General features: G+C 43.3%; 1 protein-coding gene across 1 annotated transcript; it reads right to left on the minus strand.

The window, feature by feature from the left end:
- Positions 1-4054: 4054 nt before the first annotated feature.
- Positions 4055-40246, minus strand: DUSP10 (dual specificity phosphatase 10). The gene is made up of 4 exons (XM_006115588.5): positions 39677-40246; positions 36977-37825; positions 9341-9712; positions 4055-4430 (listed from the first exon to the last, which is right to left on the minus strand). Exons 2-4 carry the CDS (start codon positions 37779-37781, stop codon positions 4165-4167), a joined length of 1443 nt encoding a protein of 480 aa, XP_006115650.1. The 5' UTR covers positions 37782-37825; positions 39677-40246; the 3' UTR covers positions 4055-4164.
- Between the last annotated feature and the right edge of the window lie 31843 nt (positions 40247-72089).

Consider the following 72089-nt stretch of genomic DNA (forward strand, 5'->3'; position numbering starts at 1 on the left):
TATTAATTTCAATTAGGGATGTCAACATGGTTAACTAATTAACAATGGTGCTTAACCAGTCAACCCTCTCAACCGGAGGCCCGCTGCCCAGCCCTGCCACAGCTGTGAGGTTCCACTGCCTGGCCTGCTGTCATTCCTGTGGCTGGAGTTGCTCTGGCCTGGTTTGGCTGGCTGCCACCTGTGTTCACTTGCAAGGGCCAGTTAACCAGTAAGCATACCGATAAGTCTCATGCTCACCTGTTAATCCCTAACCTGAATCTTGTCTAAAACAGCACAGACTGGCTTGCATGAAATCAGTTAGAAGGTGGTGGAAGGTTATACCAAAATAGCTGATCTGCATCTTACTTGTCGAGATTTAAATTAAGTTATTCAGTATTTGGAGCCAGAAAGCTAGAAGAAGAGAATAGCAATTTGAATCTTATGCATACAGGCAGGGAAGGATGTGTATCTATAACAGGGGTCAACAACTTTTTCAAACCAAAGAGCCACCTACATCAAAATTCAGAACAAGTAGTCAACAAAGAGACAATATATAAGAGTGCCCATTAGCATGACTGAAAATATACAACTTAATATTATTGATAATTGACATGATTAATAGCATAAATGAAACATTGCACTCATGGATTTTATTTAATGGGACTTCTGCTGCTGCATTTTTTCACAAGTTTTTGAAGTTTACATCATAACTGATCACATTCAGGTTTATGCATGCATTCAGGCTACAAGAGGATAGTAAAACCCGTGTTACCCAGCACGCTTGGGGATTAGATAATGGGAACGCCCTAAAAATTCCAGTTATCTGAGGGTTCTGTCAACCTAGGAAAAACCAATGGACAATAATAGTAAAACTCGAGTTTTTAATATTGGTAGTTTTGTAGCGTGAGGCCATTGGCCTCACATTTCTATTTTGAGTTAAAGATTAGTACAAGAAGCAAAAAAAAAAAAAAAAGAAATTAAAAATTAAGCCAATCATGGTAAACCAAGCCTGAAGATGTGACAGTACTGTGGCTGGGGGCAATGCCAGTTAAAATGTTCTGGTTAACAGAGTGCCGGATAACAAAGGTTTCAGTGTAATTATACATCAAATTGCTAGCAGTGTAGACAAACTAGAACAGGGTCCCAACCTTATTTTCATTTTAATTTTAAAAGTTACATATATTTTTGGGAATGACAACAAAAGCCATATGTGGTTCCACACTGAGCCATATTTGGCTCCGGAGCGATAGGTTGCAGACCCCTGATCTATGTAGGATGTGAAGAATAATTTATTTCAGTAGATATGGGTTTTCACTCACCTGTGACACGGGCTGATTTTGAGCATATTATTGTTATCCCCACTTATTTCGAAAAAAGTGGAGCAAGCCCTAGCAAGCCCATTATTTTGAAATAAGGGGTTGATTATTTCAAAATAATAACCTCTGCTTTCCATAAGGAATAATGCTCTTTTCCAAGTAGTTATTTCGAAACAACAATAATGTGGATGCTCCATTGCTGCTATTTCAAAATAGCTACTCCCCAGAATCATTCAAAGCAATTACACCCCAGTGCTTCCTGAGGCTCTAAGTTGAGGTAGCACATTAAAGGGAGCCTGACTTGGATTAATTTCCATGCTTCCCTGTAGTGTGGACACGCTATTTCAAAATAGTTATTTCAGGAGTTATTTTGAAATAGTTTCCTGCTGTAGACATACCTATGGTGAACCGCAGACACAAGCAGATTTTTACACCAACTGAGTTATGCCTGCAAATAGGTAGTGAAACTCAGCCACAAACAGCTGCTGCCATAGTTGGGGGCACAAAAATGCATCACTGAAAGTTAGGTCCAAGAACAATGAAACATACGCAAGAGGTCTCTTTCCTTAATAGCACCCAAGTGCAAATACACCACTTCACCTTTCAATAGAATGCTCTCTGTTAAAAGAGCTACATTTAATTGGTCCCAGGCATGGCAGCCGCAGATGGGTTTCACTCTACATGCAACAAGGGTGAAATGGAAAGAGGGCTAAATTGTTCAGAGAAGGGGGGGGGGGGGGGGGGGAGTCAATTCTAGTAGAAAAATAATTTAATAAAGGGATAAGTTTCAAGAAAATTTTGTATAGTAACAACATTGAAGCAAAAGTCCATAAAAATATACATCTAACATGTTTATACACAAGTTTTGCTGACATGTCCTGTTTTAATTCAGTCCAGTCCATGTAGATTTTGATTTGTGAGGCACCACCACTGCTACTAGGCTTCCTGGGATGTTTCAGTTTGCACAGAAGTCACACCAGACAGTTTTCCTAATCATTCCAGGTTCATACAAACACACAACACATTGGGCTGGCAACAGACCACAGGGACACCAGCTTATACTGGATCATAAAAAAAAAAAAAAAGAAAGATTTGTAAGAGGTGATAGCCCATCTAATGAAAAATTAGTGTTAAACATTGAACCTATAGTGCACACCACACTTCTACACTATGATGTGGCCAGGAAGTGAAAGGATCAGTGGGGAAGAGGAGGAGGAAATAAATGCAGCAAAATTGGAAAATAAACCCAACAAGGATTTTGAATTGTGAAATTAGGTACCATTCCTCTTTAGAGGGCAGTACACTGTACAGAAGAGCATGACATAGAAGAGAATAAACTGGGTGTAGGGGGGAAGAAATCAATGGAAACTGCAGAGACAAACAGATCTTCCCCTGTTCTAGTTTAGTGGTTCTCAAACTTCATTGTACCATGACCCCCCCCTCCCCCCCCAACAACAAAAATTACTACAGCCCCAGGAAGGGGGACCGAAGACAGAGCCCTACCACACTGGCTGGGGGTGGAGAGAGGGCACAAACTGAACCCCCACATGCTTCTGCCCTGGCAAGGGGCATGTATCCTTAACCCTAGGTAGCAGGGGTTGGGCTTCAAACTTGCTAGGCCGCAGGATAAACACCAGCCTTGATGGCCCCATTAAGATAGGGGTTCTCAAACTCTAGGTTTGACCCCTGTTCTAGTTTGTCTAGACTGCTAGAAATTTGATGAATTCTTAAAAGGGGAGAGGAAAGGGGGGAGGGGGAGAGGAGTAAAACAAAGCTAGGGATACCCATTTCATCCCATCCAATTCTGTAATGCAAAAAGCAAAAGAAAAAAAGAGAAATAAAAAAAGTCACACACTTTTCAAAAAAAATTTCATTTTTATAATCAAAATTGTTTACATAGACAGAAACACACCAATATTTTGTGCGAAAAATATCTTAAATAAAACTTTGCTTGTTTTTGATTTTGTACATTCTGATATACATATGTAACAAAGGTTTATGGCACTGTAACCAGAACCAAAGGAAACGAATAAAAAGGAAAATATAATTGCTTTTGTTATTCCTTCTAAACCAAGCCAGCTGCTGACACACTTTAAAATTATTTTTTATTATTGGGCAGCCAGCTGTAATCAGTTTGCACTCAAAATAAACCCCAAATTATTATTGCACAAGAAGCCAGTGAAGGCATATGGCATAGGATGGTCTAAGTCCCTTGCTGTTAAAACCTCTTTACACCCTAACATAGAAAAATAGAACCAGAACATGAAACACGCCAAATAAATGTGAGGTTTTTTTCCTTGAATTTCTGTCAGGAGTGTGAAAAAGTGCCTTGCAGGCATTTTAAGCTGCTCTGATTTTCTTTGCACCCGTGAGCATTTTGCTTTATCTTTAGCAAAGCCTTTGCAGAATCAAGGCCCATATGCTTCAGAAAGTCTTTTCTGCTTTATTTTGGCTGTTTGTGTGTTGTTTTAACATCGCGTTCTTCGGTCTATGAACCTGCACAGACTATATAGCCATAAACTCTACAAGTGGCTAAAAAAAGAAATAAAAAGAAACAAAGAAGCAGTTGTTTTTTTCCTGTGGTGTTGATTTTTAAAAAATCATTTTATTTGGAAGCCTCCCTGCTTTGTCAGTTTTTAGGAAGGGAATCTCAATGGCCATTCCATCAAATGTAGTGAAGTTCTTGGGATTCGTTTTAAAAACCTTTTCCTGTCCTCCCCCCCAAAAAAGTTTAATCGCCAAGTTGGTACAATTTAAAAAAAAAAAAAAAAAAAAAAAAAAAAAAAAAACACAATCCAGCCACACCCACCCCCCATCGAGTGAAGAGTATGATAATCCCTTTATTATACGTCCCCTCTTAACTTCACTATCACACTACAGTCTCTACCCCAATCAGCTTTGGTGTGAGGATTCGTGGTGTAATGCCATTATTTAGATCTTCTTCAAACTCCAGTAATTGTCCCATAAAGTTAAGATTAGGAGAAATGATTGGTCGTTTTCCTTTGACAAATTTGTATGCATCCGTCATGGTCATCCGCGTGTGCTTCATTAAGTAAGCTATGACAATAGTGGCAGAGCGGGACACGCCAGCCTGGCAGTGAATAAGGAGGCCTTTTCCACACTGGTGCGCTTCCTCTGGAAACAAACAAAAACAGAAAAAAAGACAGAAGTAACACATTGCTGGAAAGGGGGAGTGTTTTGTTTTTCAAATAAAAACAAATACAAACAAAATCAGATCTCAATCCAATTTACAATGAATTGGAAGGAAAATCTCAGTGAAAACCCCCTTATTTAGGTTACACACACAGCAAAATTTTTAAAAACTGGGAAATCAACTGGACTGTAAAAAAGTCCTCTACTTTGGCTCAGGTAGACTATTTCTTATCAATTGCTGTTATATGGGCACAACATTACAGTGGTTGTGTTGCAGACACTGCAGAGGACTATTTAAAGATCCTGCTACTTCCTGAATAGTCAAGGCATAGGACTAGGCAGCAGGATATTTATGCTTGAAAGGGAACAGAGTTCAACTCTCCTATTAGGCATGTGACTTAACACCATTTAAATGAGGAAAACGGAGGCCCAGAGGTTAATACCACCTCCCATAAAGGTGTTATAAGCTTACACTCACTACTCATTGTAAGTTACTTGGATGGAAACATTCTATTTTTGGAAAGATTTCTACTGATCTGCACTTTGGATGAACTATTGCCTGACATTCTTTCATAATCTCTTTGCAAAAGCACCAAGTATTAGACCCATTTTGCAAAAGAATAAGCTGTAAAGAAGTTAAATTAATTTGCCCGGGTCACTCAGCAAGTCTCTGGCAAAGTTGGAAAGAGACCCCAGAAATTCTGACTCCCAGTTCCTTACTGTGTAAGACAAGAATGGTATGCTCCAACTTCCCCTCAGCGCCTTGCTCAGTCTTAGTCACCTTTAGCAGTGTAAAGAAAGGTGGTTATGATGAGTCCTATACCCAATTTCGGTTCTAAGGATTAACCGAAGATGTGTGTTCCTTGGTGCAACACAGTAATGGTGAGAGAGGGTACCTCAGTAGTATTTGGGGGGACACTACACTATCTGTCCTCCCTCCCCTGAATATTTTTGGAATGATCAATCCCTAAAGCAAAAGCAATAGAACCATAATGGATGTTCCTAACTTTAGGTTGGTAGTTTTTTTCCCCCACACAAAAATTCACAAACCAGGTACATGCACTTCACATGGGTTTGAGCAAAAGGAAACAGCTAACAAGTGTGAATAAACAAGCATCAAAATCAGGACTTTTATTCTGACAGAACAAATTAGGCTACACTCCCCCAGGATATTTTTTTGCCAGTTGGCATCGAAGGAAGTAAAGCTGGAGATTTATAGCTACATGAACTCTTGGGACCTTTTCACATTTTATGACTTCAGCCTGAAAACCCCCAGATCAATGGATTTATTTTAAAAATACACAGTTTAAGATGTTTCCAATTCTTTTCAAACTGACTTTAAAAATTTCCCCCAGGGGAGAAAAAAAAAAAAAAAAAAAAAAAAACGAGCAAGCCCTGACTGGTTACTTAACGGCAAATGTAGCTACCTAATACAAGATAGCTGTTTAATAAACCTGTAAAAGCCTTCAGGCTGCCATTACAAAAAAAAAAAAAAGGGGAAACACTTTCTGCCAGTGCGAGGCCTTCTTGTACTTCTCTGTGCACTTGGATCAGGTAAGAGACCACATGTAGCCTGGGAATGGTTTCAATGGGCTCTAATCCTGCAATTGATATGAATGCTGAATATAGACCCTCTTCTCAAGAATGGATGAGACCTTCCTAAATTCCACAATATAAACAAGGACTCACTGTGCCTTCTGTTCCTCATGAAAGAGAAATTCAGGGTTTACCTGGTTACATGACCTAGCTTCTCTTTTTAAAAATTAACAATATCAAACAAGATTTCTTCCCTCCCTTGTGTTCACCTCCTCACCTTCCAGTGAGGCCATTTTAGCTTTTCCACCCCTGCTGTAATCCAGGTTTAGTGAAGCTAATTTAGTACAGTTTACAGGAGCATAATTGGTTACATGTGACCAGTTATGTGTGCCAAGTACACAAGGAGACAGTACACTTCAATATCCTTAATCACTGCTCTGCTGCTACTCCTGGTGGAGCCAAGCGTAGGGCTGCCACTATAGGAAGCAGACGGTAAATAAACTGGTGAAATATGGTTGAAGAACAGCAACCCTGAGATCTCTAGGAAGTACCAAGATGTTAACCTTATTGTGCCCTAGCTGAATTCCAACAGTCATAATTACCTTCTGTCTACTTATTTTATTAACAGTCACAAGTAACTTATTTATAGTAACAGTCACAATGATGTAACCATTACGTGAGATTCTTGGTACATTGGCATAATTAAAAAAAAATACATATGGACTGAGCAGAGTGAGAAATTCTCCATTCTCCACACCCTCTCTAAACTGACACTAGCCTTAGCTCTGCCATGAAGGAAAAACCAAGTAGAATAGCACAGTATGCTGAAACGAAGGGCTTGTCTACATGGTCCCACAGTAGAGACGGCAGGGTATGTGTTGCAGCAAGCACTATAGTGTTGCATTGTAACAGCCCCATACAGACCCTGCTAGTGCAAAAAAAAAGGTTTTGTTAATGTAGCCACATTTCAAACAGACCTCTACAGTACAATACAAATTAGGTACCTTTTCATTTGCACTAGCAGGGTCTATGCAGGGCCATTACAACACAACATTTCAGCACGCTTACTTTCACACATGTGCACGCGCACACACACACACACACACAGTCCACACCATGTGGCCTATTGGCAAATCCTTTGTTAATACATGCAACTTCCAATTGGATCCACTAGTATCAACTCAGCAGAGTCCTAATGGAGCCAACAAGGACCTGGTGTTCAGCACCTCTGACATCCCAACTACAGAGCAAGTCAATTAGAGCTATGAAGATGCAGCTCTTCTGAAACTCACAAGCACTGGGGGAGGGATGGGGAGGACCAGCTAGCAGACCCAACTGTGGGCCTGGGAATATCGACTAAAACAGTGCTACTGTGTGCTCCTAAAGGATATCTTCGCAGCACATTTGTCCCAGGGGACTTACAGCTGGATTAGCAAAGAAAAGCCCTACCACAGTTAGTGCATGCTGACTGGTAACACACTCCCTCAGGTGTCACACTGGGGCTTCTGGTTCTTTGTGCTGCAGTAAGCAGAGGCACTCTAGGATTCATTAGCAGGGACTTGCAGGTGAACTGGTCTATCCTGGGCATGTGAGGAAGAACTGTGGGAAGAGACTGGAAGATCATTAAGACTCAGATTGAACCTATATTCTGACAAAAAAAACTGGTGGGCCTTTGGCTGCATTCATTGGCCTTAGGGTGCATTCACAATGCAGCTGGGCGCATGTCCGTCTACTGGAGTTGAGAAACATGACCTAGCTCTACTCAAGCAGAACATAAATAGTAGCATAACCTGAAGTAGCCAAGGCTGTTTGCCAAGAGTAAAAACCTGCCCAAACTCTTCTGGTACGTACTTAAGTGGCTAATTTCAATGTTATTTTTACCATGCTAATGGGAGCAGAGCTAGCGAGTCTCTGCCAACCCGAGCCCAGAGGCACACTGGCCACAGTATGTGCGGACGGGTCCTTTCTGAAAGCAGGCCCTGGACTCCAAACTCTACTCACAGCCTACAAGAATGCTATGAAGATGAATGAGCACAGATAAAGCATTTTGTGCAAGGTCTGCCACGGTTCGAAGGTTGAAGACTATTTTTTAAGAGGAAAAAAAAAAGACCATCTCTTGTCATTGACACACAACCAGCCAGAACAAGATTTTTAAAGGGGCAGAGCAGAAAAGTGGTAAGTATTTGGCTTCAGAGAAAATAAAATATGGACTGTTCATCCTAAATGAGCGTACCTAGCAAGCATGCTTTTAATCAATATTCTTGTGCAGTCTTCATGGTTTAGCCAGCAAGGATAACAATACAAGAAAAATCTCAGCAAATTACTTTTGACAATGTCAAGATTGTCCATATGGTTAAGTTAAGTAATTAACTGTTAAAAAAATTACAATTCATTCCTACCAAGCATAGGCCTCAAACAAGCCAACCTACTATGATAGGGCTCCAAAACATTACTGCAAGGTGTAGTGTTTTCAATTACTAAAGAATAGGGCAGAGACTAAGGGGTGGGTTAGGGCACCAGAGGCATGTCTACATTAGGAAACTATTTCAAAATAAATAACTCCCAAAATAACTCTTTCGAAATTAGTTCCCTTACTGTGCATGCGCTATCTTGATTCAGAGTCCCAGGAAGCACTGGGGAGTAATTACTCTGAATGACTCTGGGGAGCAGTTATTTCAAAATAGCAGCAGTAGAGCATCCACACTAATGCTATTTTGAAATAAGTGTTATTCCTCATAGAAAGCAGGAGTTGTTATTTTGAAATAATCAGCCCGTTATTTTGAAGTAACGGGCTTGGGAGCGTGGATGCTCTGCCTGTTATTTTGAAATAACTCCCTAGTATAGACCAGGGCTAGGTGAGAAAAATTGAGCTATTCTGTCTACCCTCCCGGTTATCAGGTTGGCATTACAGTGTATTGGGAAAGCTAACAAATGTGGCCACCTCTTAAAATTGTACCACCACAAGTAAAGCCTCCACTTCTGGCATTAGACTCTCAGTTCTTTAAAGAGTGCAAGGTTTTAGCCCTTCTGACTAGTGAGAAAACTGGAAAATGTGACACTTAAGAACTCAGAAGGCAAATACATTTTTTTAAAACCAAATCTCACGATTACTCCTTTGTTTTGAACAGTTGGGGTTTGGTAACATTGCCGCTGTGCGTGGCTAAAGAGGACTTGAAGCCTGAATAAGCAGTGCTACAATTCTGAAGTGAAGGGGCTCTGAAGGTGGTCAGTGTTTCTCACAATAATTCGGGTCAGAAGCTTTCTGTGCTGCCCACAAAGCACTATGTTCATTCAAAGGTTTTCATACAGGTATCAAGGGTTATAACAAGAGCAAATGGCCAAGCAAAGAAAGTTACCGATGAATTCAAAAGCCTCTTCAAAGTACTGCCTGAGATTCTGCTTGTTGCTGTCGGTGGCGGGGAGTCGCTTATAGTTGAACAAGCCTTTCTCATAATGGTAGAGGGGAAGGTGAGTGGTCACGTTGATTACGTAGCCTATGTTCATCCTCTGCATCTTCTCCAAGTCCTGAGCATCGTGCTCGTTTCCGAGGAAGAGGAAGGGCAAAATGGGGGTCAGCTCAGCATTCTCTATGTCTGGAGTGGTGGGGATGGACTGAGGTAGTGTGGCTGGCACCACAGATGCACCTCCTCCTCCTTCGGGGCACTCCTGAAGTTGGAGGGAGTTATCGCAGAGGTTTTCATGGTTCTGTTTAAAACTGCTGAGTCCACCTGAGAGAGGGAGAGAGAAGAGGGAGGAAAAGGGTGAGTGACTGGGAAGAGATTTCAGCTGGAGATAACGGAGGAATATAAATCACTCACATAGATTTTCTTCAGCTCTACACTCTGCCTGAGGGTTTGCCTCCCCCAAACAGGTTTTCCTAACAGTGGTAAGAGTGCCTGATCCCCTATCAGGGCTAATGCTTACATTTTTGCTACCATCCGAGCAGCTGTACCATTGGTAACAGCTGCTGCAATTTATTCCAACTATAGACAAGACATACCAGGAAATAAGTTAACAGACAAACATGTTTTCATGCAACACATCAGTACACAGTCGCACCCCATTTCACTGGAACGTCTAATTCTGTAGGGTGATTGCAAGGAATTGACCTGACCAAAACTGTACAGCATTTAAAGCAAAGTGATTAAAGACTGCAGGATGGGAGGGTTAGACATTTGAGCTGTGATATACAAAAGTTAACTTTATCTGTTCAAGGCCTTTATTGATCTGTTCAGTCGAGACAACCCAGCACAACATTTTCAAAAGTCAACAAATGGAAGGCAACAGAATCCATTAATTCTTCATGCCGGGCAACAGAGTGATGAAGTTTTATTTAAACAGCATATTCCTGATAAAATTATCAAGGCCAAGCAGGTCACTTTATAAACAGCAAACACCAGCCCCCCCCTTTCTCTGCCTAGTCTAGATGCAAATATTCAACAACCTTTATTATTTTACAAAATTAAAAGGGTGAGGAAGTGGCTTGGGAAAAATAGGTTTAAGTTATACTTCCCCTGTGTATGTATTAGCAGTTTGGATTGGAGAAAAAACCACTGCTTTCAAGAGAATGGCACCACAAGACACTAGACGAAAAGCAGAATCATTTTTAAATTCTTTCTACACCTCATTCCCCGATGACATCAGCTCCAGGCTCCCCACCTGCCTGGTTTCCATAGCAATTACACAAAGGCATACAATGACATCAGTTGGCATGACATCAGCTTTTTGCGTGCAAACAATACTAGAAGAACTACTTTGTTTAAGGCCTTTGGTACAACTGTGTTCTTGGGAGTCAATGACGTAATGCTAACAGGTGGCTTGGGACCGCCTTGGCCTAATTGGGGGGGAGGGGAAACTGACATGATACCCCTTTAGTACACATGTAAGATTGTGTGTTTTATTGAAGCCATGTGGAATTACATGCAGCCAATATTTAGAAGCAATCAATCAAAATGTTTGGATTCAAATGAACTTTGTGTTTTTTTTTTTTTTGGCTTAGTTAAATCTAAGACAAAGATATAAAAAGGTTACCAGAAAAAGCTGCACTAGCCAAAATAAATGCTTAAGCATCATCATCTTGCTAAATTAAGTTTAAATACTTGATTTTTGTCTGCTTAGTATTTTTGTCTGCTTGGTAATTCACTGCTAGGCGAAAAAGATTTTAAATTATGGAAACCTAAACACACAGTCATTTTGACAGTGATAGAAATGTAGCCCTGTTAGTCTAGGGTAGCTGAAACAATGTTTCAGTCATTTTGACAGACTTTGTTCTTCATTTGCTGCCAGATGGTTTCAACAAAAATACCGGACACACTTGACATTACATCATCACGATCTACATGACATCTTATTTAGAAAGTACCGGACATTTATATTCTCAATTTATTTCCCGAACAGAAAGCTCAAATACTGGACTGTCCGGTTCAAAACTGGACGCCTGGCAACCCTACTGGTAAGTTAATTTTGCCTAGAGCTGACAGCAGCATTAGACTGTAAGGGTGCATCTACATTGCACGAGTCGCTTGAAATAAGCTACACAATTTGAGCTATGCCAATTGCATAGTTTATTTCAAGTTAATTTCAAAATAGCTTATTTGGCGCTGCCTACACAGCGCCAAATTGCAAAATAACCTGCTATTCCAAAACATCTCTTACACCTTGTGGAATGAGGTTTACAGGGACGTTGGAATAGCAAGCCCGTTATATTACCTTCTGTATCCCAAAATAGTGCTGCAGAGTGGAAGTAGCCTAAGACACCTTTCCTAACCTTAAACTCCAACTCACACATTCTATTCAGTTGTTTTAAAGACACTTCACTCTAATAGTTCTAGGACAAAAACTGTGTAGAGCAAATCAGGCTCTCTAGCAGGACTTTTACAAGTCTATCTGAGAGGTGAGGTGGATGCAGGAAAGCGAGAAAAATCAACATGGTTTAAATTGTCCAGTGAAAAGAAACAGTTTCGAGGAGTTGTGGCACAAACACTTTTTACTGGTCTTATAAAAGGAACAGGTTTTTGTTTTTTTAAGTAAAAAAGGTAAAGATGGGACATCAGAAGAGACTGGGAGTAAAGGTTAGGCTAGCCTGTTAAGTATTTGAAGTATAATACATGCTTCCAAACTCACCCCTAAGGTTTGGGTTCTGCTAAGATCCAAAGTATTGAAAATTCCTCAGTCCATGCAAGAAAACAACTCCTTTAGCTCAAGATGTCAAAAGACTCATGAGTAGGGCCCTACCAATTTCAGTCATAGGATTTTAACCAGTTTCATAATACTGCATGCAGCTACTACCACCTCCTCCACATTTCTTGCCAGTCTGAAACCAGCAGGTGGAAGCAGAGAGGGAGACACAATCTGAGTGTCCAAAATTCCTCTGCCACAACAGACCTGTTGGTTAGGAGCGGAAACCGCAGGGCAATCCCCAATAAGGCAGTCAGTCCTCCCTCCTCCCAATAATTAGGTGCACATTTCCTCCTTGGCTTGGTTTTTTAAAGAAATTAAAGCAAGCACAATAGCTTTCCAAAGGCATTTTCAGAGTGCATGTTTCCCAAACATACAACGAACCAAATTTTATACAGAATCTCTGTGTGTTTTTACAGCACTTAACACAATGAGTCCTCGATACTAGTAGGTAATTTAAACAAGTGCTTTGTGAAAATGTCGGAGTGCAATTTATACCATTCGATTGCTGGAATAATAAGAGATGCATGACAAGTGAATTTCCTGATTTTCAAAGTTAAGATGGAGTCCCCATCTGCATGTCCGTGTAAGTAAAACCCCTTTCAGAGGAGAGTTGTTATGCCAGAATGTAAAGTCAACCCCAAGACAAGACAAGGTCGATAATGACCTACAGGGGGTTCCAAACTTAGTGATAAGGATCTCACCATGTCATTGCTATCAAGGAAAGAACCTCAGGAAAACTAGGTGGTAGGAGGGGAGGCATTTCAAAAGCTCCATTTTTTTTTAAGCTATAGGAGGAGCTATGGATGACACTGATCTGTACTGTTACACTTCACTTCCAAAGCTTCCCAGGTCATAGTGCAAGAATGGAGGAGTGCGCTGAACAGAGAGGTGAGGGCGGAGAAAAAAAAGGGGGGGGGAAATGCATCATTATATAAAAAGTAAACTGCACATTAAAAAAATATATAGCATTATGCAAAACACACACACGCACGCACACGTGTCCAGATAAGCAAACCTCAAGTCTGAAGAGAAAAAGTGGGTTTGCTGGCATGGGAGTCTATTGCTCAGGTACCACTAAAGACATGTCTATATAATTAGTGTGACTAAGGGTACTGTATCTAGCAGAGTAGTACCTTGTTCCAGGAAAAGAGTTCCAACTCAAGTGAGTGAAATATTCTGGCAGAAGATATACACAGCTATAATAGCAACTATGGCTGGTTTTGATGAGCCTGAGAGCTCTCAGGCTCAACATTATGTAACACCTTATTGCTGGTTTTATCCACCTACCTGCATGCAATGAACAGTACAACCTCATTCTGTTATAATCAGATGCAGCTACTTCATTACAAAGCATTTCTGCAGAGATTGTATGAAACTGCTGGTAGGTACTCTTCTCACCCTACGTGCCTGATGAGCAGATTTTCAGGTCACACCACACCCACATCTAAAGTCAATGGGATTTGCAGGTATGCAGGACACCTAGAAAATCCAGGTATTTGAGTGAAATCAAGGAAGCCATACTCTTAATGACAGACAGGCTGGCACAGGTAGGTCAATGGAGACTTGAGCCTCAGCAATTTTTAAAAACTAGAAAAAAAGCATACTAACAATGTGGCGGACATTCAGTGGGTCTATTCGGAGATTACATTGTATTGTATTCACTAAACAAACAAAATGGTTAGAGCCCTGCATGGACACAAAATTTTCGTCTCTGCATCTGTACCCACAAAAATGAGCCACGGATATCCGCATCCATGGGTGCGGACATCTGCAGATTTACAGGGCTCTAAAAATGATCTCATAACTAATTAGCAGGAATTAGGAAACTTTCATTGGCAGAATCATCTGCAACATGAAGAATTAAGAGCGACTTCATCCTGTGCTGGTGGTGGTAGCGGGGGGGTGGGCGAGGAGTGGGTCACTAAACAGTATCTTAAAGAGCTACCACCATGCAACATCTGTACCCTTTCAGAAAAACAAAAGAATATTTGTTGCTGACACAGTTAATGCAGATCTTTACATTCTAATTTTAACAGGAACTGCATGTTCTGGTTGAGTTACAAAACAGGAACATATTTCTGACATCACACCGCCTGTAGATGTAATGTCCAGATTTAGACGGGACATGTGACCCCCTAGTGACAAAACAGACCTTTTACATATATATTTCAGAACTACCCTAGATTATTGTAAGACAACAAAACTTCATTCCATATAAGTGAAGACTACAGGAAAATACTGGCTGAGGTGATTGTCTAGATCTTCATTTCATACTTGCTCCAATCTATGTATTCCACTAGCAGAAAAACTGCAGTAGAGAGTAGTACCAAATTTACGAAAAAACCCTGTAATTTTGTTAATGCAGTCCACTTACACAAACACACACCCCAACTCTTAACTTCAAAGCAGGATTTTGTAATTTCTAAACAAATAAGAGTCTTCAGCAGGTAATATCTGGGGCATGCCAGGAGCAATAATAATGCCATATTGCAACAGGCATGCACACAGGCTACGTCTACACTGGCCCCTTCTCTGGAAGAGGCATGCTAATTTCGAACTTTGGAATAGGGAAATCCGTGGGAGATTTAAATATCCCCCGGGGGATTTAAATAAACATGGCCGCCGCTTTTTTTCCGGCTTGGGGAAAAGCTGGAAAAGAGCGTCTAGACTGGCGCGATCCTCCGGAATAAAGCCCTTTCAAGTAGGAATAAGAGATCCTCCAGAAAAGGGCTTTATTCCGGAGGATCGCGCCAGTCTAGACGCTCTTTTCCAGCTTTTCCCCAAGCCGGAAAAAAAACGGCGGCCATGTTTATTTAAATCCCCCAGGCTACGTCTACATTGGCCCCTTTTCCGGAAGGGGCGTGTAAATTTCACTAGTCGTCGTAGGGAAATCCGCGGGGGATTTAAATATCCCCCGCGGCATTTAAATAAAAATGTCCGCCGCTTTTTTCCGGCTTTTAAAAAAGCCGGAAAAGAGCGTCTAGACTGGCCCCGATCCTCCGGAAAAAGTGCCCTTTTCCGGAGGGTCTTATTCCTACTTTGAAGTAGGGGATACTTTGAAGTAGGAATAAGACCCTCCGGAAAAGGGCACTTTTTCCGGAGGATCGGGGCCAGTCTAGACGCTCTTTTCCGGCTTTTTTAAAAGCCGGAAAAAAGCGGCGGACATTTTTATTTAAATGCCGCGGGGGATATTTAAATCCCCCGCGGATTTCCCTACGACGACTAGTGAAATTTACACGCCCCTTCCGGAAAAGGGGCCAGTGTAGATGTAGCCCCCGGGGATATTTAAATCTCCCACGGATTTCCCTATTCCAAAGTTCGAAATTAGCATGCCTCTTCCGGAGAAGGGGCCAGTGTAGACGTAGCCACATTGTTTAAGAGGACACTTTGGATTTGTGCAAGTACAGCCTGCTCCTTTAAACCAGTGACCTCATTTATTTGCATTACTGCAGAAAAGCCAGAAGCAACAGCTGATGACAGTCTTGTGTATTTTTCCCCACTAAAACCACCATTAAACTGCTTCTGTGTTATTAATGAACAGATGACTTCATGTCAAATTGATTCAAAGTGCAGGATGATTAAAGGGAAAGTCAGTCACACACACACACACACACACACACACACACACACACACAGTGGGGCATGCATTGCACTGTTTAATTTTAGTCTGTTCCAACTGCATGAACAATGTCCCAGATCTATTGGAAAAGTCCTCACCTTCCACTATCCCAAGAACTACACTAGCAAAATCATACTTCAGGCTGGCTTCCAAGATCTATAAGAGTTACAGGACTGTTTTCATAACTATCTGCATGTCTAGGGAATCAAAGTTGTTCCGTGGGGAGGGCTGATTTCTGCTTTTTATCATGATCCATGATCTGGGGCAAGCAGTTCCCAACCACTGGACCGCGGCCTGGACCACTAGGTGCCTGCGGGTGGCAGTCATCTGCGCCAGCGACTGGGGGTGGCAAGGGCTGCAGCCATGGTGGCAGCTCTAAGCAGCCAGGGCTTTGCTGACCCAAAGCTTGCAGGGAAGACAAGCTCTCTTAAGAATTAGGGCAGGCAGGCAGGCAGGCAAGCGAAGGCACTGTTGGAATTTTCCCCACATCCTGGCGAGTTAATTAATTCCAGTAAATCATCCAAAATAATTGTAGTGAATATTAATTTTTGGTGTGAACTTCTCCCTGGCTGCACAGGAGTATCTCTGCCAACAGGGCTCCCTAATTCTGCTAATAGGAACAGATGGGGAATAAACAGGCTCTAGGGGTTAGGGCTGGTACAGGGGGCTCTGGAGGCCAGGGCTTTTGGTGACCAGCAGCATTTTATTTGCATGTTCATTATTTGCATAATAAATATGCAAATAAAATGTTACTGGTCCGCCAAAAGTTTGTGAATGGGTTTGCCGATCCACAGTATCATATATTGTGAGCAGGGAGCATGGGCATTATTTACTTCCCCCTATCAACTTTGCTTCAGTCTTTGATCTCAGAGTCGAGGATCTGGCCACAATGCGTAAATATTGTTGCTGCTACCATAGTTTCAGCCATAATAGGACCAATGCTGCCATTTAACAGTGGGGCCACAAGCACTATGTCTGGGATTAATCTCAATCCACTGCCTTCACAGCTCTCAGCTCGTGCAAAGAGAATGGAAAGAGTCCATAATTCCTCCAGCAGACAGACAGCTAGCAGTCAGCCTCCCTTCCTTGCTCCTTCACCACTGCCCATTGTGCACTAGGGAAGGAGAGCCACTAGGGCAGAAGATAAGCGAGCTAGAACTGTTCTTCTCAAGTTCTCCTCAGGGCCAGGTTATGACATGCTCTTGACATACCTTAGGGCCTGAGAAAGAGAACTCACACTATAAAATCTGCAATTATTTTCACATAAAGGACGTTGAATATATAAACACAAAAGCTATTTGTTCTCACAAGAAAACGAGAAGATACAAATCTTTTTATGCCATGAATAATGAAAAGTATCCTTCATATGAATAAATGAAAAAATGCTCAATTATGTTTTGAAAAAATACAAGGAGTTTAATCCAGACTATATATATGTATATATAAACACATACTTACAAAGGTTTATTCCGATTTAATTTTCACTACAACATAATGAAGTGTTGGGATTTTTATTTTGCCATACTATAAAAACAGTGAAAGTTCTTGAAACCATGGAGGGAAGCCAAGACAAAAATGTATCCTCCTCAAGATCCATAAGATGATCACCTGCAAACTCAATCATGTGAAGCATGAATAGTGCATTAAGCAGGAAGCTGCACACACACTAAAATACACAACAGCACACATGTACAAATCCAAAGAAGAAAGAATACACTAACAAGAAAGAAACTGCAGAAAACAGGAGTGAAGGCCTTACAAGAGCGAATGCGCTGGACCATAAAAAAGATGGTGGCCTTCCAGTTTTTACTGACCAAGGAAGATGCTATACACAACATCACTGCTAAGATGAGTTGCGTTCAGGATTACTTCACAACACTGCATCTCTGACTTCACATTTCCCCCCAATTTTATTGCCGGAGAGATTTATTTAAATAAGTAATGAAGGCAAAGTCAGAATTTTACCAGTAGCAGCTGGCCAACAAAACACTGCCTTAGGAGATGGCTAGCAGACTTATTCATGGAAATACTAATTTTACAAGTGCAATTATTTCTCTCTCAGCCCTGGCCTCCTGCCTATCAATAATGAACAGCTAACAAAGGCTAAGAGTAGGGTAAATGTATTTGTGTAGCCAGATGTGTATAGTTGTCATATTTGAACAAAAATGTCTATATTTAGAGAGAATCTCTCCCCCTCCCTTTCTCCTTTATCGACCAACCCAATTTTGATAAAATTCAAGATGGAAACAATTCTCTTTTTAGAGGCCCCAAACTGTAACTTAACTGTAACTTAACTAGTTTATGCCTTAATCCAGCACTGATTCGCCTCCTGGGCTGTCCGAGGAAGTGCTGCTGGGAGGGCAGACATGCAAGTAAATAGCTCTGTCTGATCCATCACCTATTTTCTCCACCCTTCTTGGTAATACAGCAGTCACTTCCATTCAACCACTGTAGGAGGTGCTGCACAGCTGTAGCAAGGATAGGTCAGCAACTGTTGAGACTTCCAGGGAAGCATTAGGTAGTTCTGCCTCCCAGTTATCCCATATTGACAAGTCTGATTCAAACTACTTCAAATTAAAGGCAGGATTTCCCTCCATCAAATACTTGTTAAGACTTGGACACCATTGCTACAGAAGCCCAAGTCTCCGGAACCTGTACTGCTATTGACATATTTGGCGCTGTGGGGAGTGTGCGATGGCAGGGGATGGAAGGCAGAGCAAGGACAGCTAAAAAAGAGGGACCAATTCTGATCTCCCTTACCCTGGTAAAAACCAGAGTCACTTTGCCTTCCATGGAGTTACACTAGGTTTTACAGAAGACAGATCAAAACTGGGCCCATCTGACTGTATACAGATCGGGGCACAGATACAATAGGACTATTTTAACTACATGTTTGCCCTGTGAACGGAGGGGAAAGAAAATCCAATTTCACAATACAAGTAGATTTTGATGCATCATAATTGCCTCTGAAATCTTTGAAAGAGAATAATAATAAAATTAGAGCCATGATTGATTTACACCTTTCTATTTACATGGGTTACTAAGAAATTAGATGAGTTCTAAAAGCACTTTTTTTTTGCCCCCTCCATACTCAGCGCAAAGTGTCAGTCCTGCCACAAAAAATTAAGCTTAAAAAGAAACGTAACACTAAACAGTTGTTTAAAGAACAACTTTTACCTTGATATACCCAATCTAATCTAGTTTCACCCTCTAATCAAGCTACCAAGGTGAAGGCTTCACAGCATTTACACACACACACACACGCACACACACACGCACACACGGCAAAATAAAAGCACATTCCAGAGAACCTGCAAGGTGAGCTCACCCCTGCCCCACCCATATGTGAACTACCTAGAGAGGCTGTTTTATAAACAAACCGTGGCCTACAGGAGGTTAGAGAGTTCAAGCACATCCTCAGCAGCATTGCTTTGAAGTCCTTTCTGGTTTCTAAAGAGGGACCTGGAGTAAGATTCTTACACTTCGGTTGCTTATAGGTGTATTTCGAACATGTCTAACTCTTGCCAACTCCTCACTAACAGACCTCCGGTTCACAGGACATTCTCTCTGACCTACTATAATTTTGTCTACAGTAGATAGACTTTGTACTATTTTGCCAACAATAGTGCAGCTGGCAGACCAAGCTCCATCGCTTTCCTTCTTCAACCATCCAACAATCAGCCAATAAAACAAGCTTCCCTTCCCATTTCTTGCCCTGGTGGCACTCATACCTCAAATCCTCTCTCTGGCACTATACCCACTCAAAAGTGGTGTGCAGATTCACCAACCAGGTGAACCTAAATGCTCAATGTTTAGTTCTATGTCCCCTTCCTTAGGGCAGGCACCCTGATGAAATCAAAAAGACTCAAAATACTTAAGCAAACCAAGACCCTCCCCACTTTTTAGTGTCTGTACAGTACTATGCACAGTTATGATGCTTTATAAAATCAGACACTGAATATTTATGACTGCCCTTCCACACACACACACACACACACACACACAAAACCCTAGTTTTGAATCTAGATTACCTGTCAGCATGCCTTTACATGTCATCTTGACCATCTAACAATTTGACCTTAAAAGGTTGATTAAGGTGCTCATTCTACTCCAAAATAGTACGCCAGGGACAATCATTGGTCACAGGCATGTTGTGAAAGACAAAAAACCTACCACTTTTTTATTGGCATTTTATACCCTCACCCTGTGCCTCCAATAGACTATTATGCTATTCTATGATTGCTCAGAACTCCAGTATACAGGCAGTCCCCAGGTTACATACAAGATAGGGACTGTAGGTTTGTTCTTAAGTTGAATTTGTATGTAAGTCGGAACTGGCGTCCAGATTCAGCCGCTGTTGAAACTGACTAGCGGTTGACTACAGGATCAGCCACTGATCAGCCACTGATCAGTTTCAACAGCAGCTGAATCTGGATGCCTGGAACAGAGCAGCTGGGGCGCTGCCGGGTAAGTCACCTCGGCGCTGCGGGGACCAACCCGGCAGCGCCCCAGCTGCTCTGCCCCAGCTGCTCTACCCCAGGCGTTGGCGAGAAAAGCCTGGTCTGCTGGAGGGGGAGGGGCCGGGGAAGGTGCACTAGCTGCACCCTCCCCCCAGCAAACCAGGGAGACGCGGGCAGCGGGACCGCCAAGACGCGCCGGGGTCCTGCCGCCCGCGTCCTCCGCAGCTTTGTTCCGCATCTCCCTGGTCTGCTGGGGGACTCCCCCCAGCAGACCAGGGAGATGCGGAGCGGCTTTTCTCGCCGCAGAGGACGTGGGCGGCGGGACCGCCCGTCTCCTCCGTGGCGAGAAAAGCCTGGTCTGCTGGGGGGGGGGGGGGGGGAGCAGGCGCACTAGCTGCACCCCCCCTTCCCCAGCAAACCAGGGAGACGCGGGCGGTGGGACCGCCGAGATGCACCACGGTCCCACCGCCCGCGTCCTCCACAGCTTTGCTCCGCATCTCCCTGGTCTGCTGGGGGGGCCTCCCCCAGCAGACCAGGGAGACGCGGAGTGGCTTTTCTTGCCGCGGAGGACGCAGGTGGCGGGACCGCAGCGCGTCTGGGTGGTCCCGCCGCCCGTGTCCTCCGCGGCGAGAAAAGCCCCGTTTGTATGTAGGGATCCGACATAAGTCGGATCCACGTAACTCGGGGACTGCCTGTATAGAGGGAGAAAAACCTGTTGAGAGTCTATGGGTTAAGTTTAGAGGAGCAAACAACAGCAGTGATGATGTGACTGGTGTCTACTACAGGCCACCGAATCAGGTGGATGAGGTAGATGAGGCTTTCTTCAGACAACTGAGAGAAGCTTCCAGATTGCAGGCCCTGGTTCTCGTGGGGGACTTTAAATCACCCTGACATCTGTTGGGAGACCAATACGGCAGTACACAGGAAATCCAGGAAGTTTTTGGAGAATGTTGGGGATAACTTCTTGGTACAAGTGCTAAAGGATCCGACTAGGGGCCATGCGCAGCTTGACCTTCTGCTCACAAACAGGGAGGAACTAATAGGGGAAGCAGAGGTGGGTGACAACCTCGGAAGCAGTGATCATGAGATGGTAGATTTCAGGATCCTGACCAAAGGAAGAAAAGAGTACTAAAATACACACCTTGGAATTCAGAAAAACAGATTTTGACTCCCTCAGAGACCTGATGGGCAGAATCCCCTGGGATACTAACATGAAGGGGAAAGAGTCCAGGATAGCTGGCAGTATTTTAAAGAAGCCTTATTGAAGGCACAGAAAGAAACCATCCCGATGTGTAGAAACCATCCCGATATGTAGCAAGAGAGGCAAACATGGTAGGAGACCAGATTGGCTTACAGGGGAAATCCTTGGTGAACTTAAGCACAAAAAGGGAGCTTACAGAAAGTAGAAACTTGGACAAATGACCAGGGAGGGGTATAAATGTATAGCTCGAGAATGCCAGGGAGTTATCAGGAAGGCGAAAGCACAATTGGAATTGCAACTGGCAAAGGATGTGAAGGATAACAAGAGAGGTTTCTACAGGCATGTTAACAAGAAGGAGGTGATCAGAGAGGGTGTGGGGCCCCTCCTGGATAAAGGAGGTAACCTAGTGATAGATGATGTGGGGAAAGCTGAAGTACTCAATGTTTTCTTTGCCTCTCTATTTATGGACAAAGTCAGCTCCCGGATTAATGCGCTAAGTGACGCAAGATGGGATGAAGATGGACAGCCCTTGGTGGGTAAAGAACAGGTTAGGAACTATTTAGAAAAGCTAAATGTACACAAATCCATGGGTCCGGACTTAATGCTGAGGGAGTTGGCAAGTGTCATTGAGGAGCCTTTGGCCATTATCTTTGAAAAGTTGTGGAGATCGGGAGAGATCCCGGATGATTGGAAAAAGGCAAATGTAGTGCCCATCTTCAAAAAAGGGAAGAAGGACGATCCAGGGAACTATAACCTCGGTTCCTGGAAAAAAATCATGGAAAGGATCCTTAAGGAATCCATTTTGAGGCACTTGGAAGAGAGGAAAGTGATCAGAAATAGTTAGCATGGATTGACAAAGGGCAAGTCGTGACTGACCAATCTGATTAGCTTCTATGATGAGGTAACTGGCTGTGTGTACATGGGAAAGACAGTGGATGCGATATACCTTGATTTTAGCAAGGCTTTTGATACTGTCTCCCACAATATACTTGCCAGCAAGTTAAGAGAATGTGGATTGGATAAATGGACGGTAAGATAGATAGAAAGCTGGCTAGTCAGGATGGTGGTCGGTTTCTAGCGAAGTGCCCCACGGTTCGGTTTTAGGACTCGTTTTGTTCAATATCTTTATTGGATTACACCCTCAGCAAGTTTGCGGATATCACTAAGCTAAGGGGTGAGGTAGATACGCTTGAGGGCAGAGATAGGGTCCAGAGTGACTCAGACAAATTAGAGGATTGGGCCACAAGAAATCTGATGAGGTTCAACAAGGACAAGTGCAGAGTCCTGCACTTGGGACGGAAGAATCCCAAGCATTGTTACAGGCTGGGGACCAACCAGCTAAGTAGTAGTTCTGCAGAAAAGGACCACGGGGTTACAATGGATGAGAAGCTGGATAGGAGTCAGTGTGCCCTTGTAGCCAAGAAGGCTAATGGCATATTAGGTTGAATTAAGAGAAGCAATGCCAGCAGATCCAGAGATGTCATTATTCCCCTTTATTCGGCTCTGGTGAGGCCCCATCTGGAGTAGTGTGTCCAGTTCTGGGCTCCCCTCCCCCACTACAAAAAGGATGTGGATGCATTGGAAAGGGTCCAGGGAGGGCAACCAAAATGATTAGGGGGCTGGAGCACATGACCTATGAGGAGAGACTGAGGGAGTTGGGTCTGTTTAGTCTGCAGAAGTGAAGAGTGAGGGGGGATTTGATAGCAGCCTTCAACTTCCTGAAGGGAGGTTCCAAAGAGGATGGAGAAAGGCTGTTCTCAGTAGTGACAGATGGCAGAACAAGGAGCAATGGTCTCAAGTTGTGGTGGGAGAGGTCCAGGTTGGATATTAGGAAGAACTATTTTGCTGGGAGAGTGGTGAAGCACTTGAATGGGTTACCTAGGAAAGTAGTGGAGTCTCCATCCCTAGAGGTATTTATGTCTCAGTTTGACAAAGCCCTGGCTGGGTTGATTTAGTTGGGATTGGTCCTGCCTTGGGCAGGGGGCTGGACTTGATGACATTCTGAGGTCTCTTCCAGCTCTATGGTTCTATGATTCTATGCTTTGGGTGTATCTGTGGATTCCAAGAAGATTATACTGGCTTTGATTCTGGAAAAATCTCAATATGCTGCTGGAGAGTAAAGTTTGCTTACATGAGAATTCCCTGAAAAATATATTCCTAAGAGCATATTACATGGCACTTTCTTCTAATTCATTCATTTTATGTTGTTCTTAGAGGAAGAGAAGGCAGCGTTCTTTAGTCCAGACGCTTTAGAACAAAACAAACCAAAGACACACTATTGTGATGCTTGTAGAAAGAAGTTCAAGTGAAGACTGCTGTGGGTCACCACCCTTGGATTCTGGGCATTTATAGCAAACACTCAAAATTAGGCCCATCAGCTTCTCAGTGCAAAAGTACACTTTCCACAGGGATTTAAGTTTACATTAAGTCCAATTAAATAGTCACTGGAAATGCCAGAGTAAACCCAACAAAGGTCATCCAGAAACATTTTTCCCTCTTTAGCACATAGTTTAACACAGAAAATAAAAAGGCACCAAAGCTATTACATAAGCTAGTGATGGTCAACCTTGAAAGCAGAGTGAGTGAAAGAGGACTTCGGGGGGGGGGGGGGGGGGGGGGAGAAAGACAGTAGGAAAAAAACCTCCATTTGGGATTTTATTGATGATTCTTTCCTATACCTAGCCATCACCATATTTATATCTAAAGCAATAAATGCCCATTTGCCCTTCATGGAGGAAAACATGCACATTAAGGTAATGAAAAAGGCTACTGACTCAGCACATTCAAAATATGGAAGTTAAAGTCACCATGGTAATTCTGGTGATATTTCTGCTTAAACAGTAGATTTTAGAGAAAGCCACAGTTTCTACAACTCATCTAGCTACTTATTCACTTTATGCTTTTAAGTGAAATATTTTCTTAACATCAAACCTGGCTGTTACGCTATGGGAGATATTGCAGTTTGTTTCTTCGGAGGACATAGGCCTCTAATATCAAAATAGATTTCGAAATAACGGGCTCACCATTCCGACGTCCCTGTAACTGTCATTCCACAAGGGTTAAAGGGACATTTTGGAATAGTGGGTTATTTCTAAATTTGGCACTGGGCAGACAGAGCCAAATTTCGGAATAAGCTATTTCAATCTAATTTTGAAATAAGATACACAACTTGTGTAACTCAAAGTGTGTATCTTATTTTGACCTATGGATGTAGGGTAGATGCACCCTTAGTTTATAGGGCACAGTTTGCTTTCATTCACTTAAGTTCTGTGCAAAGTTAAAGAGAAGAAAGCAGGTAGTCCAGCAGCTGCTTCTCTTACAGAAGAGACTTCCCTAGCCCTGGTCCAACTCCTTCAAAGAGTTCTGCCTGCTGCACTCACAAGCTTCCCTGTATCTACCAGCAGTTCCATTGCATATAAAAGCTGTGGGAGCTCGGGCAGGAAGAGAAGACCCCCTCCTTCTCTCTCCCCCCCCCCCCCCCCTCCGGACAGCCAATGCTACTCTTATTACAGAGGGTGCTGACCATAACTGCATTAGTCACCAGGGCCAGCTCTGTGGCTGGCAGGACTGAGTGCATTTTTCTGACCTGTTCCACATAGAGAGCAAGTGTGCCTTGCCACTACAGCTACTAGGGCATCCTCAATCACTGAGCAGCTCAAAGGGATCCAGGCTGTGAACCAACTTCAGATCTCTGCACTCACTCATTTTCCCTACTGGAGTAAGCAAAAAAGGAACAAGAAAAAGAGTTCTGGACCCTAAAATTGTCACATGCACTGGGAACAAACAAATGCCTGTTTCCCTTCTCCTCCTCCCCTCCCCCCCCCCATTTACAACTTCAAACAGGAGTCCCTCTAACAGAATGTGTCCACAGAGTGGGTCTCTTAAGATGCTTCCCTCAAATACGTAAGGAATCAAAAACGTATTGTGTCTGAACACTGGGCAATGCATTCTCTTCCCCAAACTTGACATCCAAGGGGCCCATCAGGTAGCAATAACTAAGTAGCATGGAGCGGTTCCTCCTCCCCTCCCCCAATTCTTGTGGGAACAGAAGTGGGGCTGTATCATTGCCATCCACGTGAGTATTCATGACTGCTGCTGAAGAAGGCTTTTCTATGGGAAGAGGATACTACTCTGCCTGTGAAGCTGGTTCATTTAAGCTTTAATCATAAAAGTGATATATACATAGGACAGGAAGAGAGAGATGGGAAAGAGGAAAAACAAGTAATAGGAGAAAGGCAACAGTGACTGAGAAGGTATGGTCACGCTGCTTTAAATAGATATAATATCTTGCACTAATAGCAGAAACAGAACCCTGAATGCAAGCAAGTGTGGAAGAAAATGTGTCTGCATTATCCAGTCAGTACAGCATGGCACTGGGAACAAGGAAACCCAAAATTCTAATATCTCCCCCAGACTCATGGAATTGCCTTGGTCAAGTCACTTCCATTCAACCTGACTCTCAGGGCCTTGATTCGTGAGGCATTCTGACCCATTTACAAGTGTATTTTGAAGAATGTTTGTAGCATTGTCAGTATTCTACATAGCTCACTCACTATATTTTAAAATTTGAAATTTAAAATGAGCTGCTAGCGATGTCTGAGTGTGAAAAGCAGAAAATGTAGGGAAAAAAATATCAAATTTAGTCTTAAGTGCCAGTGAATTCTAATGGCTTCAGTAGAGAACATAGGAAACACTTGCAATGTTGTTGCAGAGACCAAAACCAAGAGTACAGGCAGTCCCCGGGTTACATGGATCCAACTTACATCGGATCCCTACTTACAAACGGGGTGAGGCAACCCCGCACTAGCTGCTTCCCCCCAGCAGACCAGGGAGATGTGAAGCTAGTGCCCCCTCACCCCCCCCCCTCCCCCCAACAGACCAGGGAGACACGGAGCAGCTTTTCTCAGCAGACTCCTCAGCTTGAGAATAAAGGACTGAGGGAAGTGAGGTGTGGGAGAATAAAACTGAGCTCTGGAGAAATGTTGGCTAGAGTTTCCCCTACAATATGTACTAGTTCCAACTTACATACAAATTCAACTTAAGAACAAACCTACAGCCCTATCTTGTACGTAACCCGGGGACTGCCTGTACTTCATTATTTGAGAGGAGCTAGAAGCTGTCATGGTTGCAGTACAGGTCAATTGCTTAACAATAGCTTTTGTTTTAGAACATTATTGGCCAGTCATTTATATAAGAGCCAGTTGCAGGCTTTAGCACAGTAAACTGACAAAACCATTGCATTCAACTAACGTGGCAGACACTTTCAAGTTACTCCCAATCCTCTGATTTTCTGGATTTCTCCAAGGCATTTTTAATAATAATAATCAAAGTGCATAATTCTTGCAAGGGCAAGGGACAACAATTCCTTTTATTCCAGACATCTTCAGTGTCATCTTCTCCCTTTCAGTGAATCAAAAGGGGGCTAATTCAAATAATCTAAAGATTTTCAAAAGCTTTACTGTAGTAAGAGATTTGAAACAAGTGTGTTGATATCACTCAGTTTCATTTCCTTCTTGGATTCCCACCAGTCTACTATTATTAGAACTAAGTGTTTTATAATCTTCAAAGTGCTCACTAATAGTAACTGGGACAGTAGCTGCCATTTACCCACTGTTGCTCAACTGTGGTAGCTCAGAGGTAGTATTGCCAATTCATGATTTTATTGCAAATCTCACTAAATTTGGGGGGGGTTCCCTTATGGTCCAGCTCCTGAAGACAGAACTACATGTAAAGCTCAGTGTATGGTTTTTTAAAAAGGGTTTTTATCCTTCATTGTTGCAGAAAGAAAAATGGGGTGGTGGGAAAAAAGTCCCAGTACATAAATTGCCAACATTTATCACTTGTTTAAAAGTCTTATGATGGACAGAGGTAGGGAGGGAAGAGTTAACATGATTTTCCAAGCTTGCGTTTGGCAAGGCTACAGGTGACATAGTACTAAAGCATAGGAAAAAAATATTGTTGATAATTCTGAGTCCATTATATGTCATAGTAACCAACATAGGCAAAGCATTAGCTCTATTTTACAGATCACGAGCTAGAGAGATTAAAAAGAAAACAGAAAAATTAAAAATGACTCCTCTAAAAATTAACCCTGCAAGTCCTTCATGGAGGTTTAATCACACGGGGTAAAGTTATCATGGCAGTGACTTGGCATTTGTAGCCACTGGCACAGATAACACACCCATGATCTATGCGCACCTATAGATCTCCGTTCCTCTCCACAGAGGAGGATGCCACCTCTACTATGATACGGCCCTTGCACCACAACCATCCCCCATCAGAATCCTAGCAAGGATATTCTACAGGTGCAGGGCCTACCACAGGGTAGGAAAACACATTTTCCTTAGAGTTTAGGAGAGGGGTACTGGATATCAATGGTGAAACTTCCCCACACAGACAGATTTTCCAGGCTTGGTATTGCCCTGAAGGTGAATTTATAGATAATCCTCAGTACAAAACAGTTCCAAAGATATTGGGGGGGAGCGGGACAAAAAACAAAACAAAACCAAGCTTTAATGATGAAGCACCTTAGGGAAACAATATCATCCTGGCAGACAAGTGCCCCTCATTGACTGTTCTGGAATGCTCCATGGGCAGAATTGGCCAATTGCAAGACTCTGAAAGTTAGCATTGTAAAACATGCACATAATTTTAAAATACCAGCATAGTGTTCTAAGCAATGGCAGGATGCAACTCAGAAATGCATGGCCAATCTAGTAGTGTACCTTAAAAATGCTGGGTTTTTATTGGGGGAGGGAAAGGGTGAGAGTAAAGCTATTATATGCACATTCATAGGATCAGGAGGACCTTAATATGCAGTCAGTGAGGTGTGCAAGAGAGACATACAGGTTGCATTTAGGGTTGCCAGGTGTCCAGTATTCACCTGAAATGTCCAGTATTTTCTGAATTTTTCCCCGGCCAAGAGGCGAAACCCTACAACACTCAGCACACGCCCCTCTGAACCCCCCCCGGCCCCCAACCCCCAACCCATCCAGCCCCCCCAACCCTCATGCTTACCTGGTTCCCCAAAGCTGCCGGCACAAAATGGCTGCCAGCCAAAAGACCTAGGGGAAGCAATGCTTCCCCTGGGTCTTAGTGCTCAACCACTCCCCTGTTCCTAGCCCTGCACTCACTCTTAAAGGGGACATGCTGGGTTTTTTTTGGGGGGGGGGGCTCAATAACTTTGGTCCCCCCATCCTTTCCCCTCCCTCCTTCCCATCAACATAATTTTTCCCTGGTGAGCTTTTGGGGGGGGGGCACAAGAGGGGAAGAGGGGGTGTTGGGTATTTTTGTTTCAAGCATCTGGCAACTCTAGTTGTATTATACCAAAACAGAAATTCAGTGATATGGACGGAACTGTTCTCTCTTTTGTTCAGTATTCCCTGCAACTCTTGCAATTGTATTGTGAGCTTTACAATATTTTGCTTTTTTTTCCCCCCCAAAAGCCCAGAGCTGGTACCCTGTTACTGAGAAGCTCCACTTTCATAAAAAAAGAAAGTAGCCTTTACAGTAGCAGAAAAAAAAGCTTGGAACATCCCAAAGGCTCAGAAACAAGGCAGCAAATAAAGTCTCCAAGGTGTTTTTTGGTCAAATTTTAGGTATTTAAGTAAAAAAAACAAAAACAAAAAAAAAACAAACACACAACCTCATGATTTTTGGAGCTTGCAAATACTGTTCCCCACATTACCTTCTAGAAAGGAACAAAACTGAGACAATGGTAGAGCTGCACAGTTCAAGATGCATGCTTAAGCTTATGTCTGTTGTCTCATGCATCTGTAGTAAAAGATTGTTATGAAGAAGACAATGATCACTTTGTCCTCCATATCCCCTGAGGATACGAAAAGTAGTAATGAGGTTAGTTTGTAGCAAGGGAGTTTTAGCTTCTGCTGGGAGTGAAGAGGACTCTAATTATAAGAATAATTAAGCACTGGAACAAGTTACCTTTGAAGACACTGGAATCCCAGTCATGGGTGGCTTTTTAGGAATAGGCAACAAACATGGGTCAGATAATCTGGGTATACAACTATAGCTTCAGCATGGGAGTGAGGAACCAGATGACCTACTGAGGTCCCTTTCAGCCCTGCATTTACATTAGATGATCACATATTTCCTTAAAACAAGGCCATGCATTTTCTTCTACAACTGGTAAACTGCAACGTGTAGAATGTGTGAAGTAAGTAATTGTCATAGGATGCCTGCATAAACAGAAAATGGCAGCAGGATGTGATCCATTCTGTATCTAAAGTTGCCAAGTTGACTGCTACACTGCATTACTTGACAGAACACTATCATCATGAGAATAAAAAACAAAGTTAAAGTTGCATCCATGCTCCTACTTCGCATATTTTAGGATTCAAATGCCAAATCTTTATATTATTACTCATTCCATTTAAAAAAAAAAATCAAGAAGTCACAGCTTCAAGGCAGATGTCCCACAGCACATTTCAGATTCATTATAAAGCCAAGGTAATCTTAAGAGCTTGATACAATGTCAGCTTTGAAGGGGGGAGGAGAACAGATCTGTGTTTAAAACTTAAGAGGCATGATGCAAACCTCTCTGCATCAAACAGTATCCAGGTTACCACTCAAGCCTAGAACATAAAGTTATTTTGTTAGCAGAGTAGATTAGCTTTTGTACCTCCATGTGAAAGAAAAAAACCCCACTAACGCTCATGCTGGAAGTCTCAGTAGTGGCTAAATGAGCCAACAGGTGAAGAGACTCATCTGTCTTTCATTCTTCACTGCTTCAAGAGGCTTCCCTCCCACCACAACCTTTATCATGTTAGTTACCCTGAGAAAGATCTCACAAGGTGGTTTTTTGTTTGTTTGTTTGTTTTTTAAAGCCATACACAGTGAGGACGAGGCTCTGGCTGCTTACCTCATTTCATTGTGTTTTTACCTCAGGACAGCTCACACGGGTTACTTCCGTTCCCCCACCCCACGCTCTCCCCATGGGTTAAAAGCAACAAACCTATTTTTAAGCAGTTAAACAAAAGGCCAAGCAGTGTCTGTAGTGGACATCTTAAGTATGCAATATTACCGAGAACAATGAACTTTAGTAGTAGGTGTTACTGAATATCCCATACCAAAGAGGGTAAAGAGAATGACTGACAGTATTTGCAATTTAGTTATCCATAATCCAACTCCGCAGTCTCTTGCTGTTTCATGCACAGCTATTCTCTTTCTCCCTAATGCCAGCTCTTATCTAATGCTAAACCTGCCATTCACATTGCAGGGCATGTCACACCCAGTATTACAAAGATGGACTAATGGTAAATCCAGATTGTTCCTCCTCAGTACTGCAGGGATGGTTCTTTAAAATAGTTTGCTTTTTTAAATATTCTCTTACTGTGGAATCCTACGACATAACATTGAAAACCTTGGAAAGAGAAAAATTCAGAATTGGAAAAAAAAACAGCTCTTCTTACCTCTAAATAGTCCAACTCATCTGATGAAGTGGGTTTTCCCCACAAAAGCTAATTACCCTATTTTTTTTTAAGGCCATGTCTATACTAGGAAGCTATTTTGAAATTACTGAATTTGACAGCTCCTGATTTAACAAATTTGAACTACTGGGAAGCATGAAAATGAGTCTGAGGCAGGTTCTGTTAATGTGGACGCTCTACCTCAGACTTAGAGCCCCAGAAAGCACTCTGGGGAGCTGTGGGAGACCTCCCAGAGGCCATAAATTCAAATTAGCGGCACCAGTGTCTCCACACCAACATTTCAAAATAATAACTTTGAAATTAGCATTACTCTTTGTGATGAGCAGGCATACAGAGTTGAAATAATGGGCTGTGGAATTTGGAAATAATGGGTGTGGTAGTGTGGATGCATGGCTTATAAATTCAAACATTGGGGGAGGAGGGCTATGAATAAGGTCCTATAGTAGACCAGGGCTAAAGTGCCACAGGATTTCCGCTCCACAGAGGTAGTCTCCTGCTTTTTGCAAGGTCAAGTGTGAGATCACCAGCACTGTGCATGCAGACACACTACACACATAAAAAAAAAGGTCAACCTCAGGAAAAAGAGTAGTAGTTTAAACATGCTTACTAATATATGTTAAAATCTTATGGTGAAATCCTGGCCCTAGAAAAGTCATTGGGAGTTTTGCTACTGATCTCAGTGAGGCCAGAATTTCACAAGGCAAGGTTTATGTTTAAAAATCAGACTAGAATTTTCATGTGTTAATTAGCTAAAAAATATACCTGTTTCTTAGTGTAGTTATGGTCTTATTCAGTGGGGATACACAGATTTTTTGAGAGATACATCTACTTATCTAGATAGTCACCTAATTTTACCACAGGCTACATTAAAAGCACTAGCAAAGTCAGTACAAACTAAAATTTCACTTGTTATTACTGTTCTACATACTACAGACTGAAATGTAAGTACAATATTTATATTCCAGTTAGAAATGTGAAAGTAGAACCATGCAAACAATTAACCTTTATGGTTACATGCAGGCTCCTGTCCCACTTAGTAGCAGGTATTACAGAGGCAGCAACATGGGGTGACAGGCCTACAGGTGGGAGGTGAAGTGCACTCAGAGCCAGGGGCTGCCCTGCATTGCTGGTACAGGTAACCGCGGAGATTCCACAGTTATACGTTTACTCAATTACCCACTTTAACATCCTTAATTCCAATCCATTTATGTTAAAATTACATGGCAAAAAAGAGAAAAACAATATTTCAGCAATGTGTTCTGTGCCACTTTTGTATTTTTAGGTCTGATTTTGTAAGCGAGTTGTTTAAAGAGGTGAAACTTCGGGGCACAAAAAAGAATAAAAAATAAAAAATCTGTCCTGAACAGTAGAGTAGGTGGTTCTCAACCTTTCCCATATAACTGACCACAGTACATCAAGATTCCTGACAGATACATGCCAAGTATTCATATACTCTACTGAACAGTAGTTGTGTTCAGTCACCAACAGCAGGATTTGATCCATAATTACACATGTGCAATTGTAAAGTAACTGACATCAGTGGTGTTACTCTACAGTTTCAACAAAACAGAAATCATGTATTTCTCAAGAGAAAGTTAACTAACATCAGGTACAGAGAAAAAGCAGATAGCTATATTTCACAGTCAGTCTGATGTGAATCATTAGGTGGACATTTATAGTCCACAAAGCTCTGCATTCTTTAAGAATTATTTTAAATTTTTTGCTACTTCCTTAAGTTACTAGTCTAGAAATTATTTTTAGATCATGACAATAAGCACAAAGCAGCTTGGGAGCAAGGATTACTCTCATCACTATAACAAGGCCTGAAACACTTCATTTATTCACCCATTAGATCAGGGGCGGGGAACCTTTTTTTGAGTCAGGGTCCTCTGACCCACAAAAAAAAATCAGTTGGGAGCCATACACAAGGGAGAAGAAAAAAAAAAAAAAAAAGAGAAAAGCAAGTCTTCACTGACGTGGCTGCTGACTGAGGACACTCCCCACATTCCCCTCACACACCAGAGTCTAGGGGGCCCAGGCTAGTAGATTTTGTGTGTTCCAGCCCCACAGCAAAGCTTTGGATTTAGTCAGGATACGATAAAAAGCATTTCACGTTTATAAACAATTTGACGAGAATGTTAAAAATATTATATGATAAACACTTCTGTAAATATAGAAGTTCTCATGTGTTATTCAAAAGGCACAGCAGCATTTCAAATGTGGCTTTTGAAGTCCTTTAAAATTAAGCTAAGGCTAGCATCGGATTTAAGTGGGGGGAGGTACCCCAAAACCAAAAGAAGTGGCTAAGAAGTAGTGGAGGGAATACAGGTGGGAGGGGAAGAACACTGGAGAGATTAAAATCCCTATGTAAGAGAAAGGCCAATCACATTCAATGCTTCCCAGCTACATGTTTTTGTTAAGCCAGGTTGCCTTTGTGTACATGCCAGTGGAGAAATTCAAAGTGTATTTTTTATCAATAGATCAATCTGGTTTTAGATAAGCACACAATATTTCCTCATGCCTTTAAAAAAGATCGACATCTAGAACAAAATACATCATAGACTTAGTTCACCAGCCAGAAGAACTGTAAATTAAGGCAGTAATTTAATCCCCAGGGCCAAGGGCCCTGAGGTTCTGATCAGTTTCTCCTCAGTGTGACACTGCAACACTAAAACGGCAACAAGGCTGCTTGGTTGACAAGCAGCACCATACATGGAGAACATGGCACCAGATCAGGGCGACATAAATTTGGACGGCAAGGTTAGCAACCAGTGTTTACAAACAAACCAGAGGATCAGATGGGCCAGCAATAAATTATGACTGGATTGCGGTGAGCAAAAGAAAAAAAAAAAAAGCAGAGGCTTTATATTCTCTCTTCAATTTTAGTTCTATCCCTAAACACACATACATACATGCACGCTATTGAAGCAGGATAGAAAAATCCTGAGACCTGGAACTAAATTACAAGCACTTCTGCCACTTTCCATGCACGGAAGCCTAAGCAGAGCCTTATTAGTTACTCTCCAATATCCCCAATGCCACAAGGTCCCTACTTAAACCCCATTTCAAACTGGGGTTTGGGGGGAGGGGAGAAGAGTGCTTAAAAATTCATGGAACTAATTTAAAATCGGAAGGCTCTTGGCCTTACTCCACTAGGTGCATTTTCCCAAGTGAGTTCCATTCCCTCTAGACTACAGTTAACACATGCAATTTTTTTCTTCCGTTGTCCTCAACCCAACCCGCCCCCCGCCACCCCCAGCAGAGGCCATGTGATGGGTGGAGCAGGGAAGGAATCCAAATTTTAATAAGAGAAGCTTCTGAGCCAACTACTAAATATTTTTCACCATCTTCAAAATGATCTGCTTCCGAGTGGGATCCAAGCAGTGTGTGTTGGGTGAAGTGCTATGGAATCTCAGCAGAGCAGCCAGCAGGTAGAATCAGGTATTAAAGCCAGGTTTCAAGCATGAAACCAGTGCAGACTTGGTCACTACTGTTACAATTGCCTAACATCTCACTGACATCAAATATCTACACAGATAAACCATAGCTACTGTACATGAGCAGCCTGGAATTGCCAGGATAGGATGCAATGTAACCATATTCTTCCTAAAGAAATAGAAAGAGATCTGGTTTCTATAAACCAATTCTTTGCTGAAAAGGTAGGAGTGCCAAGATAGGGAATGAAGGGGGGAGGAAGCGTGGTTAAAACAGAACTATGGACAACAGTGGTATTAATTTAAAAGGAAGCTTCACTTCATCGTGTACTTCTCTGCCCCTTTGGCACATACATGAATCATCACGGTGACCTAAGGATTCCAGTGAAAGTCTACTGGGAAGTGGTTGCAATTGCCCCAAAAAAAAAAAAAAAAAAAAAAAAGGGTCAAATCTATGTCACTGAGTTGCAATTAAATGCAGAAGAAAGCCAAAACAGGATTCTAAGGTTTAAATTTCTGAGTGAAGACTGTCACAAAGTCTTGAATTCAGCTCCACAGTTTTAACCCATTTACTTCCACAAAGTCCTATTGCAACTCTCAGTACTGCAAATTTAGCTGCCATAGTCTTTGGGGTATATTTGCAAGGTTAGAAGTATTGACTTCTGAGGAGGATTAAGGGAGTACTAACATGTATAGTTTGGCTAAACAATGGCTAAAGGGAGGGGAGAAGCAGACAACGGTCAACGAAGTATCTAAAGAATCTAAATATCAAGCAAGGGGAAGACAATTTGGACAGCAAAATGGTTATAAGTAGAAGCAACAGAATGAGGTAAGTATCTTCAGACAGTACTAGAGTGTGGAAAGCTTTTCAAAGTGGTGGAAGCCACATCACTAGAAACACTGAAAGTTAGACTTGACAAACTTATAAACAGTAACTCAAAAATGGTTTTTTCCCTTGCAGACCACTTCAGAACAGAGCAGAGCAACCATTTAATGGGTCCCTTCTCCAACATTCAAACCTTGCACAGCATGAAATATTCTGAGCGCCAAACCATCAGCCAGCCACCAAAACAGATAACATACCATGGTAATTCCCAGATAAGTCTGAGCTCTCAGCTCGGCTAACCTACCAACTCTTCCTCCTCCCCTTTGCTCTATCTCCAACTTCTATCGGCTAAGTTTTATAGAGACTAAAATAACGGACAGCAAGACTTCTAGAAATACATAGTCCCAAAGTATCAATTTGCTCTAAAACATTTGGGTAGAAGTGCAGCATTTTCTTGTGCCTTTGCCCTTCTAATAAGTATTTCTAGCCCAAGTAATAAGAGCTAAGGAAAAATTAAAACTCCACACATCTAGTAAGTCTCAACCATCACCCCCAAGTAGTGATATTCAGTAAAAAACAAAAGCTAACAACAAAAAAACAAAACCACAACAAACCCTAATACTGAGCTCTATAAGCTCCATGTTTTAGATACAGGATACATGTTAAAATATTCCTCCCTTCTCAATCATACACTCATAACAAATGTAGAGGAGAAAGAGCTTGCAGAGGTCAACCCTCTATGGGACTAAGTATCTCTAGACCATCTCCGATAGATGTTTGTCTACCAAACAGCTCTTAAAAGCCTCCAGTAAGGGGGATTCCACAACCTTCCTTAGAAGCCTATTCCAAAGCTTAACTATTCTGATAGGATGTAAGGTTTTCCAAATATCTTCCTAAATCTCCCTTGCTGCAGGTTAAGCCCATCACTGGAGGTAAGGCAAAAAGCAGAATAATTTGATCATCCCCCTCTCTGAAGACTAAACATGCACAAGTTTGTTTGAGATCTTTCCTCAGAGGTGAGGTTGTTTAAACAGTTTATTGTTTTCGTTGCTCTCCTCCCGACTTTCACCAATTCATCTACATCTTTCTGAAGTGGTGCCCAGAACTGGACACAGCACTCCAGATGAGTCCTCATCAGTGCCATGCAGAGCAGGACAAATACGTCCCATGTCTTACATATGATGCCCCCAAATATTATTAGCTTCTTTAGCAGTTGCATCATAGTGTTACCTCATTTGGTTCCTGATCTACTGTATCCTCCAGATACTTTTCAGCAGTTCTATCTATTCTCCATATGTTAGTTCTGCTTTTGATTTTTCCTTCCTAAGCATAGCGCTTGGACTTTCATAATGCTGACTTAAGACAAACTGGAGAATTTGTCAAGGTTGTTTTGAAATCTACTCCTGTTCTCTAAACTGCTTGCAACACCACCCAGCTTGGTGTCACTGGACATTCTGTAAGAATGATCTCCAGATCCATTATCTAAGTGTTTAATAAAAATATTGAATAGTGTCAGCTCCAAGACAGACCCCTGTAGGATCTCACCAGATACATCAACCCCCACCCTCCACCCCCAAAGTTTGACAGCAAGCCATCGAGAAGTACTTTGAGAATGATCTATCAACAGTTGTGCACCCGCCTTATAGTAATTTCACTGAATATTCCTTTTGCTATTGATGAATCTATACATATAGGATTCCCACCCACACAGATTTAAAGTGTACATCTTTCAAGCAAACAAAAGAAATAGGAGGCTTATGGGGGGGCAAGGGAGTGAGAAGAGAACACAAACCAGCAGATTACTTTGTGGTAGCAGGTAGAAGTACCTTTCAGAACTAGAGGTTCCTTGCCTTCTCGCTTGAGTGACTCCAGCACTATGTGGAGCGGCTGGGAAGGCATTACTCGGCTTGGCTCATTGGTATTCTCATCATAAACTATAATTTCTTTGGAAAAGATCCTCTTGAAGGAGTCCTTGCCTTCCCGGCAGGAGATCAAGTCCAAGACAGTGATCTTGCCTTGCTGGAGCCTTCGCCTGCTGATCTTGTCAGAACAGTTAATGTGAACAGCCCCTTGAATGTGACTCTTATTGTACTCCATGAACGGCCTGCAGTCAATGATGACAGGCCCTTGGCTCTGTTGGTGGCTCTTGTTGCATTTGGTCATCTTTTTAGCCAGGTCATTAGGGTAGATTATTTTTATGCTGGCTAGTTGCTTGGTTGTTCCTGAGGCCGGACTTCCCACTCCACCTGATGGATTCAGTGTGCCCGTGTTCTCATTGTTGTTGACCATTTGGTTAGCAGGGCAAGTGGTAGAGGTTCCTACGTTGGTGGTGCTACTGGTGCTTGCTTGAGTTTGGGCCTGATTGTCCTTGTCGTAAGTTGCCACAGTGCAGCAACTGGTGCTGCTGCAGCCACAACTCAAGGAGCGTGCAGAGCCGTTGGATGAGGGCATATACGGGAGATTAGCAGCCTTTAAGGACACAACAGCTGTACCAAGGAGACTTGTGCAACTCTCACTGGCAGAAGAAGCAGATTCAAGGTAGCTAGAGTCTAAACAAAGGTTGAGATCCTGAGGTCTTACTGGCCTTGAAAGTGCCACTACTACCCTGTCGTCTAAAGGAGATGGAGGCATGAGGAGGCTGAGAATTGGCAAGTCAAGAAGAACTCAAGATCTGTCTGCAAAGGGAAAAAGAAAAAAGGATCACATTAAACATACAGAGCCAGAGATTTCTAAAAGCAGTTTTCAATACTCATCAGTGATTTTCAGGGGGATCAGCTCAGTGCAATTTATGAAGGCACCAGGTCCTGCAGCAAAAGCTTCAACTCTTATCCTGTACTCAAAGAGAATGCAGAATATGCAATTGGCCTAGACACAGTTAAGAGGAGACATTCATTTACATGCAGATGCGGAGTTATTCTGAAATCTTTGGGCTGCAAAGCATGCAACTGATAAGGGCAATAAGAAGGCATGTTCTTTCGTTTCCTCTGCTTACAGCAAGGGACAGAACTATTGGCATGGCTCAACAACTTATAGAATGCATAGCAGCCAAATATGTCACAGGAAGATGTACAACTTTTCTAGCAAGCCTGAATAAAACTAGCTTTAGAATAAACCCTTGAGAAATCCATTTGAAAACTTAATTTCACACAGACGTAACAAGGAGGTAGAAGATGCCAGAGATTGTTGTGAAAGACACAAACCTGCATCCCAACTGCATCTCCCTTTTCCAGATGCTAGTACAATTCTAATAAAAATAAAAATAAAGCCTGGAAGCTTGAGCAATCCTAGAGGCAGAAGCACCCTCTGCTCCTCAGAACAGTTTTGGAGACTCCAGGAATAAAGGCCCCTTCTGCAGCCCCTAAATTGTGATCTTCACAAGCTTTACCAAGAGACACTATATAAAATTAGAAGCATTTCTCCCTGCCAAAAAAAAACAAACAAACAAAACCACACCAAAACAAAACCCACCTTCAGAGCATTGGAAGCTCCTCTTCAAAATACATTCCATCAACCAGCTAACAGATTAAATAACTCTAACTAGAAGCGACCAAACACTCCTAAAATCAGTTTTTCTCCGTCCAATTATATCATCCCAGTCTACAATCCCTATTATAGTATCCTTTTTTACACTAAGGAGCTATCCCAAGGCAGGCCCTCCACTCTTATTTTCTTTAAAAATCTCTTTACTAGGTGAATTTGAAAATAGCTGAACAAGGAAAAAATGTTTACCATCCACAGATGAAAATCAGCATGGACTCACATAGCAGAAAATTATATTGTAGGGTAGAGACAGATCAACCTTTGCAAAATGACCCAGTAGATTGCCTAGCCTATCCCTTCTCCCCCCCTTTAGAAAACCAGCACCCAACAGAAAACTGAAAAGCAATATCCTTCTGCTTGTAAAGAAAAAACAGTAACACAATTAAAAATAAAAGGCAAATAAACATATAAACCAGTAATGTTACAAAAACACGTCATAGGATTTGATCCCAAGTACAGATGATTGTTTTCCTTCTAGAGACAAGAAAATATGCAGTTTTGGAAGGTCTGCATCTATGCAGCAGAGGGTTGTATATTTCCAGCAAAACCATGAAGTCAGAATAGAACTAGCACTGCCCTGTATAGGACCGTTCGCCGCCACTTTCTCTTCACCCAGGACCATACGAAAATGAAGTGTGTGTCTGGGGTGGAGCGATAAAGCCAAGGAAGAAGATGCAAGGAAAGCCCTCCGAGCACTCTAGTCCCTCACCTTTTCCCCCTCCCGACACACTGCAGCAATCCCAAGACGAGAAAAGCCTTTTCTCCCATCCCACCAACACTCACTAGAAATAACAGAGGTTGCAATCAGAGGCAGTAGAAGCACAACACTGTTGGCCAAGCTTCCTACACCGACCCCTCCAAAAGTAGCATTGCGTACAGATGAAAGTATGTCCTTCTCCGTTACTAGGTATCTTATAGGTGCTACTTCGATGCAGCTATAGACCCGCTGCCCTCCCCTATCACTATAAGCATAGCCTTTCACTTACTTCATAAATAAGTAGATCCCTTCAGCATCTGGCGCTCATCTGTGGCTACAGAGTTCTACGCTAAGCCCCCATTCACGCGGCTTCATTGATCTCCAGCGGCAACAGAGTTACTTTCTCTTTTGCTACACTGTAAATGTAAGGTTCGAAAGGGGCGGGACAGACGGTGTCCGCGCCCAATAGGGGCTCTTTCCAGGAAGTGGGCGTGCTTCCAGCGCCGGGGGGCCAATGGCTGGAGGTGGGAGAGTGGAAGGAGGCGGGGACCTGAGCTCCCCGCCGCTTGGGGATGGTTTATCCGACGTAGCTTCAGGTCCGCTGTTGGTATAACACAGGAGGGGCAGGGGTGATGTCATTGGCAGCCAATCAGACGGTTGGAGGAGCCGGCCGGAGCCGGAGAGGAGCAGCTGTTCTGTATTTACATGTCCACTGAGCCAGCGGCGTGTCCTTAACCCTTTCCTAGGCTGGACTGTCAATGGGGCTCGCTCGCCCCCCAGCCGTCCCGCCTCACTCGCTTCCCTGTCTCCAGTCCTGCTTCTCTCCCCTACTCTCGCGGCAGCTTCTTCCACCCAGCCCGCCGCGCCGGCAGGTGGATTTGTTCCTGTTCATCCCCCTTCTCACGTAAGCTGCCCTTAGCCAAAAGACGGGGGAGGGGGAAAGGGAGCCCGATCCAGCATCAGCTCCAGCTGCCCCGCTGGGGCTCCCCGGCACGCTGGAAAAGGCAAAGGCTGGGTCCGAGCCCACGCGGGCTGGAGCTGCGGGTGATGAGCGCGGACAGCCAGCTTCCAGGTCCGGTGCTGCATCCCCGCACTCGCTGCTCAGGCTCCGCAGCGTCCCCCGCTGCAGCCCTGCCGGGGTCCCCCAGGCAGGGAGGGAGGCCTCCTGTCACGCCAGAGGCATTGGCCAAACTTCTCCAGCTCACGCTGTTGGCTTCGGCACCCATGCAACTCCGGAGCCCTGCCCAGTACGGCAGGAGGCAATCAAATAGCAGCGCATACCTCCGGCAGCAGGCTCTCGGAGAGTGTCTATCAACACCACGCCGAGCCCCGTCCCTCGCCCGCATCTCCCCCAGCAGGGAGCCCCGTGACCTTGGTTGGATCTTAACCACGACAGACGGGGTCTGTGCGATTATTGTTGTTAAACGGGTAATAAAGATTGAAGCGGGCATAGGGACAACAGTGCTGCCTGCCACTGTAGCAGCCTGCCAGCAGGGGTTCCAAGCAGTAAGCCAGTGTGCCTGGGATGGCAGAGACCTTAACAAACGAATGGGAGAGGACTTTACCAAACACCATTTAATAAGTCCGTGTACAAAGCTGCGTCACACAACATCGCGTTTCAAAACTTGCCTTTGCCAATTGGTTTTTAAAAGCCTGGCGCCCCACTTTGGCTGCCTTTCCAGCCGTTGGCTATATCAGTCACTTTCCTGTTATGGAGTTTGATACTGAAACGATGGGATTATCACAGCTGGGGTAATTTTAAGTCAATCTGTTCCAAAAATATTTTATAAACATTACACATACATAAGGAAGCACTTCACCCACCACTGGAAAGCAGCCAGCGCTAGAGCAAAGCCTGGTTAATGTTTCACAGGGCTGAGCAACACTACACAATGGTTTTAGATACTGTATCGAATTGAAGATACAGGGGAATTCAGGTAACTGCAAGGTAATTAACAAGACTAGAATTTGACTAGGACACTAGAGGTTTCCCTATTGCAGAGAATTCTAGCATCCAGAGCATCAGCAATGCTTGTAACACACCCCATTGCCTCGCACAAAAAGTGCTTGCAACAGCATACAAACAGACCCAGACAGCACTAGACACCTTGATTCACTTGGGCATGGTCAGCCAGTGATGTGAGAATGTTTAAAGAGCACCTAACCAGGAGCTAAGCCTACTCCTAAAAATTAAGTGCCTTTAAAAGCTGTCTCTGTTGACTACTAACGCATGTCAGCTCCCATCTCTCCAGTTGCACTTGCTATGAGTGATCTTATTTAGGAAACATTAAACTCCATAATTCAGTCACCAGTGGAAGTTATAGTTTAGACAAGACTCACACCCTTTTTATCATGGTGTCATCTCACTAAGTAGTTTTAGGCAACACTGACAGGGTGGTGGAAATGCCTGAGTTATCTCTGAAATACAGTCACCACCACTGCTACCATCATTGGAGCTGATTGGTGGGAATAAGTCTGAATTTTCCTTCTTTGGATACAGCCAGCAAACAATTTGCATGACTATAAACTGTGAAAGTTTCATTTTTATATATAGAAACTGCACAACCAGTCTGTTTACAAATGTTAGAAATATATTTTTCCATCCATACAAAATGTTCTAGGGATAATCTGTATGGTCCGGATTATATACAGACTCAGACTATAAAATCAGAAGAGACAATCTGGATCAACTACTTATAAAAGTCAAGCATTTATGTGCCGTACAAGCTTATCTGGAAAATAATAATTTCCAAAGATGAAGATTTCAGCATTCATTTCCAACCCACTGCGGAACAAATCCAAGATTTTTCATTGGGGAAGGGGAGCACAAAGAGAAATCAACACTCCAACACAGTCAGTATCTAGGGAACAAGGGTCAAGTCCCTGCTTTCAATACAGAAGAGCAGTGACTTGAAACAAGGTTTTTGACAGCCCAGGTGAATGCCCTACTTGGTTATTGGTTATGCCAAGATGGAGGTCTCTCTCTCAATTTCACACTCAATTATAAAGTTCAGGGAAACATTTTGATTTCTCCCACTCAGCACTTCCCAGTGAAAAACTAATAAATGAAACCTCTGCTCAGCTCTACTTACACTTTTATACATGGAAAATGAGACAATATAGTGAGTGAGGTCAGCGCTGTTACCTGTGAGATAAATATCCATGCTACCATGCTACCATGTACTGCTCCCTGCACTGAGTATTCCAAAGGTGCTAGGGGACCATGTCATGCCCCACAAATGGTCAGGGAATTGGTTGTGCATCTCATGCAATGGACAGCTCATTCATCATCTTGCATCTGACAAAGTGGGTCTTTGCCCACGAAAGCTTATGCTCCTACACTTCAGTTAGTCTATAAGGTGCCACAGGACTCCTCGCCGCTTTTGCAGATTCAGACTAACACAGCTACCCTTCTGATACTTGTCATCATCCCAGGACTCCCAAACTTCGTGCCAGGGCATTGTGTCAGTACCAACTGTGAAAGGAGTGTCATCCGTTGAGGCTCCAGCACCAAAAAGAATAAACATTCAGTAAAAAAAAAAATCCTGTGGTGATGACTAACTTATGGAATTTCTCTTTTTAGATAGTTTCCTAACAGTCCTGTTCCCTCAAAACTAATCATGTGTTAGTGCGAGCAGCATCAAGTGGAAAACACAATCATATCTGGGAATGGAAGCCATAAATCACTAAGTGAAGCACAAGGTCCTAGTGTAACACAGAGCCTGACACCTTATATCTGTAAGTCTCTACTTTCTTTACTTCCAAGTTAACTGTGAGGGCAGCTGCAACCTGCCCCATAGTATGCAAATTAGGATCAACCCTAAGGCTCCTGGTAGGTAACCAGTGCAATGCTCAGACTGAGGTCAAAGGAATCCAAAGTTTGCCAATTAAAATATCCTATGGAAAAGGAAAGCAAAGTGGGTGCAAGGGAAGTGAGAGAGAGAAATTAAGTTTCAGAGACAAATTACCAGGGTAAAGCAGATGAAAGAATCAGACTTTCTGGCAATATATTTAGACACTGAGTTCTGAAGAGGTCCAATAATCAATGTGGTCCCCTAATGTGGGCAGGCATTCAGAAACGATATAAGATTTTAAAATGATTTTTCCCCATTTCGACCCTTGTGAAATCCTCTTAGTTTTTCCTATTCCACTGACAATCTCTCAATCAGAAATACCTCAGCTGTCATTGCAACCCAAGCTATCTGGTGAGTCAACAAAACAATGCCATTTTAAGTATCTTCACTGATCAAAGATGTGTCCATAGAATTTAACTGACAAATCTGAATCCCTTTGATTTTCCTGGGTGTAAGGTGGGACAGGCATTATGCAGATTTGAAATCTGAATCCAAATTAAAGAAGCTTTGCTTGACTCCAAAGCTGGAAAAGACCTTTTTTCCAGATCCATTTTCAGGATGAAGGAAACTTCACGAGACTATTTGGTAAAATCAAATGTCCATGTTTTGGAGTAAAAAACTCATGAGGACAGGTTGTCAGAGTTTGACAGCACTGAACTCAAGCCATTTGATTCTGTCCATAATCCCAAACCTGGTCTATACCTAACCAAGATCCAGATTCAGACCACCTCCTCAGCCTATCTCTACAGAAAAACACCTCTCCTGGATGCCTGTCAAGTTAGTGGGTTCTGCGATAGCCTTAGTCAAGCTTCCCTGTTGGGCACTCACTGGGCTATTTTGGATCCCAACACTGGACCAACGTGCTTTTCACTTGCAGAGTCTAAGCAGAGCCAAGGGATTGCCTATTGTTTTGGGTCTCTCTTCAGAGTCTCCATTTATCACTCCCTTCTGAGAGTAGAACCTTATCATTCAGCTGCCTAGGTCCCAAGACTACACTGTCCCTCCTCTCCCTTCCCCCGATTCCCAGAAACACACCATTCCCAGAGCTCTAAACTTGAGGGCACTTTGGTACACAGTTTGTCCCTTAGGGTGTTACCCCAAAATAGAATTAAGGTACCCTCACAATAGCTGGCCCATCCCTCCTCCCACCCCCGGTTTATAAAAACAGTCCACCTGTTTTTCTGTTATAACCAATCTGTTCTCACTGGGTATACATCTTGGCTACGTCTACACTGGCATGATTTTGCGCAAGAACTCTTTTGCGGAAGAGTTCTTGTGCAAAAACTCTTCCAGAAGAGAGCATCTACACTGGCATGTTCCTTTGTGCAAGAGATGTGCTTTTGCACAAGAGCACCCATGCCAGTGTAGACACTCTCTTGCACAAGAAAGCTCTGATGGCCATTTTAACCATAGGGCTTTCTTGTGCAAGAAATTCATGTTGCCTGTCTACACTGGCCTCTTGTGCAAGAACACTTGCACGAGAGGGCTTATTCCTGAGCAGTAGCATCATAGTTCTTGTGCAAGAAGCACTGATTTCATACATTAGAACATCAGTGTTCTTGTGCAAGAACTCGCAGCCAGTGTAGACAGGCAGCAAGTTTTGGCGCAAAAGCAATTGCTTTTGCGCAAGATTGCACCAATGTAGATACAGCCCTTCAGAATGGCTAAGGAATATCATAAACTTGCATGAGTTCCCTGTTTTAGAAACTCCCTTGAATAGCTTGAATCTGTTACCACAGAGAACACCAGTACTGCCTGCCAATACATGATTGACATAACAGGTATTCTTTCCAAAACAAAGCACTTTTTTGTGGGGTGTAAATAATAATCCCTGATACAATAATAATCTAAAACCCAAATCCCTAACCACATGTTAGAGAGTACCCAAACCACAGTAACTTACAGTTAAGATGATTCTATGTGGCCACATCCTGTTTCAGATGGTCAGTCTCTCACAGGTCACTGACAGTTCCTGGTAACTCTTGAAGTGTCATACAGAGAGATTCCAGTTACCATTAACATAATCCACCCACACTCTAACACTAAACTGTGCTGTAATCATAACTAACGGGCTTAGTGATAGAAATGTAGCCCTGTTAGTCTGGGGTAGCCGAAGCAAAATGCAGGAGAATGTAGCACTTTAAAGACTAACAAGATGGTTTATTAGATGATGAGCTTTCGTGGGCCAGACCCACTTCCTCAGATCAAATGGTGGAAGAAAATAGTCACAACAATATATACCAAAGGATACAATTGTGTTCATTTTTTTTAATTGTATCCTTTGGTATATATGGTTGTGACTATTTTCTTCCACTATTTGATCTGAGGAAGTGGGTCTGGCCCACGAAAGCTCATCATCTAATAAACCATCTTGTTAGTCTTAACAGGCTTACTCCCTCCAATGTATTCTGCTGCTGCTTCTTCAGACTTTCTGCTACAGTCTGCTCTACTTTGACCCTCAGCTCAGCTTCACCATGGCTCCCCACGGTCAGGTCAGCTATCTGCTCACTCCTCCTTCACTATCTATCCAGTCCTGATAGTCTCTCTTGTCCTTTGCTTCTCTAACTCTTTCTGCTTCCCACTGGCACACTGACTTTTATATGATTTTTAAATTCTATTTTTAGACATGACAGCATCAGATCTTTACTGCACATGCTCGCACATGCGTTCATCTCACTCCTGAAAGTTAGTGTGTTCCAGCTCCTGTCTAGTCTGTCAGTCAGAATGGTTCCCTCTCACTTGAGAAATCTGTCCCTCCTTTTCCCTTCTGGGAAATTCTTCTCCTTCTCCACTGGATATCTGGTTTTCCTAGGCTTCAGACTCCTCTCCTCCCCTTCCCCCCCCCCCCAGCATTGTTCTGTTCAGACATGGCCCATTCACTTTTTGATAGTCTTTAATGCCTATCACAAGGCATTGTGATAAGAATAGAGTAAAAATAATCATGAGGGCTTAAACACAGAACTCACAATATCAACCAGAAATCATCAATTGCACATAGACAGATTCCCTAAACAGGCACAGAGCCATTCAGCACAAACCTGGATTCAATTCAGTCTCTAGTTTTTGTTTGCACCTCTACAACAGCAGCAATTCCAGACCACCTGACGTGGGAGTGGGGGTACCAGGGAATCTTCATAGATCCAAGAACTTGGCTTCCCACAGTCTTTTCCTCTTGAATAGTCAGCTTTCCACTGAGTGCAATTGCTTCACTGTTCTGCAAACATTTTGATTAACAGAGCCAGGGAACAGAACAGCTGCTTCATTTTTATATTAGAAAACACAGCAATCCTATTTGGAGGTAGAATACTCACTGGTAGCTTGTGAATTATAGATTATTTGCGATACTGAATACGAGTAAGATTTTTACAGACGTAAAGTTACTGATTATTAAATGCCTTTTCCAAACAATAGGCTAGATTGAAGTGGAGAAGGAGTGATGGTGCTCACCCAAATTTTGGGCACAAACATGGCTTGGTACCCTTGAAAATGCCAAAGTGAGACTCCATTCACTGATTTTCTTAATAGGATCGACTGTCCTTGTTCTGTTCAGCAATGTAGAGTTGATGTTGCTGAGGGAAAGATAGTCAATTTATACCTCCCTTCCCAAAGCACTGCATTGGTTTTCTAACACCTTCACATTTAGAAGGTGCTTTCTCAACCATAAGGATTCTAAAATATATAGAACTGTGGGCATCGTCCTGAAAAATTATCAATCCAGTGGACTGCTTTGCTGTGAGGTGGTCACGTCTGACATGTAGCCAAAGCAAAATTATTTAAAAAATACATGACTTGGATAATTGATTTAATGGGCCAGTTGTCTTACACTTTCCTGCCAAACTATTCTATACTAACTTAAGCTGAGCAAAATTATTTATTGTGGATTTTTTTTATGAACTTACCTTATGGAAAAGTTCTATAGAATTTAATCAAGCATAAGTTTTCTATAGGTTATTTTGAACCATCCAGTAATATTTAATTCATGAATGTATCTCTGCTTAGAATTCATACCTTACAAAGAGGGCATAAATGTACAATACTGTTTTATAACATGTACAGCTTTCTATTGAAGTTAGCTTTGGTTTTTTTTCTCCTTATTGCAGTGTAATTGTTATTGCTTTCTGTCCTTATACAATAGAAACACCAAGAAATGTCCTTTGTGTTCAGTCAAATCATGCAGCAATAAGAGGACTTACTGTAGAACCTTATTGACTTCTTTATTACCTTTCATTGGATTCTTCCATAAAGCTAATCTTTTATCCTTGCTCACAGAATATACATAACCCACTTGTGATTGCCTCACATGTATTTAATAAATATCTTTTTTGAATTTTTAAAACATCTGGTTCCACTGGTATTCAAATATTTAACCTGTGTTGTTTACTTGTGACATGACAAATAGGTCACAGTATAGTTTCTGAGTCATGACTGGATGAACATAATATAAGAACATAAGAATGGCCATGCTGGGTCAGACCACAGATCCAGCTAGCCCAGTATCCTGTCTGCCGACAGTGGCCAATGCCAGATGCCCCAGAAGGAGTGAACAGAAACAGGTAATCATCAAGTGATCTCTTCCCTGTCATCCATTTTTAGCTCCTGACAAACAGAGGCTAGGGACACCATTCCTATCCATTGTGGCTGCTGGCATCTAGATAACTACAGGCAGTCCCCGGGTTACATGGATCCGACTTACATTGGATCCCTACTTACAAACGGGGTGAGGCAACCCCGCACTAGCTGCTTCCCCCCAGCAGACCAGGGAGACGCGAAGCTAGCACCTCCCCCCCCCAGCAGACCAGGGAGACGTGGAGCGGCTTTTCTCAGCAGACACCTCAGCTTGACTGAGGGAAGTGAGGTGTGGGAGAATAAAGGAATGAGGGAAGTGAGGTGTGGGAGAATAAAACTGAGCTCTGGAGAAATGTTTGGCTAGAGTTTCCCCTACAATATGTACCAGTTCCGACTTACATACAAATTCAACTTAAGAACAAACCTACAGTCCCTATCTTGTACGTAACCCGGGGACTGCCTGTACTGATATAAGTGCCTGCACATGTTTATTTAAATTTCTGTTTCCACAGATAGTTGGGGGCATGATTTTGAAGTCTGTTTGGGCAAAAAATGTTTACTATTAAAATGTAGTTGTTCAGATATTTTCCAGAAAGCAAAAATGAAAGGATTGAGAATGAGGCCCAAATGAATGTACAGTGAAAGCTTTGTTATCTGGCACTCTGTTAACTGGAAAACTTTGTTAACTACCATTGCCTGCAGCCACAATAACACCATGTCTTCAGCCACATGCACCTGACCCCCGCCTATCCAACTGGCCGTTGTGTGGCTTCTGACAGCCAGCACTGGTAGCTAACATCAGCAACAGGAGCCTTCTTCCTCCTCAGCCTGTCTCAATCTGCTGAATCTATCAGTAGGTGGCAGGGGCAAGGCAGTAAGCTTTGTTATCCGGCACATTCAATTAACCAGCAACTCCCATTCCCCATAAGTGCTGGATAAAGCTTTCACTGTATAAAAATAAAATGAAACATGCACAAAATGTTTGCATTTCACATCACATTAACTGAGCTAAATATTTAATCCGTTAAAGTTAACATGTAATTAACCTGGTAAATGCTGATACATGGTTTTAGTAATAGTTTATACAAGAATACCAGTAGATGCCCTTTAAGCGTGGCCCCTTAAGAAGAGTCCCTCTGTATTGAAGATTTTGTTCTGTGTCTCATTCTAATCTTGTGCCGAACGATAGGTGACTTTGTCCCTTGTTTGGAACCAGACACAGAAATTCTATCTAAAATACTTCCCTGGCTGTTTATATTTTTAGTACCAGTCTGCCAATGGCTATGTGCAATACCTGACCTGTGTGCAAATAAAGATTAAAGCCTACAGAGCTGGCAGACCTTAGCTTTCAAAACTACTCCTAAGAAATGTGCCAGGGAAGATTAACAGACTGACTGGGCCTGATCTGGCAAACAATTTGAAAAGTGCTTTCCACCAGGATAAAAACAGCTGTGAGGACTGTACTTGGTAATGCTTGCAAGGTCAGGTCCTTAAGGTTTCAACTTCTGACACTTGAGTTCTGATGCATTTGCCTCAATGATCGTTATTTATGTTACATTAGAACTTGAAGGCCACAGCCAAGATTAGGTCTCTATTGTGCAGGGTGATGTATAGACATATTAAGACATAGCTCCTGCCGCCTAAGGGTAAGTCTAAACTACATGGCTCCATTGACAGAGCCATGTAGATTTGTTTGTTTGGCAAAGGGAGATGAAGCCGCGATTTAAATAATCGCTCCGCGCCGACCCGAAAGCCTTTTATCGACATCCCCGGTAAACCTCATCCTACGAGGCATAACGGGGATGTCGATAAAAGGCTTTCAGGTTGGTGCGGAGCATCCAGACTAGCGCACTGAGCCAACAAACAGCTGATTAGCTGTTTGTCGGCTCAGCGTGGCAGCCATGTAAATTTAAATGAAGCCACGATTATTTAAATCGCAGCTTCATTTCCCTTTGCCGATCTGTCTAATCTACATGGCTCCATCGATGGAGCCATGTAGTCTAGACACACCCTATGAGAGCTCATAATCTAAGTCTCAGAGGGATAGCCGTGTTTGGTTTTGCAGATACAGACTATGAGGAGTCCCATGACACCTTAAAAACTAATAGATTTATTTGTGGGTAAGCTTCATCATGCATTTGACAAAGTGGTTTTTACCAACAAAAAAAGCTTGTGTCCAAATAAAGCTGTTAGTTTTTAAGGTGCCACAGAATGCCTTGCTTTTTTCTGATAATTTAAACAGACCAGATGGAGAAAGGAAGGATGGTCCCCTTTTTACATATGGTCAACTGAGGCAGGAGATCTTGGTTTTGATGAGATCCACCATCCATACACAGCAAGTTGTAGCAGAACCAGGAATTCAATTCTAAGATCCTGTACCTTAAAAAGATCTTTTTTCCTGTTAAGGAATCTTCTTCCCTTCTGAGACCATTGCCATTAGTGTAGTTTATATTGTACAGCTACACTGGGAAATGAATGGGCTCCCATGCAGGTCTCTGCATGACCAAATCATGCCTTTCTGTAGCACCTTTCTTCCAAGGGCTCAAAGCAAGTTACAAAGCCAGTAGCGATCCCAGTTACACAGACAAGGAATTCAAGGCACAGAGTTTGACTGGCTTACCCAGCACTTACAAAACAAGTCCATGGCAGAGCAGGCGAAAAACTGGGGAGTCAAATGACAGATTCCAATCAGAAATCCAAAATGCTATTTATATTTTTCATTTAGGCCCCTGTGCCTCGTCAGATGGATTAACTAATAGGCATGTGTGTAAATTTGCCTGCAGTTGAAAGGGTAATGTTTTGGAACTCCATCTGCTAGTGATGGAGCTCTCTCATAGGGTCAAAAGATGTCTATAATCTCACCAAATTCATGAAGGACATGGTGTTCACTGTGGTGAAATGAATAAAAGTAATTTGAATAGTTTCTTTATCTATATATTTCAGTTAGACTTTTGCAAAAGTAGAATACCATTTTTAAAAAACAAAATAAACCTCCTGTCCTCATGACACCAAGCTCAGTTATCTCCAAACTTCCTCCTTGAAATTCTCTACTAGCAGGAGAGCAAACATGACAAGTTCACCCAGAAATTGGGGCTTAAAATAATATCTGAAACTGAGTTTACAGTGAAAAGCTGCTCCCAGACCATACATTGAAAGGGTTCTGTCTGCCTTTTAGAAACCTATAAACAACAGTAACAAAATGATGGTCTTAGCTCTCTGCTTCAGACCCAATTCACCTCAATGTGGTGTTAACTGAAAAGCCTGACCTGCGGACTTTGCAGTACTATGAAAGACACTTCATACCCATTCTGGCAGCCTATTGTATTATTTTCACTTTTCATACCAGAATAAACTCTCTAAATACTATGGTAAATGGTAAAATTGAAATATCATAAGTGGTCAAACAGAAAAGGATTTGTCTACATGCCTGCTTGCACAGTTTATGTAAAAGTTAACTACAGTTTTAAATCTATTTTGTTACACTGAGGCAACTATGAGTTGACACTTCCCACTTTAAACTCCAGTATAGACACTTCTGTATACTTCTGGTTTAATACTGATTTATAGCAGTGGAGCTTGTCACAGTATAAGCCAATTAAAGAAAGATCTACAAGAACATTCATGTATGGGTTTGCTCTAGTTTATGTAAGCTCATTTTAAAAGGTGCTTTAATTTAAATTAGAGCAACTTCTGTTTTTAAACAAGACCAAACTTTCTTGTCCAATAACCTCACCTTGTGCAGTAATAACGGTTCTTCGAGATGTGTGACCCGGTGGGTGCTCCACTGTAGATGTCGAGTCATCCTGGTGGGACACCACTTGAAGAAAGAGGCAGATTTTTTTTTATTTCAGCCCCTTGAAATATCTTCTTTTAAGCAACTGCTGTGGAGGATGGACAAATGTTTATTTTTATCCACTTCTGCAAACTTGTCTATATAGCTTGGAGAGAGAAAAGATGGTCCAGTCAGAAAGCCTTAACTTTACCTCTGGAGCCTCAGCAGATAGCTAGGTATCAGAATGATGGGAACAGGGGCGGCCCGTGAGCCTAGGCAAACTAGGCAGTTGCCTAGGGTGCCGCTGGCCCAGGTGCCCAATGATAACGTCCCCGGCGCCCCGTGATTACATCACGGTCATTGACAGCTGTGCAGGCAGGGGCGCCAATCGCGCCTTCCACCTGGGGCGCCAGCTGCCACAGCCAGCCTCGGGCCACTCCTGTTTGGGAATAACCATGTCAAAGAGGCTAAATGTTATGGACCCAAGGTCCTCCCTTCACAGAGCTTTACAAGCTAAATTATAAATGTAACAAGAAACAACAAACATACCATACAAACCAGGAAAGGAGGGGATGCAAAGAAAATCCAGAAGAAAGAGGAAACTGCCCTTCAAAGAGCTTTATAACCCAAATTCTAGTCATTCATATTGTCTCCATTCTATTTTATTAGTGTGGGGTGAATACTTTCACAAGCACCTATTATTTTGACATATGTCATTCCAACATAATGTGAGCATCAACACAGCCATTCCATTGTTTTGAAATAATTTCAAAATAACAAACATCTTATTTTGAAATCTGTAAACTTCATTCTACGAGGAATGACACCTATTCCAAAATAGCTATTTCAAAATAAGGCATGTGTAGATGTTCAACGGCTGCTATTTCGAAATAGCCCCTCAGCAGAGCCATTCTAAGTTATTCTTCCCCAGTGCCTCCTGGGGCTCTACATTGAAATAGCACATCTACATTAGCAGCGCCTGCCTTGGACTAATTTTGAGGCTTCCCTGCAGTGTAGACAAGCTATTTTGGAATAAGCTATTTCAGAATATTTACCCTCAGTACCCTCAGTGTTGCTGGAACAGAAGTAGGCAATGATGTAAGGGAGAACAGAAAAAGAACACAAGTAGAAAGGAACAGTCCCAGTTAGAGTTATCTTTATGTCTCCACTTAACAATTTGGTTTCATCAAGACTATATTTTCCCAGGCTTTATCGTTGAATCACTGTGTCAACTGTAAGAAAATAAGTAAATGGATAATTACTGCTACCACTAGTAATAAACATGAGCCGAGAAAGCAATACACAGTAATTGATAGCTGCATGGGCCAAATTCCACTCTCAGTTAGACCCATGCAACCTTACTGACTTCCATGAGAACAAAATCTGGCTGTGTGTGTTGGTACAAAGTCTCTTTCCCAGAGGCAGATATCCAATTGTCCCGACCTCGCAGTCAGCACTCTGTGAACTACAAATAAATGTGTGAGAGATGGGAGGATCTGTACAAATCCCAGAAACACTCCTTATACCCTCTCCCAAGCCCCAATAGAAAAAAAACCTGGAAATTTTGGGAAAAACTGAAAGGAAACTTTTATGTGAAATATTTTCTCTCAGAGTGAAGAGTGAAATAATTTTTCAAGTAATATTTAAAGTTGTGTAATTACTCCTGCACTTTAGTCCTATAAAATGATTACTAATGACTAATTAATAAGTTTTTCTAATGAACTTACTTTATTTCATAACTTCTAATATTAGGCAGTTAAAATTCCTGTATACTTTAGGCCTATATGTCAATCTCTGTAACTCCCTGGGGGATATTATTATAGTAGCATCTTTACAAGAGAACAGGAGTAAAGGGACCTTCCTTTGGGAATGACTGCCTGCTTCTCTTACATCTGTCCCAGAAGTGGCGTTTGGTGTGGAGACAACACGAGCAGGAGGGAGAAACAGCTGATACTTTGAAGCTACTCTCCTGACTGGTCCTGGTGAGCAGCCCATTCATCCCAAAGACATCATCTTTCCTCAGATGGAGGGGAGCAAAGTCTAATGCCTGCTTGTGTGGAGTCACTGGGGCTGGTAGTAAGAGGTCTGTGACTTCAAAGCACTGGAGAAGAACTGTGAGGGACTGGAATTGATCCTGCCTGAGTCCTGACCCCAACTCCACAGGAGGAACAAACCACACCAGCACAGAGGAGCTTGTATTATCTTTTTTTTTCTTCTCCATCAGCAAAAACAGTGTAACCACCTTCTAACAAATGACAATGTCATTCAGACAAAAAAGGAACTATATTTTGCATATACTGCCAAATGAAATACGCATTTCCAAGTGCTCACAGCAAACACACCCTTACATGTATGAAGTGTCCTACAGATATTAAATAAGTCCTTCAGGAATAGAAATGAAAGTCAAGAAGAAGAGCATGAGCATGAGTTAGCTGGCACTGACAACACACCTCACCTCTGTTCCTTCAGAGGGTCCCTTATCCTGCTTTCCAAATGTGCTCCCCAGGTGAATGCTGTGTCCCTTATGCTACTCAAGAACCCACCCCACCTCCCTACCTTCAGCAGGTCCCTTATCCGTATGGTTATGGATGAACCAGGCACCCTGGGAAACAAAGGAAGCATAGGGGGGCCCAGAATGTAGGTACATAGTGAGGCTAAGCTACCCTGTGGCACAGTCGCTAAGCTACCTGCCTCCAAAGCCGGGGTTCAAGCCCCACCCACCCAACCTGGGGTCAACCAACTTGCAACAATTGTTTTTGATCCAGAGGTCCTTCTGCTTCTGTGATGTCAGCATCTAGAAGTGCTGAATACTCAACTACCAGGAGAACAACAGGCATCTCAACCAATTACATCCAAATGACTTCATGTGTAGACAAGTTGATTTTGAAAAAGAAAATTGACTAAGCTCTTGCAACAATGATATTCCATTATCAGGCACAGAAAACAGTTATTTGTAGGCAGCATTAGAACTATTAAGGCCATCATACCAATTACCCAGCAGCCATTCTCTCAGCAACCCTCTTGTATTGTCAGACTATTCATATGCAATGCAAGCTGTGTAAGAAAAGAAAAAAAATCATTGAAGCCCTTCATCTGGCAGTGTTTGCAGACCCACGGAAAAATGTATGGGGGAAGAACCAAATGAACTTTGTTACAACAGCCTAATATTTACAAAAGCATTGAAACAGGAGAGAACAGATATACTGCAGAGTATATCAGTGTTGAAATCTATGAAGTACTAGAAAAGATGGAAGAGGGAAAGTATTTGGTCTGCTGTCAACTTCAGTAATATACAAACAACATGGGACATGATAATGGACAAATATCCACATGTTATTGCAAAAGGATGGGCTTTTGCTTCTCTTGCATCAGTCATAGTTGGCACATGTGGAAACAAGGCTGAGCATACCCAGGCCTTTATTATATTACTTGGACCTGGAAATAAAAAATAAATGCCATAGAATTGCAAAACATTTCTAAGCCTAATTGGAAAATTTGTTTCCTGGTCCCACACTTCTGGGCAGGGAAATAAGATCCACTTTTTCTCTGACATAAAAGGACTGCTTCATTCAGAGCTTGGGTGATAGGTGGGGAAGGAGAGAAAGAGGGCCACAGAATCCATGGTCCATCCTTCCCACCATCTCTTTCCCTCACAGGCAAAAGGTGGTCAGAGGGATGGAAGAGAAAGAGCAGAGCTATTGGACAGTCCCCTTATTTATAGTCTCAGTTACAGATTGGAAACCACCCCGAGGAAGAAAGATATCGCTTAGTTTCTTTCCCTTTCTACCATCCCATGAGCAAAAGTATACCAAAGTAGCTATTCTGGAATATTTCTGTACAAGCCATGTGAGCACTTGTTCTAGGGTAAAAGATTTTATTAAGCTAAATCAGAAAAAGGCACGTTTATTCCAGAAGACAACTGTCCATTTGGGGCTTACACAGAAATAACTAGACTAGAATAACAAATTCAATGACTGGGAAAACTTAAAAAACAACAAATAGTCTTGCAGCACCTTAAAGACTAACAAAATATGTAGATGGTATCATGAGCTTTCGTGGGCATAACCCACTTCTTCAGATGAATTATCATTACCATTCATTTGAAGAAGTGGGCTGTGCCCATGAAAACTCATGGTACCATCTACAGGTTTTATTAGTCTTTAAGGTGCTGCAAGACTATTTGTTGTTTTTTAAGTTTTTCCAGTTACAGACTAACTCAGCTACCCTTCTGAAGCTTTTGAATTCAGTAATGTTTTCCAACTGTAGAAAAACCACCACAGGTTGAACCTCCTTGGTCTGGCACCCGTGGGACTTGATTGGTCCTGGAGGACAGATTTTGCAGGACCAGGGAGGTCTTATTGTCCTCCCTGCTATTGGTCCCCCCAACCGTGGTTTAGCTACCAGCCAGAGGCCGGATTCCTCCCTGCTGCTGGACCCGCTGCTGCGCTCCGGGCTTCCCAGTGATCTCAGTGTCTGTGTGTCTCTGCTGTGGACTGTGATCCCACCTCTGTGTCACTGCTAGAGGAGACTGGAGAAGCTAGCTGAGCAGGACAGGGTGCTAGAGTGCCCAGGAAGGCAGTGGTAATTCAGCACATCAAGTGACAGTCTCAAGGGGATCTCTGTGACCAAATCTGTCACAGTCGGTTCAGCCCTAATTTAGCATCTCAAACTACCTTTGCACTCCTCTATCCAATAGACAAATCAAGGCAAGAAGATGATGACAATATATGCAGTATATTACAAGGAACATCTGTGATCTGTCAGCAGTGCTGAGATTTTGGATTTTGCAGATGTGTCAGAGACCTGACTAAAATATCACTAAAAGAAAAACGCTTACTGCTTGTCCTAACAAATACCCTAACACATTTGTATTTATAGTATATGCTGTACATTATATGTCGCTTAATTTAAATTAGCATTCTGTTCTCATTTCTACCCCACCCTAGTTTCCTCCTATACTATACAGAGATGTCAGCAACTCTCCACCAATTAAATTAGCAGAAACATCATTAATCTAGTGCTTTAATAGTCCAAAGGAGATTTTAGGAAGCTAGGAAAACTTTCATTAAGCTAGATTAGCTTGAAACACTATTTTCCTTCATCCAGAGCAAAAAAAGGAGCCTGAAGCAGAGAGACCTGAATCTCTTCTCATTTATTCCTGTTTAACAATGGAAACTTTAGTGCAATTACTCCCATTGGAGTAACAGGAATTTACACCAGTAGAAGAGTTCAGAATCAGTTGTGGTCCAGAAATTCAGTTTGTTAAAATATCCATTTACATAATCCCTCTCCCCTGCCATGGTTACATGGCTCCCAGCAATAATTTCTCTTCCTCTGAGAAATTTGATTATTGCCACCTTACATTTGGAAATTAAATGTTAACTGAATTTCAGGCCCTGACTTTTACTGAGGTCAACTCTATTTCTGTCACCTCAACTGAAATAAGCTGTTGACTTTTCTCTGCTTATGGCTACATTGGTGAAAGTCGCAGCTTTCCATAGCACAAATGGCTGTATGTGGCAAACACAAATCCCACTCTCACATTGACCAGTTTAGGCTGCTTTAGACAGGTATTATTGCACACACAGACACTACATGACTGAGGAAGAGCAACAGTATAAAAGTCTAGACAGAGAGGCTCTGGAAGCCTTGTGCTTGGAAAGAGGAATTGCCTTTAGTGACGAAGAGTCTAAGCCAGAACTGAGATCTTTGTTAGTGGCCAGAAATGCTGCAGAAGAAATGAATGTGCAGGATCCAGTGAGGAGAATGCAACTTAAATATAAGCGAGAACTGGAGGAATTTCGTCTGCTAGCAGAACAGAGAAGACGGAAGCTAGACCAAGAAACTGTTGAGAAAAGGCAGAAGCTGGAATGAGAACTTGCAAAGAGAGAGGCAGAACATGCAGAGAAAATAGCAGAGTTGGACAGAAGAATCAGACAAGCCAAGGAGAGGACTGCCAGACTTGAACTTCAGCTTAAGAGAATAAAAGAACAAAAGATACTATAGCCTTCTGGGAGTTCAATGTATGGTGTTTGTGAAGGGGGTGTATGTGATACTGGGCAGTTGTTTGTGGCTAGTCGGTCCTATTACAACCAAGGGGAAAGTGTCTCTAAGGGTATGTCTACACTACAGCACTAATTCGAACTAACTTAATTCGAATTAGTTAATTTGAACTAAGCTAATTCGAACTAGTGCATCTAGACCTAGAAACTAATTCAAATTAGCATTTTGCTAATTCGAACTAGCATGTCCACATTCAGTGGACCCTGAACCGGGGTTAAGGATGGCCAGAAGCAGTGCCGGCAGGGCATCAGGTTAGGACTTAGAGCATGGAGCTGCTGTCTCAGGCTAGCCAAGGGCTGTGCTTAAAGGGTCCCGACCTCCACCCCGGACAGACAGTTCTCAGGGTTCCCCGCTTGCTTGTCTACCTCAATGAGGGACAGCAAAGCAGTCCTGGCTTGGAGTGCCCTGAGTGCCCTCACTCGGCACATCACAGTACTCGGCCATCAGCCCAGCTGCACTTGCCGCAGGCTGCCATCTGAGGGGGTCAATCGGGGGGCTGCAGGAGAGTTTCCACCCCGAGGAGCCCACAGAGCCACCCCAGTCCTCCTCATCGGGGGCTCGTGCCCCATTTCTCCCTCACATCCATCCACTTACCCCTCCCTAGCCCCCCTTCCTGATGTACAAAATAAAGGACACGTGTGGTCAAAAATAGAAACTCTCTTTATTTAACAAAACTGGGGGAGACTGGGAAAAGGAGGTGGGAGAGGGGAAGAGAGAGGATGAGAGAGGTGAGGGGGAAAAATGGGAGGAGGGAGCTGGAAGGGGGAAGCCAGGGGAACAAGGAGGAGGGGAAGTATCAAACTATGGTACTCCCTATCTTCAGTACTGTGTACAGATGTGATCTCCGCACTCCAGAAAAGTTATTTTGGCCTTGGAAAGGGTTCAGAAAAGGGCAACTAAAATGATCACGGGTTTGGAACAGGTCCCATATGAAGAGAGGCTAAAGAGACTGGGACTTTTCAGCTTAGAAAAGAGGAGATGGAGGGGGGACAGGATAGAGGTCTATAAAAGCATGCGTGGTGTAAAGAGGGTGCATAAGGAAAAGTTCTTCATTAGTTCCTATAATAGAAGGACTAGAGGACACCAAATGAAATGAATGGGTAGCAGGCTTCAAACTAATAAAAGAAAGTTCTTCTTCACAAAGCAAATAGTCAACCTGTGGAACTCCTTGCTGCAGGCGGCTGTGAAGGCTAGAACTATCACAGAGTTTAAAGAGAAGTTAAATAAAGTCATGGAGATTAGGTCCATGGGGTGGTATTAGCAGGGAAAGAGAAATGGTGTCCCTGGCCTCTGTTTGTGGAAGGTTGGAGATGGATGGCACAAGACAAATGGCTTGGTCATTGTCTTCGGTCCATCCCCTCCAGGGTACCTAGTGTGGGCCACTGTTGGCAGACAGGCTACTGGGCTAGATGGATCTTTGGTCTGACCCAGTATGGCCATTCTTATATTCTTATGTTCTAAGCTCAGGGATCAGGGTCGGGGGTCTCACTGGACCACCTTGATTTTCATGCAAACCTGCTCCTGGGTGGCCAGGCTGGTAGATATCCTGCCCTAGATGGCCACTTTCCTGTGCCTAGTGTGAAGGTCGTGGACGTTGGACGCCTCCCCCCAAACCTGGATGAGGTCCACGATCTCCGCACTAGACCAGGCAGGCGCCCGCCTCTTGAGGCCCCGGGCAGGCTCCTGGGAGCCGCCAGCCTGGTCCCGGGAAGAGGCGGAGGGCTGGGTGGCAGCTGGTGGCTGGCTTGTGCCGTGCCAAGTGCAGGGTCTGCTGCCTGGGTGCTGACAGGCTTGTACCTGGCATGGGCACCGTAGCCAGACCGGTCGCCATTTTGAAATTTCACTAGCCCAAACTCACTGCCAGGCGGCTACACACGGCATTGAAACATTAATTCATACTAAGTCCTTAGTTTGAATTAACTGTTACTCCTTCTTCCACGAGGACTTAGTTCGAATTAACGTTTCACTGCCGTGTGTAGCCACGCGGCAGGGAGTTCGGGCTACTAAAATTTCAAAATGAAGACCGGACAGGAACATGCAAATAAAGCCCAGGATATTTAAATCCTGGGCTTCATTTACAACTCCGGTCACCTCATTTGCCTACCTAATGTAGACATACCCGAAGAGAGTAGAAGTTTCTGGCTTGGGGATGATCAGGAAAAAGCTCTTCCTGTAAAAGGCAATAGCTTGATGTGTGGGACACTTGTTTCAGTGCCTGATAGACAGTTTTTCTGTTAGCAGTGACTCCACTGACTTGGATTTAAGAAGATCCAGTGTGGATGGTTTTGGAGAGGTCTCAGATGGTGTGTCTGGACTACAGGGTTTTTCAGGGGAAAAAAATGGCTTTTTTCATAAAAACTTCCCCTGCGTCTAGACTGCTGCTGCATTCTTTCAAAAATAAATCAAAAGAACGCGGCAGTTTTTTTGACTGCAAAAAATATCATTTTATGAGGAAGAATGCCTTTTTTCGAAAGTGCTTTTTCGAAAAAAGGTGCTATGGAATGCAAACTGTGCTTTTTTGAAAGAGCATCCACACTGCCTGAGTGCTCTCTTTCGAAAAAGCAGCTTACTTTTTCGAAAGTACTGATTGTAGTCTAGACGCTCTTTTTTGAAAGAGGCTTTTTCGAAGGTATCTTTCGAAAAAGCCTCTTTCAAAAGAATAGTAATAGAGATGTAGCTGTGTTAGTCTGGTCTAGCTGAAACAAAAGAGAGGACTATGTAGCGCTTTAAAGACTAACAAGATGGTTTATTAGGTAATGAGCTTTCGTGGGCCAGACCCACTTCCTCAGATCAAATTGTGGAAGAAAATTGGCACAACCATATATGCCAAAGGGCTACAATCAAAAAAAGTGAACACATATAAAAAGGACAAATCATATTTCAGAATAGAGGAGGGATGTGGGGGGGAGATTATTGTCTGTGAGTTAATGATATTAGAGGTGATAATTCGCATCTTTGTTAAACCTCTGAACTGTCATTCATGCTTAAATTTGACACTTTACAACTGGGTCTCAACAAAGATGCGAATTACCTTACCCATTACAAAGATAGCTTCCGAGTTTTGAGCAATTTACCCTGAGCAGACGCCCTCAGCTGTGCTGAGACCCAGCTCAGTCCATCACAGTGGCGTAAAACATGGGGAGGACTATGATGCCCTCAGTGATGTTACTAGCATCACTTCCTGCATCAAGTTTGTGTTTGGGGTGTCACATTATTGGATTTTAAAGGTGATTGCTGCACCCATGGGGGGGTTGCCTCCAAAGTCTATACAAAGGGGGCCGTGTGAGGTGTCACATGAAAGCTTATGTTCTACTGATTCTTATATGCTATTCATGTATTTGTATAATATCTGTATGTAGAGTTATAAATATGTACTCTGTGTTGATGCTGGAAAATTCCATGAGGAGTAACAGTTAATTCGAACTAAAGACTTAGTTCGAATTACCATTTCACTGCCGCATGTACCCGCGGGCAGTTACTTCGGACTAATGGAATTTCAAAATGGCGACCGGACAGGAACATGCAAATAAAGCCCAGTATATTTAAATCCTGGGCTTCATTTGCAAATTTGAATGCCTACATTAGCCTCCCTAGTTTGAACTAGAGGGCTAGTGTAGACATGCCATTAGGGTATGTCTACACATCAAAGTTAATTCAAAATAACAGCCATTATGTTGAATTAACTTCCATAGCGTCTACACAAGGAAACTGCTATTTTGAAAAAAATGCAAAATAGCAGGCCACTTAATTCGAGTTTGGTAAACCTCATTCTACGAGGAGTAACACCAAACTCAAATTAACTAATTCGGAATAAGCGCTGTATAGACACTTATTCCGAATTAGCTGGCCTCCAGCCTTTCCCAGTTGCCTCTGGTGGCCACTCTGGGCCAAACCAGGAAAACTCTTCTGCTCCCCCACAGCTGCAGGGGGTAGACACTGGCCACACTGCTGCTGTCAGAGCCAGGCCTGCAAGCCAGTCCCAGACCCTCACCAGTGGCCACAGCATGAGCCACACAGCCAGGGGCAGTGAACTGTCCCTCACCCAGTCCCCGTCCCCCAGAACCCAGGGGCCAGCCAGGGGCCGTAGATGCTGCGTGCCCTCCTGGACTGGTGCAGAGATCATGGACCTCATTGAGGTTTGGGGGAGGCCCCAATGTCCATGATCTCCAAACCAGGTGGAGGAATGTGGCCGTCTACTGCCACGTAGCAGCCACCATGACCAGGAAGGGCCACAGGTGCACCCAGGAGCAGGTGCACCTCAAAATCAAGGAGCTGCGGCAGGTGTACGCAAGGGCCATGAAGGGTAGCTCTGCAGCAGGGGCTGACACCTGCCCCTACTTCCACGCCCTCTACCACATCCTGGGGGGGGACGGTCTGCCCCTTCTTCCCCTTGATTCCCCCTTCTAGCTCCCTCCTCCAAGTTTTCCCCTCCCCTCTCCCACCACCCTTCCCCGGTTTCCACAAAGGTTCATCGCCCCCCCCAAGTTTTGTTCAATAAACCCAATTTCTATTTTTGAACATACGTGTCTTTTATTTGACATCAGGAAGGGGGGCTAGGGAGGAGTAAGTGGAAGGACGTGAGGGAGGAATGGGGCATGAGCCTCCACTGGGGAGGACTGGGGAGGCTCTGAGGGCTCCTCGGGGTGGATGCTTTCCCTCAGGGCCTCCTGGATCCTGACAGCCCCCTAATGAGCCCCCCGGATGGCAGCCTGCAGCAAGTGCAGCCGGGCTGATGGCAACGACCCCACGAGATGGACCAGTGAGCCCAAGGGCAGCTCTAGCTCCATGTGGCCGAGTGCTATGGTGTCCCGAGTGATGACACTCAGGGCACTCCAAGACAGGACTGCTTTGCTGTTCCTCATCGAGGTAGACAAGCAAGCGGGGAACCCTGAGAACTGTCTGTCCAGGGTGGTGGTAGGTTCCCTTTAAGCACAAAGCTCAGGCAGCCTCAGGCAGCAGCCCCACACACTAAGTACTAACCTGATGTCCTGCCGGCACTGGTTCCGGCCAGCCTTAACTTTGGTTCAGGGTCCACTCAGTGTGGATGTGCTATTCCAAAATAGCAAAATGCTATTTTGAAATAGATTTTGTGTATAGGTGCGTTATTTCGAATTAGCTTATTTCGAATTAACTATTTTGAAATAAGATAATTCGAAACAGCGCTGTAGTGCAGACATACCCTTACTCTGTAACCAAACAAATCCAGTTAAAACTGGAGTAAGGCAGCTGTTAGTCAAACTCTTACATCTCAGAGCCAAAGACAAACTTTGGAAAACATTGGGTCCCATCTCTACTGATGATGCAGCGTCGTTCAAAGTGTTCTATCAGTGACCACTCACTAAGGATGGGACATCTGGGTGGGCTTTCCAAAAACACTCCCTGAGGCCTCACTCTTCTCTGCCTGAAGTCAATAGAAACATTTCCACTAGCTGCAGTGAGCTCAGTTAAGCCAACACACTGAGTGCTTTTCAAAATCCAGCCCTATCTTTTAATGAAATCTGCACTGCTTGAACTTTCAGCTTAGGCATCATGTATGTTTGACTAAACTGCTTGTGACTAAAATAGATGGTAAGCTCCATGGGCCTTAATGACTGCCCTCTGTGTAAAGCATGGAGAACACATATAGGTAGGGTCCAATAAATACTAGTGAAATCATTACTCCATTAAGTTATGGCTGTATGCAAATAGCACTGTATGGAACATGATGGACATGTAAATAACAGGCATTTCATCAGCTGTTCCATTTCTCATTGATGGTTTTTGTTGGGAGGGGTGGAGTTTCAAGCAGAACTTGAACACTACAAATAAAAGTTTGCATTATCCAATAAGACGATATATCCTTTCAAAATACATAAACGCAAAGCTTTCTGACCATGTGAGCTTTCTGACATCTTCTTCAAGACTCCCACATTTCTTTGGCACACCTTGACTAAATGAAACTCTAATTTGCTGTCAGGGTATCTGAGCTTTCTGTCATCTTCCTGAATGTGACCTACTGCCTCATGGAGAAACAGCTCAAAGGCCTGTGAGTAAGAACCTCAGAAATGGTTTTCCAAAGCAAATTCGAGATCAGTGCCACTTGAAAAGACTAGAAATGGACTTAAACTGCAAATATTTGGAGTATGATTTTAGACAATGCCAAATTTGGGGAAATTTGTGTTCAGGTTTTATTCAGTACAGACACAGACTTATTCACAAATTTCAGATCTAGCTAGGGATTTAGGACTTCCAAAATTCAAGGATGCTCATATCCCAGGTTTTATTTTTCCTCAGGTCTGCATATAAGTGGATCTATAGACAGAGAGATGGGGTATGTCTACACTACCCCGCTAGTGCGAACTAGCGGGGTAATGTATGCATACCGAACGTGCAAATGAAGCCCGGGATTTGAATTTCCCGGGCTTTATTTGCATAAGCCGGCCGGCGCCATTTTTAAATGCCGGCTTGTTCGAACCCCGTGCCGCGCGGCTACACACGGCACGGGATAGATAGTTCGGACTAGCAAGCCATTCCGAACTATCTGTACACCTCGTTCCTCGTTCCACGAGGCGTACAGATAGTTCGGAATGGCTTGCTAGTCCGAACTATCTAGCCCATGCCGCGTGTAGCCACGCGGCACGGGGTTCGAACAAGCCGGCATTTAAAAATGGCGCCGGCCGGCTTATGCAAATAAAGCCCGGGAAATTCAAATCCCGGGCTTCATTTGCACGTTCGGTATGCATACATTACCCCGCTAGTTCGCACTAGCGGGGTAGCGTAGACATACCCATGGTGAACATATATATAATGTTGTGTCTTATGACCTTCACACAAAAATAATGCTATTAGGAAACCCACATGTATAGTGGGCTCCAAATAACAATGTTTACTAAATATATTTACACAACAAAATGGAAGGCCTATTATATAATATATAGACTATTCTAATCTATATCTATCTATCTATCTATCTATCTATCTATCTATACACATACTGCTGCTCAGGCTGGTTTCTAAAATTCCTGTATTGTATAGATAGTAATTGCTTGTGATTTCTGTTTGTGTCACAGAAAGCTTATTCTCATAGTACTTCTCTCATTATGAAGTATCAGAAATCTTGCAAGAAAACCTGCTTTTGCAAGACTTTTGGTTCAATTAGCAGACTCAAAAAGGTCAAATAATTTCATGTTTTCAATTTTTTTATAGAAAACTGTTTGGTTTCAGTAAAATTCTCTAGTCTTTGAAAACAAAAAGATTCTATAAAACCCACACATTTGTGTTTCACCAGTTCATTTTTTGTTTCTTGTTCATGTCAAACTTTAGACTTACAGGAAAACATTCCATACAAAATTCATTTTGATTGATAACTTATTTATAGCTGAAAAAACATGTGCACAAAATAATTCCAACCAGCTTCAGTACTCTAAAATGTCATTTATTTTTGACTAGATTGTGCCTTGGACTGTACACTTAAACAGAGGAGCAGCAGAGGAGCCAGCTCCTATTTCCATGAGCCAGCTACCTAGATCTTGGGTCTGATGGGCAGGTGTGGGGAATGGGCAGGAGCTTATTTGCATCTCTCTCTTCCCACCCTCATCGTGCTGCGCTTGTACAGGATTTTCATAATTCGTTACTGGACTAGTCCAGAATCAACCCTGCCTTGCAGAGTGATGGGAAAGCAAGGAGAGTTTTGTGACTTCAAGGGTATGTGTACACTACAGAGTTTTTTCAGAAAAAACAGCCGTTTTTCTGAAAAAAAATCCCTTCACTTACGTCCACACTGCAATCGCGTTCTTTCACCATTGGGAATCTCTTTCTATGAGGAAGAAGCCTTTTTCCAAAAGTGCTCTTTCAGAAAAAGGTGTGTGTGGACAGGGAAGAGGGAGTTCTTTCAGAAGAAGAGAAAGAGGAAAAAGCACAGGTGCCCTGGTAGCCACTGGTCCATAGTAATCACAGCTTACATATGAGATAGCATCCACTCTGAATGGACGCTATCTTTCGAAAAAGCAGATCACTTTTTCAATGTGCGTTGGCAGTGTGGATGCTCTCTTTCAAAGGAAGTTTTTTCAGAAGATCTCTTCCGGAAAAGCTTCTGAAAGAAGCCTGCAGTCTAGACGTAGCCTAAGGTATGGGATAAATCTGCTTTTCCAGACCCTCTTACTAAGGGCTGTGTCTCAGAACACAGTTTAGTTCTAGGGGCACTAACTTGGACCAAACCGCTAAAGCTTTTGGGACTTGCCCATCACTTGTATTAAAAGCAACTGCACTTTAGAAAGGGAGGCTGTTTCTTGCCTGAAGGGTGAGTTTGGAGGACATCTTCCTTAAATGCTAGGAAATGATATAATTTCCCCCGAAATTACTTTACTTTGCCAGTACAGCGTAGGCTTAATTAGCTCAGAAGGATCAAAGGAGTTGTCATTTGTGTTTCCAAATCGAGCATGATGCAGTTCAGGATCAAATGCCAGTTCTTGCCTGTGTAACTAATGCATCTAACAAAGACGCGAGAGGAAGAGATGAAGATCATGATAATCAGAAAATTAATCTAAGAATCCTCTGGAAGATTGGAACAGAAATTCCAGACCCCTCTGGAAACATTTTTTTCCTCCATTGGGTGATTGTTTTGCATAAATTAGTCCATCAGGTCATCAGCAAAGTATTACATTATATGTTATGCATATGCTCTGTTCTACAGTAAGAGCTAATTCTGGTGCACATGAATGTGAGTATATGTGGTAAACCTGTTTGACCTTGACAATACATATCAACCCTGACTTTTGATATCTTCTGTTATCTTAATCTTGGATCTGTCCTTTGCAGTGGTTGTCAATCACACACTAATTTTAGGACATGGGTTGTGGACCTTGGGCAAATATTCACTAGAAATTCGGAGAACATCATGACTGAATCACACTAGCACTCTGAAGACACTGTCCCTTTCAAAGCCTCTTCCAGGGCTTGTTCAAACCATTCTGGGGCTCTGTATGATTCCATCCACATACATGCCATTTGCAAAGCACATATGCCAAAGGATAGCCTTTCTCCCTCATTTTGTCTGCTCTGTTTCTTCCCAGGTACAATTCTAGGTGAGCAGAACATTGTCACTTCTCTCCCAGCACTGGCAAGCCAATCAAGACTCAGATCACCCTAAATGAAAATCTTTTCTCCTTGAATCCCATTAAGTAGTGCAAAGAAAAGTTTCCTGAGAAGGTGTCATGATAGCCTCTAGGCCTGCTAGCTTCCATATTTGAAAGAGCTTTAAGGTAAAGCCACAGGGGAATGTTGGTTAACACCATGATGCTGATTACTATGCTGGAGACTAAATGTAATCCTCTGTACTGACAGGAGACAGGGTTTCCCATTGCAAAGTGCTAATGCATTAGCTTTTAATGCTAGCAGCTGTATAGCCAAACATTTAAAGAAAGCCCTCTGTTTACTGGGCAAGATTCTCTCTTCTCCCAGACTTGATTTGGTACAGAGGAGGGGGTATTTGTCAGGGAGCTGAAACTAGCTTCCTTATTTTTAAGTTGCCTTGCTGTAAGCCCTGCTATAATGTTACAGCAGCCTCAGGGCTGCACTAAATTATGGCAACTGGCTAAGGTGCCTATCAGGACATAAGCAATCTGAGACTTGCCCTAGGGAGCTTCAATTCACCCTTTTGCTGCCCAGTGATACCTGTGGTCTCCCTAATGCGCCCCTTATGTAGGATTGAGGGTGGGCACTGGGCATGGGAGTTAACTCTGCTAGTTTTATGCAAGTGGAATAATGTTTAACATGGTAGCTGTGGCCAGATTACATCCCCTTTGCACAATTCAAACAATACAAGAGGCCTGGAAGAGGACCAGAGAATTGTGTCCATTTAACCTAATTCTTTCTCTTTTCATCTGATTTATTCTAGTAGAACAATTTATGCCAATTGAGAGTATGTTTAATTTTTTCCTATCTCCTTCAGCCAGTACTTTTCCTTATCTTGGATACCAAAAATATCCCCTGCCTCTTCTCCCTTTCAAATGTTGTTCATGCCAGATTGGCCTTGAAACAGACATACAAGAGTAATGCACATATCTCTGAGTCAGCTCCATAGACAAAGAGGACTCAGCTCCAGCATTTGGGGAATTACCATCCAAGGGACTCACCTACAATTACTGTGGGTGGAAAGGAGGGGGATTTGAACAGGATGAATCCATGGTGAAAGGTTTTTTGTTTGTGGATTTTATTTTCTGTTTTAGTGGCTGTCACTGCATGACCAATGTGTTTCCAGAGTTGTGACACTCCAACAAACTTTCAGTGCACTGCATCCCAGGGCAGGGACAAACAATCTTCAAAAGACACAGCTAAGATATTGTGATAAAAAATAAAATCCCTTTCCTTTTCAGGACAAATTTTATTACTGTTCTCCTAGCTCTTGTCTCCTCTCCTGTCATATGGTGTTCTTGCTCATGAGTGCTGTATGCAGGCATTGACAGGAATATCAAAGCACTTGTGTGGAAACAACTTGTGTTTATAAACAGAGAATTAGATGAGGTATAAACAGTCAAGGAGTGTGTGGCATTAATGGGACCAAGCACCACTTTCTGGGGATCTGGCTCAGAAAAGATAAATCAAGTTGAGCCAAAATGACAACTTTCCTTATAAGGGGGCTGCTCTCCAGTCACTGTACTGCTGTTTGCAAGTATCAGAGGGGTAGCCATGTTAGTCTGAATCTTCATAAACAACGAGAAGTCCTGTGGCACCTTATAGACTAAGGGTATGTCTACACTACCCCACTAGTTCGAACTAGCAGGGTAATGTATGCATACCAAACGTGCAAATGAAGCCCGGGATTTGAATTTCCCGGGCTTCATTTGCATAAGCCGGCCGGCGCCAGTTTTAAATGCCGGCTTGTTCGAACCCCGTGCCGCACGGCTACATGCGGCACGGGCTAGATAGTTCGAAGCCGAGGCGTACAGATAGTTCGGAATGGCTTGCTAGTTCGAACTATCTAGCCCGTCCCGCGTGTAGCCGCGCGGCACGGGGTTCGAACAAGCCAGCATTTAAAAATGGCGCCGGCCGGCTTATGCAAATGAAGCCCGGGAAATTCAAATCCCGGGCTTTATTTGCACGTTCGGTATGCATACATTACCCCGCTAGTTCGAACTAGCGGGGTAGTGTAGACATACAACCCTAACAGATTTATTGGAGCATAAGCTTTCGTGGGCAAAGACCCACTTCGTCAGTGATTGTATGCCACACAATGTCAACCCCAGAGTCCTTCAGCTCTTTTCAAACCAAGCTCTAATTCCTGTCTGCATATTATGAGAGTATCATAGGAAGCAATATTCCTGGGGAGTGTTTGTATGTTGCCACTTGTATTCTGTTAACTCCTGGAAGCCCCACTCCGGGATGGAAGCTTCTTTGTGCTAAGTACACACATTTAATGTCCCTGCCTGCAAAGAGTTTACAGGCTAAGCATCTGATGTGAGATACAACAAATGGGAGAGCACAAGATAGCAGTGAGATGATTAGGACTGATATAATCAGCAGCAGTCACTGCAGAGCTGCCTAGGGATTTGCAGCACAGCACTGGGGCACGCTCAGGAGTAAGTTAAGAACGTAGTCGCTCTGTAGAGTTGTACCATAGCACGATAGATGACAGAGAGGAGCCAGAACACCATGAGAAAGATTGTCCTTGTGGGGCTTCTATCCCATCCAGAAGCAGGAAATAGTTGGAATACTTAGCAGCAAACTGACCATCAAAATCTGACCATGTTATTATTTACTGTTCTTTCTTATTATGAACTAGCCGATAGCCCATCATAAGACAGGATTTTCAGGTATCTCTCTCATTCTCCCTCCCTCCCCCCCTGTCTCTCAGCTTTTGTCCCCCTCCTGCCTTTCATTTGGGGGACCATGGAGCCCAAATGGCCATTTGGGCTCCACGCTCCCAGTGCGGGAGCAAGTAGCACAAGCGGCCGTTTGGGCACCATGCTCCCCGTGCTGCATGGGGAGTGCGGCGCCCAAACAGCCACTTGCACCTCTTGCTCCCACGCGGCGGCCCGGTTGAGCGGCACAGAAGTCAGCCGAACACCACGACGGGAGGCAAAGGGGGGTGAGGCAGTGACATTCACAGCCGGGGGCGGGGCCTGGAGCCGCTGTCACGGCACATGTCACTGCTCTACCCCCCTTCGCCTCCCGCCGTGGTGCTCAGCTGACTTTTGCACCACTCAGCCGGGCTGCCGCAGGGGAGCAAGCAGAGCAAGCAGCCGTTTGGGCTCCCCCATGGTGGCCCAGCTGAGCGGTGCAGAAGTCAGCCGAGCGCCATGGCAGGTGGTGATAGAGGGCGGGGCGGTGATGTACACGGCCAGGCCCTGACCCCTGGCCATGTACGTCATCGCTCTGCCTCCCTTCCCCTCCCGCCATGGCGCTCAGCAGACTTCTGCGCCGCTAAGCCAGGCCGCCACAGGGGAGCAAGCGGCACAAGCGGCCGTTTGGGCCCCGCACTCCCTATGCAGCACGGGCTTCGCAGAGGGAACTGTCAGCATTTCAGCAACAGCGCCCCCCACAGGGAACAGCCAGTATTTCAGGGTTACAGACTCTCAGACACTGGGCTACCATATATATGACTAGCCAATTAGCCCGTCATAAGACGGGATATTCAGGTCTCTCCTTCACATCGGTCTTCTCTCCTGAGCTTCCTGTCTCTTACTCCGTCTCTCTCTCTATCTCTCTCTCTCCTCCTCCTCCTACTGCCTCCCCGTCTCTCTCTCTCAGCTCTCCTCCTCCTCCTGCCTCTCTCTTTCTCTTCTCCTTCACCTCCTGCCTCTCGCTTGGGGGACCTCGGAGCCCAAATGGCTGTTTGGGCTCTGCACTCCCTGTGCTGCATGGGGGGAGCGGAGCCAAAACGGTCACTTGCGCCGCTTGCTCCCACGCAGCAGCCTGGCTGAGCAGCGCAGAAGTCAGCCGAATGCCATGGCGGGAGGTGAAGGGGGGGGCGGGGCGGTGACATTCACGACCAGGGGCAGGGCCTGGAGCCGCTGTCACGCCACATGTCACCGCCCCGTCTCCCTTCACCTCCTGCCATGGTGCTCGGCTGACTTCTGCGCTGCTCAGCTGGGCCACCGCGGGGAGCAAGCGGCGCAAGCAGCCGTTTGGGCCCCGCACTCCCCATGCAGCACAGGCCGCCCAGAGGGAACAGCCAGCATTTCAGCAACAGCAAGGCCCAGAGGGAACAGCCAGCATTTCAGGCAACAGCGCCCCCCACAGGGAACAGCCAGCATTTTGGCGTTACAGACTCTCGGACACTGGGCTACTATGTATATGATTATTTGTATTACCACAGTGCCTCGAAGCCTCAATCATGGATCGACTCACTCTGCTAAATGAACTGCCATTTCACAGTCTTCAGATGGTGTGAATTGATATCGCTCCATTGATGCCAACTGAATGGGGCTGATTTACGTCAGCTGAGAATCTGGCCCATGGTTTCCTTGATGTAGCTTTTCCAGATTCCTAATCAGAACTGGTAGCACATCAATGATTTTAAATGGATTAACTATACTGTCTAGTTTACGATGCAGTTTGTGTGGTTGGTTGAATGAGTCTCATTGGTTCATTAGTAGTTTATGTTGATAAGTCAGTTTTTCTTTTTTTTTAATGCTTGTTTAAGAAAATAAATCCTTGCTTTTGAAATCTGGTAGGAGAGACTGAATATTTGACTTTATAAGGAGATATCTTCCTTTACTCTAAAATCAACTTGCAAGCAGACTTGCCAATGTTTATTATTTCAAATGCAGCTACACTGAGCTGGATTTGATGATCTAGTGGAAGATAATGCACCCACGTCTTTGGGAGTAAAAGGCTTTGAATAATCAAATATATTCATATATCTTCCCCATATTGACCAAGTACATATGGCTAGACTGTGGGATTTAGCCACTCGCATCTATAGTGACACTCATCTGCATGTGCCCCCTCCTGGAGTTGGAGCACAAGCTCATCTCAATGTTTTTAGTGTATAAGGGGAATGCACATGATATCCTGTGATGGTGGGTTCATCATAGTCCCCTCTTTGTAGCTGGGCAACAGTGCACAGTAAATCTGTGGTAGATCATGGAGTAGAAACCAGGAGTCCTGGTTTTCTGCCCCCTGCTCTAACCGCCATGCAATATCCGTTTGATATCTGTGACACAAACATTGAGCTTCTGGTCTTTGTTGTGTTTGAAAGGTGAAGATCAATATTTTCAAATCATTGGCCTGATTTCCAATAAATTCTATACTTATTTGATCCTTAAAGTGTTAGTTTGAGATTTGGGGGAGATCTAAGGCTTTTCTTACTTTATCCAGGCCTGATTCTCCCTGTTCTGATTAATATGGTAACAGGTCTTTGTTTGGGACCATTATTTCACTCATTTTAAGTAGCTTATAAACAACCACAGGTCCTTTTTCTTTAAGGCTGCCCTAGGACAGGGACATTTTTAAAGATCAAGTAAGTT

This window comes from Pelodiscus sinensis, chromosome 3 (assembly GCF_052426305.1).
Source record: "Pelodiscus sinensis isolate ZL-2025 chromosome 3, ASM5242630v1, whole genome shotgun sequence".
Lineage (NCBI taxonomy): Eukaryota > Metazoa > Chordata > Testudines > Trionychidae > Pelodiscus > Pelodiscus sinensis.

What these genes read in the sequence shown, in the direction of transcription:
- DUSP10 (XM_006115588.5), bottom strand. Translation starts at nt 37,781, where the DNA reads ATGCCTCCATCTCCTTTAGACGACAGGGTAGTAGTGGCACTTTCAAGG. An exon ending in GGAACCTCTAGTTCTGAAAG is followed by an intron (nt 9,713 to 36,976) that starts GTACTTCTACCT and finishes TCCCTCTCTCAG; the next exon opens with GTGGACTCAGCAGTTTTAAA. An exon ending in AGAGGCTTTTGAATTCATCG is followed by an intron (nt 4,431 to 9,340) that starts GTAACTTTCTTT and finishes GTTTGTTTCCAG; the next exon opens with AGGAAGCGCACCAGTGTGGA.